Source organism: Centroberyx affinis, unplaced genomic scaffold (assembly GCF_046629955.1).
Source record: "Centroberyx affinis isolate AG114_WGS23_722 - 3 ecotype Tasmania unplaced genomic scaffold, CSIRO-AGI_Caff_v1 ptg000313l_1, whole genome shotgun sequence".
Taxonomy (NCBI): Eukaryota; Metazoa; Chordata; class Actinopteri; order Beryciformes; family Berycidae; genus Centroberyx; species Centroberyx affinis.
Window position 1 is genome coordinate 106,237 of NW_027278990.1, and position 59,466 is coordinate 165,702.

Below are 59,466 nucleotides of genomic sequence, written 5' to 3' on the forward strand. Positions count from 1 at the left end.
AGACTGGTTGGGAAATGTAATGCTGGTCGACACGCCATGGAAAATCTGATTATTCCTTTTACTGGAAACCTAAGCAGCCATTGAAATGAAGAAATAGCATCTCTCCAAGCATGCATTTTACACAATATGATTACTGCGTGGCTGTCCTTCAACAAGAATACTACTGAGGTAGAATATAAAGTGGCAAGGAGGATGATGTACAATATAGTGTGAATAGCGATACACAGAAGACGACACAATTAGTGAGATAACAACAGTCTTCCATATTGGAAGTCTTTCATAGAGCGCCTTTGTGTTTCGGTGAGCCTGATTTCCTGAAATGAACACCATGGCTTCAAATGCAAATACGTGCTCCGTGCATGAGGGTTACATGAAGGAGGCACGACTAGAAACAAGAAGTAGTCTGACATACAAGTAGCAAGGCGGAAGTAAGGGTGTTGTGGTCAGGAGGCGTGAATAAGTTTACCTTCAACTTCCAACTACCTGGGTTCAATTCCCAACTCATGCCAAGATGTTTTCTACAGGGTCAAGTATTTACTTAACCATGACCAAAGCCTTTCCCTAACCTTACCAAAAGTTGTTTTACTTGCCTAAACTTAAAGAGTAACTAAACCCCAAACCCAAATCTGAAAAGTAGGGTACTGAACTGGCCTTCTGCTATTGGTTGCTCTTTGTGCCAGGTGATGTCACCACCTGTTGCACTCTATAGAGGGTGACATCACCTGGCACAAAGACCAGCCAATAGCAGATGGCCAGTGCAGTACCCTACTTTTCACCATTAGATGTCAGGCTTCACCACAGATTTGGGTTTGGGGTTCAGTTACTCTTTAACTGTCTCGTCGTTCGTGAAAAGCCAAACCTTTCACAAACACGAGAAAATGTCCAATTCATGGTGTTGTCACATAATCCAGTTTGTGTTATTGTCACAGAATCCAAGTCATGGTGGAGGAACGTAATCTTCACACGCGTAATCTGCGTGTACGACTTTGTGCTCATTTCACGAAACTCTACGAGACTGTGTTGGTTTCAGTTCAGGAGACTGCAGTGTAGGGGCACCCTCCTTCCCCGCTGTCTATCAGTATGAACAAACACAGACTTAAGTATTAACTAGGCATGTCTAAATCCAGGGACTGCAGGGGAAAGCAACATCCCTCGTTAGCCCCGCGGCGCGGCAGACGTACGGCGAGCCACATGGCGGAAGACAGGATACACTGTTGATGGCTCAACAAGGCACCGCTTCAGAGGAAAGGCATGGCCAGTGGTGCAGAAAGGAGCTGTTTAATTGGCGAAGTTTGAATGCACAGGCGCTAATTAGCCCAGGAGAGCGCGGTTCAACTTCCGAATCCCCAACAGGCTCCTGATAACTCCGTTGACATTTTGCACTCGGCGGGTTGGGCAGTGGGTGTGCAGAATGCCACAGATGCTGGAACGGAAAATGCATTTGGCTTGCTAAGTATTTGTTGTTGTGAATATTCTGTGCATTACAAATAAGCTAAGTTCTGTCGACACTGAATGTGCAAAACAGTCGGGACATCTTCCTCATATTGGGTTGCAGAGTTCCTGATATTGTCTCAAAGCTTAAATCCTTCTCCTAACTCATCTGCTTCTGTTCTCTACATCTCTACCTTTGTGACTGGTGTAGATTTAATGAGAGAAATCAATAAGGGATAATGGCTTTTACCTGGATTCACCTCATCAGTGGACTAAAAAACTGACCCTAATATTTTGTGCATTCAGTGTATGGCATCACAACTGGTTCCCTTTGTGAATTAACATCAAATGGCAGGTAAATCACTCTTAACGCTTAGTAAAAGCACACAGTTCACTAAGCCGCACGCACATTTGTTTATGCATTAATTAGGCGGATGCAAAAACGATCATTGGGTTGGCTGAGGTGTCTTTCCAGGTCAGCCAAGCAAATAGATGTTATCATGCGAGATATGTTATGGGATTTTTTGCTCATACTGCAGCACTAATCATCTACATGTGAACTCCCTCATGTGAAATAATTCCATTATTCATGCCGCCATTATATCAGCAGATGAACAAAGCAGAACAGGCGGGCCTCGGGCCTCAGTGTGTGAGATTCCCAGGGAAAACTGCAGAATGAATACTCAACTCCACTATATGACTCCGGTGATCAAAAGTGACAAGTGAAAGCTCGAAAGAAATAGAAAGCGTTTGGTTTTGAAAAAAAAAAACATTGAGCCAACAACTATCAAGTGTGTATTAAAATGCTTTGCAGAGGTTGCGGCGGGGGTCACCCGAATAAGAAGATTTATGCTGAGGCAAAAAAAAAAAAAAAAAGATGATTCTTTCCAGAAGGCTGGGTGCAAAATAATTGCAGTGATGTAAATTAATTCCGAGCTTCTTGTAGCAAGGCTGCGGGAAGAGGATTGTGGATTTCTACTGTCAGAGGTAATTAGCGAATTTGATTACAGTGCAGAGCGTAACCTAAAAAATGACCCATGCATTCTCTGCTATGCTATATGACTCTACATAACGAGTACGTAATTGATCTTCACTAACCTGTATTAACTGAAAATACAGTTTGCTATTAACATTATAGCTCATAGATGCAGCATTGCAGATGGTACTCATACTGGCACAAAGAGACAGCACAGAGCACTAATTTAATGGACACCCTAAGGCAAAGTGAAGTGAAGTTCTGTCAATAAAATTCATTATTAATTCAGAAATAATTATGTGGAAATCAATAATTTAGAGTAGTTTTAAACATTAATTGGTATGAACCAATTAAGTCCTCCTCGGTGTCTTTTAAATACGTTCGCACAGCTTCTGTCAAAAGCCACAGCTTTGGAAACGAGCGGGTACAGAGGATAATAAGCGGGAATTTTACAGCGCGTGTCTTGACAGATCGGCCCGCAGATCAGAATCAACACGTGCGCAATTTGGAGTACTGCTGGAGTATTACGGAGACCTCCGGGACGAGCTGTAATCACGTTCTCCAGCATTACTCGCTAGAAATCACATTAGAAACCGCCGTCGACGCAACAAGCAAACAAGGGTTTTATCTAATCTCGCAAGCATGACTTTCCCCATTCCTTCATATATTTCCCGTTTATCTTCTACTCCGCTCACTTATTCGCCCTCTCCCCTCTCTCCGTCTCTCTCTCACTCTCGCCATGACTCATGCATCTCCCTACAGCTCCTTTTTGCCTGTCAGATTTTCTACAGTTTCGCTGTGACTCTAATCCAATTCAGAACCAAATCCCAAAACGCTCCGCCCTGTAGGCTGCCCTTCTCAGTGACCCCCCCTCGCCATTACCATTTACCCAGAATTCTGTGGGATACTTGTAGGTTTTCTCTCTTGCCCGTGACACGCTTGGCTCCAACTGTTTCTAAAAATATGGCTGCGCTCAAAGGGAGTTAAGAAATGGCTACCACAGTATGTGTGCCAGCCAGGGCAGGCCGGATCAGGCCCGCTTGTCAGAGGCTCGTCTGTATACAAATAGGCCTCTAGGAGGGGCTTGTTTCCACATCCACTCCCCCCATTACAGCACCAGTCTGTAGTGTGCCATTAGCAACTGTACATGTCAATAAATCCATTATTTTAAAGGTGATACATGTTGCATCTATAAATCACTGTCAGATTAATTGAGATACCTTGGTATAATCATTGTAAACAAATTAGATCATGGTTGAGAAGATTGGTAGCCTCCATCTCACACTAGTGGCATTGTTAGTGCTGGTGTTTCTCACAATTCAGACCACATTTCCCATAAACCCTGTTGCTTCCTTTCCCCCTCCCCCTCCCCCTCCCTGGTGTCTTTACTGAAGAGGATCAACATGTTGGAAGAGATTTTTCCATCGGCCTTTCACTCCTTCCACCATCTGCCATTGCCAGAAATCACAAAATCCAGCAGATTCAGTGTAAAATGCAGTGTAGAAGACAGTAGAGGCTGCTAGTCTTCTCAGTGATGATGCTGTTTATTATCCTACTAATATCTCAAAATTAATGTGGTAATGATTTATTGATGGCAAAATACTACATGCTGCATCTGCTCCTTTTCTAGCATATTTTTGCCTAACCACATATTCTTAAAAAACGTATGTACTGTCCTATCAACAATCGATGCAATCATTTTATGGGGGGTAAACATGTCTTAAGGCAAATAAATGAAAACAAGAAAGCAGTTGGATGACAGTGGCCTCCATTTTCCATATGAGGATTGGGACATCAAACAGAGTCCTCCTGGTCTTCAGGAGTATCAAAGCTACACCATTTTTCAAGCTTATACACCGGGCATCCTACAGATTCTGAAATGGTATCAGTATTTCATTCCATGAAGATGATTTACTGACTGTGGGGAATCTTCTTTTATTTATTTATTTTTTTCCACTTCTGCTCGCACGACCTGCTTCAGGACAGATTTTGATTAGATATCATTTCAGATTCCAAGGGTTTTTTTTAAGTAATACTTTAGCTCTAAACTTGGGTCAGAAATACAGACAACTGCAGAAAAGATGCTTTACTTACTCCAAGACTTGTTAAAAGATAAGACATAATGCATAATAAGAAATATGCTTTCATACTTGTGGGTGGGACATTTAATTCTTCTCTGTAGGAACAATCACAATATCCTATCACCTTTTTCTGTATGGTCACTCTAATTCTTTTCTTGTTAGTTATGGTATGTTAAAGTAGGGACAAGCAAAAACAAAACTGTTGCTACCTTGCCTCACAACCAAGGTGCATGAACTAGAAAAAGCTACAAGGGAAGAAAAATGCAGGTACGCTTGAAGGCCGATGGATTTTGGTACAATAAAGACGTTTATTTTTAGAGTAGCTGAATTTGTTCTTCCTTTTTATGTTAAACTAAAAAAAACAGTCCAACAGGTAGCACAACAATGGCAGTCCTATGAGCTAAATGAGCTGAGTTTGTAAGCCTGTATTGCACCTGCTGCCTTCCAAGTTTCTGTGAATACTGCATAGCCATCGGAGGACTGTCCGACCGACCCACCACTCACAGATAGACCACCAGATTGGTTACAGACTGCAGCAACAGACAACTCAACTGTAATTATTAAACAGACAAGCGGGGAGGAACAGAGGCTGTCGGGTAAAGGCAGACTGATAAATACAGAAAGACAGAAGCAGGCTTGTGGACAGATAATAAGATAGACAGAGATACTTAACAGAGCAGCAGATGGATGGGCAATGAGACAGGCCGACAAATAGCAAGGCAGTCAGAATGACAGCTGGGAAACACCTTAAACTAGGCTCCGCTACGCCAATGAAGCCGGATTTCCTGAAATATATTCAATTTGCGCGTTCTCTCGATGCGAGGACCAAAGGAATATAAAAAAAAAAAAATTCACCTTGCTCACTCCTTTTCCTCCCTTTTTTTCATTAATTTGATTGGCAGACTACATAGAGCGGATGGGAGTGAGGGTTTGTAGTTGCTGTGGCAACGGCCTGCTCTTTGTTAAAGGCTACATTCCTGGCATCTGATGTGTCTGCGCTACGATCGATAAAAACCCAGCCTGCAGGGAATGATGAACGAATTGGGGATTTTGCCAGGCCGGCGAGGACCGCGGAGAGAAAAGGAGTTAGGTGGAAGATGTGCGAACAGGAGAACGGAGAGATAAGAGCGGATAGGAAGAACCGCAGATAGAGAGGAAGGGGGAGATATGGAGATGCGAACAGTGCCGCTGGTGAGTGTGGTGGAGGGGTGAGTGCTCTGTGTGTAAGAGAGAAAGAGAGAGAGAGAGAGAGTGTCTGTGCGCGCTGTGGCTCTTGCCTCATCTAGGCTATTTTCTGAATATGTCACTCACTTGACTATCAAAGTATGGTATATGCCTGTCTATGTGCTCATCATCTGCTTACCTTGTCAGGATTTTACATTTGTTTGTCAGTGAGTGTACTGCAACCAGTTGAAACCTTTTTTTTTAAAGAATGCTTTCATATTTCTATGTCTCACAGCCTTTATGAAAATGCATTAAAATGTCCACTGCTCACAGGTGTGTTTTGTGTATCGCATACCTAATTGGCAAAGATAGCCATGAGGAGACTGCAGATACTATTGGTAATGAGGCAATTATGGTTGGCCTTTCTGTCTACATAGCCATCTGTCAGATCAACAACCTGTGGTTTGGTGTCAGTTGTTTTTCTGTCAAGGCGTCTTCCTTTCCAAGATGTGGAAAGGTGTGGTTCTCACTCTGCATCCTACCCCTCCCGACCCTGTTTTTACCCCCCACCCCCCACCCCCCAACCACACACACACGCATGCACACAACAACAAATCCACTTGGGCATTTAGCCTCACTGCACTCTAATGAGGGTCATTCCTCGCCATGGGCCTAAAATAATGTCTTCCATCCTCGTAAAACATCCCCTGTTAGCCTTCCACCCTTTGTGCTAACACCATGATGTACACTCACATTTTGCAGCGGCTGATATCTCTTGCTGTGCTGTGCCGTGCTGTGAGTTTAATTCCATTATATCCAAGTTGCCAGGCAAAGGCAAAGGGACAGTTCATTAAGGGAGAAAAGAGTTAATAGGTTAAGGAGAGAGAAAGTGTAAAAGGATGGAGATGTAAAAAGGCAAGGGGCCACACAGGTGATGAAAACATTATTTATAACAAGAAGAGCAATTTCAGTAGAGAAAATATTGAGTATTCTAACACATTGCTCCTTGTATTTTGTGTCTTGCAGGGCTTGATCGTGATGGTGGTCTTCATGGATAAGAAGCTGTGCCATGACGGAGGGCAACGTGGGTAAAAGAGTCATGCGACACCCAGACTTGCACCACTGCCACCTCTTCCTGGGCGGAGCCTTGCTGCTCCTCCTGGCCAGCTCGGCTCTGTGCTGCCCCGCCCGATGTGACTGCTCTGCCCAGAGCAAGTCGGTCAGCTGCCACCGCAAGCGCCTGCCCACCATCCCTGAAGGCATCCCCATCGAGACCCGCGTCCTGGACCTCAGCAAGAACAAGCTACGGAGCATCACGCCAGACAACTTCTCTTCCTTCCAGCAGCTGGAAGACCTGGATCTCAGCGACAATCTCATCAATGTGGTAGAGCCCGGCTCCTTTCGCTCTCAGCTTGCTCTGCGCTCCCTCACCTTCCGCAGCAACTTGCTCCAGCTGGTCCCTGCCGGCGTGCTGTCAGGCCTGACCAACCTCACCCGCCTTGATCTCAGCCACAACCGTCTGGTCGTTCTTCTGGATCACGGCTTCCAAGATCTGCGCAGGCTGAGCTCCCTAGAGGTGGGTGACAACGAGCTGGTTTTCATCTCTCAGCGGGCCTTCACAGGATTGCTTGGACTCCGCAGTCTGACCCTGGAACGTTCCAACCTGACCGTGGTCCCTACCGATGCCCTGGCACATCTGCACAGCCTGGTTGAACTGCGCATGCGCCACCTGAGCATTGGTTTTCTCAAGCCGTACTCCTTCAAGAGGCTAGCGCGCCTCCGCCGGCTAGAGATTGATTATTGGCCGTGGCTAGACACAGTGCCGCCCCTCTCACTGCATGGCCTCAACCTCACCACGTTGTTCATAACCAACACTAACCTGTCTGCCTTCCCTGGTCCAGCATTGCGCAACCTGCCCTACCTCACGCATCTCAACTTGTCCTACTGCCGCATCCAGCACATCCAGCAGGGAGAGCTGGGCCAGCTTCCACACCTGCGGGAACTGCACCTGCAAGGGGCACAGCTGGTTTCTATTGAGCCCTTTGCGTTTGTCGGTCTCAAAGCTTTGCAACTACTGGATGTGTCACAGAACCGCCTGGACTCTCTGGAGAGGGGAGTGTTTGCTTCACCAGACAGCCTTCAGAGGCTTTACCTGGGTGGTAACCCGTTGGTGTGCGACTGTCGTTTGATTTGGCTGCTGAATGACAACAAGCCCTCCTCTCTGCAGTTCCTAGATGTCCAGCCTGAGTGCAGCGCCCCTGAGCGCCTCCAGGGGAAACCCCTCCGTGACCTCAAGGAGCCTCTGGTGTCCAGGTACATGACCTGCACCAAGCCACGGATTGGACCCAACATCACACAGCTGCTGATGGCCGACGAGGGGCAGCCCGCCCGCTTGATCTGCATGGCAGAGGGAGCGCCTCGGCCCTCCGTGGTCTGGGTTACGCCTCATAGACGCTACATCACAGCTAAGAGCAGTGGTAGGGTGGAAGTCCAAGCAGACGGCACCCTGGAGATCAAAGCGGCAGAGTTGCATGACAGCGGGGTGTACTCGTGTATTGCCAGTAACGCTGCTGGCAACGCTAGCCTGTCGGCATCTTTAGCTGTGAAGGGATTGGGCATTGGCGACAGATCTCTCTATAGCAACAGGAGCTCAAACTATCTGACAGACTCTAACAGCACCTGGGGGAATGGGACGGTACTGTATAACATGACAGTCCCCATAGACTTAAAGACTATCATCATATCTACGGCCATGGGCTGCCTGTCCTTCCTAGGTGTGGTCATCTTCTGCTTCCTGCTTCTATTTGCCTGGAGCCGAGGGAAAGGGCGCCATAAGAGCAACTTTGACATCGAGTACGTCCCGCGCAAATCCAACGGGACAGCGGCTGAGGCGACGGAAACGAGTGGCCCGCGACGGGTCAACATGAAGATGATTTGAAACGGCAACGCGGACCAACGCAGACAAACAGCACCATCAACAACACAGTGCACACATATCAGCCGAAAATAAATCTTTTCTATGGCACAGTGGATTTGTGAAAAAACGAAAGTGATGTACCAATATAGTGGGTGTTGATATGAAGGTGATCTAGTGACAAAGTGGACATGTGAATATAAAAGTGATATATGAAACTGTGGACGTGTTTATATGAAATAATGTTCTCATACAGTACACTGAATATAATTCTATAACCGACATATCAATATGGGAGTGATATAGTGCTGCACTAGGCATGTGTTTCAGTGGTGATGTGATGAGTAATGATGTTGTCGACTCACCGTGACATCGAGGTGAAGCAAAGAGTCGCTGGGAGTGACAGGGGACATCTTGGGGTGGCAGTGGCGCTATCATCGCTGCTACATGTCAGGACTAAATTGTCTAACACCCATCTTAGCTGCAGTATGAAAGGTGTGTGCGTGTATGTTTGCGCGTATGTGTGGGGAGTGTGTGCGTGCGTGCGTGTTGGTGTGCGCATGTTGCATTCGTGCGTTTCTTTGTGCATGTGCACGCATTGCCTTTCTTGTTAGACGGGGCAATTAAAAAGGATAATAGGGTCCAAAGCTGTTTTCCAGGCCTTTGTTTTTGTTTGGTCATTGTAACAACAGTATTGTCACTGTTGAGTAAAATAGAGTATTATCTATGTTTGTATGCAAAATCATAATTACAATATTCAAGAGAAATGCTGCATAAATTTTCAAATAGGTCATTGTCCCCTTTGGAATGAATCCAAAAATTAGGTAGGGATTTTTCTAAACTCAAGGAAAAGTTGTACACCCAGTATTTACAATGTGAATTGTCTTTACCATAGAACACACCTTCCAACAACACTAGGCACTCTTCCTAAGAAATAGTGGCGGTCAAGATAATCTGAAAAAGCTTCCAGCTATAGAAATGGCATGTTAAACCCATTTTTTATAACATTATAAATCAAGGGCAGATTTTCCTGCCAACCAAATCCCTTGATATGACATAAAAAAGTCGGTCGGTGGCCAGACACAATGGTAAAGATTTAGTGGCTGGTGCCCTCCTTGGGACGGGACAAAGTTGAGCTTCACAGATTTATGGCTTGAATTTCCCCCTTCTCTCATTTTTCTTTGAACGCAGCACTTCAAGCTAGCGTGTCCAGATTCTCCCCCAGGGCACCACGGGATTCTGGGTATTTACTAGATGGCATTTGAAAGTTGTGGTGGAATCTTGTATTTGTTAAGTTTTTTTTTTTTTTTTTGGTTAAAAATGTTTTAAATGTTTAGAAAAAAAAAAGTAAATCAAAATTAAGGGCAATTCTTTGTAATGCAGGGAAGTGGGTGTCAACATGTGTGATCCTGTTGTGATAAAAATGTTCAAGGTTGTATAAATGTTTTCATATGACAAATTTATGGGTATATTTTCAAAAGGAAATAAATCTTAATCATACCCCTAAAATTGCAGTTCCAGTATTTCAACTTTTACCTTCGAATCAAAATTATTTACACTACAAATACACATATACTTTTAACCTATCTGTGATCATAATGTATTAAGCTGCGTTCACACTGCAGGCCTTCATGCTCAATTCCAAATTGCTGCTCATACCTGATTTTCTGGTTGACTGTTCATATCTTTTTTAGGATGTAATCCATATCTGATACCAATATGAACTGACAGATGTCAAAAAGAAAGGCTTCTGCAGAGTAACAATAACAAAACACGTCACATCTGTTTTTGTATTTGTACTTTGTGCTTCTCCTGCTTGCTTCGAACACATTTCGATTACAGTATTTACCTTCAAGTTTTGACTTGAATGGAAGCTATAAGTCAGCTATTTGGCTTTCTTTCCGTTGCTGTGTCTCGTTGTCCTCCATGCCAACGGCGCCAAACGTATGACAGTCGTCTCAGGTTTACTTATTGTCATGTCACTGCTGAGAAATTCTACTTTGAGCATTCAAATATAATTCTCATGTAGGTCGCATGGCTCAGGATCTGATTTTGTACGGCATATCATGTGGTCCAGGGGAAAAGGAAAAACGCGACTGCATGCAGCTTTTTGCTGTTCACGCTGATTAGAAAACCTCAGATCCGAGCCACATGTGAGGGGGAAAAAATCTGAATTGGGACACTCTCGGCTGCAGTGTGAACAGAGCCTAAATAGCCTCCAAGCTTGTGAAACGTGGCCAATTAGAACCTGACACTTAGCGAAGGTGACAACTTCTACACAGCACATATGCACAGTGCGAACCAAAGCTCATATCGGGGTATTCTCATTAAGGGCAAACGCTGTATTGAAAACAGTTCTTAACATACCTGCTCAGCTGTCCTCGCCGCTGACCCGTCTGATAATGATAAAAGGAAATGTTAATTCGGCATCCCACTCCAATAGAAAGCTTCTTGTTCAGACAGCGCTTGATGCTATCATGGTAACGGTGAAAAGAATTTCTGTCTTTGGTGTGTGAAAGCACACAGGGAATATTCAGGCTGCTGCTGTGGCTCTATGAAGACGAGATCAAAGTCCCACCAATGGGCTTTTATTACTTTCATTGCAGTTTCCTCTTCACTGAGAGAGGGGGCCGCTGTAAACAATGGAGAGAAAACGTCACATGAATCCATTACTGTCTCCTTTCCTCAGGCCATATTTCTGTTAGATGAGGAGGATCTGCGAATCAGTGCTTTAATAATCGGTGCTCATACACGCGGCTAACATTCTGTAATTCATATGTAGACAAGCCCGCTGCTTGGCGATCTGGAGGAGAAACACTGTGTTACTCGCTTCATGTTAAGCCTGTGATTAAAACTTGGGCCGTCGTTGATTGCAGTAAATATACTGTGCCGAAGCTGAAAGTGAATAAAAAATACTGAGGGATTGTTTGGTAGCGCATGAGCCGCGGTGCTTGGGTGTTCATGCTCAGGGTCTTGCACCCCAAATTAATAATTTCCCGAGCATCATATGAAAGAATGCCATCTGTAGCAGTAGTGGCTGGCTCAATAGAAGTCACTGCCCCACCTGGAATTACATAAAAAAATAAAAAAAAATTTTTAATTCAAAACTTATTTCAAAATATACTTTTCATTTTATTTATTTAATATATTATTGAGCTACATAAGTCATAAGTGACTGATTTTTTTTTCAAAACTGCCCCAGTTCTGCTACAACGCGCTGTCCTGTCACTCATGCTACTTTAATGCATGCTTCATAGCAACTTGGAAAAATCAATGAAAAAAATATCGGATTTTGGTGCAGCGGCTCTCGAGAAAGGTCTGCGGCTAATTAAGCTGGCCTGCGGAGACCGCCGCGCAGCTGGGGATCCAGGTGAACATCAAAGAAGAGCTACAGAGAGGAGTTGTTGTAAATGTGTAGTTAGCCCATTGCTTTGATGGCCGTGTTGTAATGTGGCAGCTGCTGCGCTGCGGTGATGCAGCTGAACGAATTCTCCTCTGACCGTCCAACAAAAGAAAGCGCTGCAGCCTTCTTTTCATTTGCATGACGGGAGATAATTTCACTCATTGCCCTTCTAATGACTATAAGTAGAAAAACACAAGAAAGTGTATTTCCTTAATAGTCACTTCTTTATGGTCTGGCATCTTAAAATGTCATCAAAAGCGGACGTCCTTATTAGGAATGGGCACAAGTAGTAGAACACTCCATTACCAATTACTTATAATCAACTTTTAATATAATCACTAAAGTTATTTATTAACTTAACTCAAATTAAAAGCAAAATCCTCTCTAAAATACAATGATTAATAGTTCCTTTGTGAAATAATTAGGGCTAACGATATTGATCGGTGGTGTGGGTGGCGCAGTCAGTTGGGTAGAAGCCGACAAATTCGTATTAGGGTAATTGAGATCCTGGAAGCTGGCGTGAATGATGGAGAGCCCCACCTCGAAAAGCGCTGCAGTGCGCTCTCTACCAAACAAGACAGAAGTTTCCTTAAATGAGCCGTGCATCGCACTCAGCCAAAAATCCTCTCCGGTGGCGGCAGAGGAACGGGAAAATGTTGCAGGAGACTTTGTGTCGTTGCCAAACGGCATCTTGTCACTCCTGCCACCTCCAAGCGCACTCTGAGTGTTTTTTTTTTTTTACTGTGAAAAAGTGGGTAACAGACTCCAACCCCGCTTGCAGAGACGTCACAGTATTGGACACACTGTTTGATTGACAGGTGATCTCTGGGAAGTGCAGTGCAGAAACACCACAGCAATGAGCGCTGAGCACCAAAGATGGAGACAGAATGAAAAAAACAAAAACAAGAGTCCTTATAATACATCCTAAGTACAGGACTAGGGTTGAATTGGTGGAACTCATTTTTTTCTAAGGAAATCTTACGTTTATTTTAAAGGGCAAAGCTTTTTATTCTGGCTGCTGGTGCTGGTGCTGGTGCAGGCCCCCGCGCTCACCATCAGCCTCCCGTTTAACCTCGGGCCGGTGCAGGTCCGCCGCCGCCGCTCTCCTCCGTGCAGCCGCCCCATTAAAACGCAGCTTGTGGCGAGTGTCAGCGAGACGCGCCGACGTGAAAGATGAGAGCAATACCAGAAGAGAAGAGAAGCACATCGCGTTGCATCACAGAGTCGGCCCTCTGGGGGGGCGTGGATTGAATTTAACGCGACGTCAAAGCACTCCGGGGGGGTGGAAAAGGTCCGGTGTGACGTCATTTTTTTTCCTCATGCTCCTCCGTTGAAACCAGGGCTACCCGGAGGCATGCAGTGTGATTTGCGCCGGGGCCATGGAGAATTACAGTCACATTAGAGATATCCTCTGGGCTTCAATAGCAACCCGTGCCAACATTGGCCCTATAGGCAGCTACACATTAAGGCTGGATCTAGCTCTTAAAAAAAAACCCAGAGCTATACCTTTACTTTGAGGAAGAAAGGGTCATGCCATTAACATAGTGCCGTGTCTAATCAGCGCATGTAAATTCTGTTTTTTTACTGTTGCGCTGCAGTTAGCCGGCGAGTGAGATGAATGATTATGAATGATTAATTTGTGAGTTATGACTCCCTGCCCCGTTTCCACCCGCAGATACTAAATCACAGAGGAAGAAACGCAAAGCTAGGTGCTGATTAATTCAAACATTAATTCTCCTTACAACAAGCCTCCCAGTCAGCTTTAAATAGGCCCATTGTTGTATTGAAATTCCTTCTCACAAGACACAATTGCCTTTTCGTGGCAGTATTTCTGTCAATGAGTCACAAATTAATTTTGTGCATTTGCAAAGGGCAGACCAATGGCAATTAGTTCTAGGCCAATCAAATGCATTACAAGTGCTGTACATCTGTTTAAACTAACAGATGTAACCTACATGTGGCCTGCTTGGACTTTACATGGGACAGTAATTGGACAGTAATGGCACCAAATATAACTGATTGTTTGAAATTAATTAACATACAGGCACAATTTTAATAGCTTACATTTGAAACTCTTTTGAAAGAGCAACAAATATTACCTTGGTCCCAATAGGACAGCTCTTCCTCTATTTAGTGCTGGTTGCAAGTCGGGCAACAGTCAAAGCGATGAGGCACAAGTCAAGGCCTTTAGCGGATGAAGAGGTCGCGCCGATGCTTAGCAGGTCAGGAGAGCTAATTAGAGAGAATGAATGAGGAGGACCTGAGGGGTAAATGCAATTACAGCCAGAATGAAAGGCGTGAGTAGAGGAGATAAACCCACGAGATAGCTGCTGATGAAAGTTTTTTTAAACTTAAGCCCCGAAATACCTGAGGTTCAAAGCAAATACGAGCAATGCTATTAGACAGGTGGTGACTCGAGATACCGGGCAACCTCCGCCGCGCAAAGAAGCTTCTGGCTCGTTACCGCGCGACCTCCCGTGGGTAGCATGCAATTTAGAGGACCGAATATCAAAAATCTGTCCAAAACATAAGACACGCAAATATTTTTCACAACTTGTAGCGCGCCGGCGCCTGGGGATTGGTGTCCCCTCTCTCCTCTAGCATTCCCCTCTGATAGAGACAATCATTAGTGCATCAAAGTGGGCTGTGGGTGGGGAAAGGCAGCGGGGAGGAACTTGCCTCCCGTCTGTCAGGGCATTTATGGACAAAGTGACAGCTTTGACTACAACAGCTCCCTGTACAAATCTGCCTGCTTGCCGACTTAAATGATGAGCTTAAATGGACAAGGGTGAAAGTAAAACCATGCAGCCATACATCAGGGTAACGAGGATCACCTGCTCCCATAACTCTTCCCCAATATATAATATAGCCTATATCCCTGTCTCAGTAGGTGCTGCTAAATGAGCTGGACTGAGCCTGCAGACAGCAGAAAGTCACATCAAGCACGTCTGGAGAGAAGCAGCCGGTATAATCATTACAGACTGCTGGACTCGATGTGTTAGCAGTGTATGGGAAGAGGGCCTAGAGGAATTAAAATATGCAAAAGTAAGAATGGAGATGACACTAACATTATCTAAAGCCACAATGGTAAAAAAGTGAGTGTATCGTAGCAACAGACAATACAACAGACATACAAGGAATTAGAAAAGTAGCATAAATGAAAATATACATTCTAGATTAAATTGAAATTTGGGGAACAAGTCTATACAATATGGTCTCTGTTACAGCCTGCTATGGATGTCAGTCATAGACAAAATAAAAACAAATACAGATCTAGAGAATATTGCAGTGAGCTCAGAGTAAAGCAGTGCAGCAAGAACACCTGGCACTTTAGACATAGGGATATCGAAGAACAAGTTCTAAAGGATTGAGAAAGCTTTGGTCTTGGCACAACAAAACCTGCGAGGGACAAAGCAACATTTTAGAAAACAGGAGGCTGGCTGTTGAGTCAATATATCGCTCGGCGGAAGCAGCAAGGTGAGCCAAAACAGTTTCTCAAGCAGGGACAAAGGAAGAACTGGGAACATTTCGAGAGCAGACCTTTGTTGCAGAGCTCCATGCGCTATGGGAAGACGTGGTAAATGAGGCATATGAAAGGAAGAAGCTTAGATACACTGAGCTAGCAGCCGAGGCTGGGAGGCCGGAAAGCCGGGATGCACCCTGTGGAATTCGGGGTGCTATGGATTTGTAACCACATCCACTGCCGGTTTCTTAGGGATTCGTGGCCAGGGAATAGAGCAGGCCGTAAAGCCAGCTCCAGACTCAGCAGAAAAGAGCACATGCATGGTCTTTTCATGCATCAGCCCACCCAGTAAGACAGATATGCAAATGTTAGTAACAGCTGAAGATAGCCAATACAAACGCTAAATGCTATTTGTATGCCAGGCTGACTGCAAAACACAGTAAAAAAAAAGGAAAAAGGAATCATTTATGACATTTATAAGCAAACACCTATGAATTGACTGTATTCACGCAGCGGCCATTTTGAACACTCTGGGTGAGAAACTACCTTGAAGATGGGCTGTAGTCGCTACAGCCCATCTCTGTCCTACTGCATACAATCCACATCATAAACATTTAGCATTTCACAGATACAAATTGAAAAACATATTAGAAACAGGATGGATATAAGTTCAAAATTCAATATATTTGGTCCATTATTGCTAGCTGAGTCTAGTGTATGTAGCAAGATAGCTTACTAACTAGTAAGATAGCTAACTTCCCTGCTCGCTAATTTGATAACTGTTCGGTCTATCTGAAGTCCTCACTTGTGTATTGAAGTAACGCTAGTTTTATATAATATGCCAATCTTCCCAGGTATATGTTTTCCATCCATTTTCCAGTGTTCAATGGCCTCCATGTGAATAAGGTCAATACTGACAATCTTCTGGGCCTTTTGTGTTCATGTGCCTCATGGCATGTAGCCAGCATGCCCACATGGTAAGTTTTTACAGATAATGACTGGTGCCTTTAAGCCAGAAATACAAATTCATTTCAAAAGTAATGTAAGGACTGCTCACATTACAAGACTTCATTGTTCTCATTGTTGCTAAGATGTAAGGACGGCTGCCTATTGAAACAAGTTTTTGTCATAGTGTATATGACTGCATTTTGTGTGGAATTTGACCAAATCTGAGGTAATGTATTGAAATCCGAAGCTGTAGTCCAATAGCCTGGTGTCCAGCCCCTATGAATCGCAGTTTTCAGCACTCTTCGAATTTGCATGGCGATTCATAAGGATAATGCATAATATTCCTTATGAATCGCCATGCAAATTCGAGCAGTGCTGAAAACTGTGATTCATAGGGGCTGGACACCAGGCTAGTAGTCCAAGGCTGTGATCGCAAATTCACTGTGACGAAAGATCATTTTGCTTTGAAATGCGTCGGTCAGTTTTAACTTTCCAGACTGCCGCTGTAAAATAAAGGCTTTTAACTTTTGCTATCACGAGTGCCTCAGACCCTCTTTGGTTGTTAATACATTCTTGTAGCCTTCATGCAGAAGAGCAACTATTGATCGCTCTCCGCCACGGACATTTCTGGTACCAAAGTGGTGCTCCCAAATCTTTTCTGAAACCTCAGGTAATTTGTATTGATCCAACCTCAACTTTTGGGACTTCTGGCAGACTTCAGTGAGACACAACAATAGGAGGCACGGCAAGTTATTTAATGTTCCGATGAAACCTTGTACGGGCTAATAGGAAGGGTTAGAATCAGCTAATATATTCTGGACATGACTCAACACTCATTAACCTGGACAAAATAAGCACAGTTCTTAGACCATTTAGTTGAATTTTAATGAAGCTCATTCTAATGTGCATTTTCTTTATATTGGGGTATAATCTCAAGGCAAGAACCACTGAAAGACATTTGGGCCACTGCATCCATTGAGAACCACTAATACTGCTATTTAGACATACAGAGACTCCCTCCTATTCTTGGTCATTATAATGTGTGATGATCATATTAGCAGTCATTTAGACACTATCTGAGCCTATGCAGTAGCTTGCTGTGTGTTTCTACTGATTTTGTCTGTCTGGTCTGTCTATCCCAAACGAGCTTTTTTTTTAAAAAAAATCTCATTATGAAGATTGGCCTGTGGCAGCCAGCCACAGTGCAGCTGGGCAAGAGGATATGAGGTTCTTTGAAGTTCTCTCTTTTGAATGGCAACAGAGATAGTTCTTGTTGTGCCGTGTTTGAATCCCGGTGCTCGCTTTGAAATCACACAAAGGCATTAGCTTTATTATGGCCCGGTAGCCTACCCACAGTTTCCCCCCCTCTTTTGAAACCGTAGAGGAAGTTGAGCCCTCTTGAGGAGCCTGAGAAAAAATTGCTATCCTCACTTGAAAGAATTAAGCGCTGATATCCTCTGTGCCCATCACAGCTTGCGCTCGGCCTGTCAAGCTTTGTTCGGCTGTCGGCATGCCACTCAGCCAATGTGTGTGATAATTTCACATCCAACCCCAGGTATCTGAAGGAAAGTAGAAGGTCACTTTACAAAGAGAGCGGTGTGGAGAGGCAGAATGAGGCGATATAGGAAAACTAGGATCCGTGGATGCCCCAGAGGCTGCTCTAAGGGCAGTTTTGCCCCATTTCTCGTGGTCAGGTAGGTTAGTGGGGAAGGCCTGATTTTAAACCGACCTGAATGGATTCTGGTGGGCATCAGGCTGCAGGTCTGGGCTGAAACAACAAGGTTTTCTCTCTGAAGTGCATGTCAGATGAAAAGGGGTGCAGTGTTATCACCATTCTCAATCATCTCTCCCTCAGCAAACAGAAACTAATGAAATGAGCCACAGATAGAGACTCCATAAGAACTGAGCTTTTAGCATAGATCACTGCACTATGAACAAACAAACACAAAAACACATCTAACATAGCCTAGTCATCCAATTTAGTTGCTTGTACGAAAAATCCCTGATTCATTTTATTTTTTATATTTATTTATGTATTTACTGTGCTAAACACATCACAGCTTGATTTGAAATGACTCACTGAGATGACTCACTTTTGACTAACTGTATTCATGCACTGCCTTCATACATAAGAGCCCAGCTGACAATAATGGGTGGTAATTTATTTGATTTTGAAAAATTGTTGAAAAAATTTGATTTGGTGATGTCACTTTGACAGTAAAGTAGACATAACTATTGCTAAAATCCTTAAATCATACATCAACTTGATCAAGCCTAGTAATTACATACAGTATTTCCCCAAATGCATTGCACCACAAATTCATTTCCACAACTACTCTTTAGTAGAAAGGGGAGCAAACGACACACTTCTATTATGTGAAGGAGGCTATTCATTCATGCAAATAAAGTCTTGTTTATTCAACAGACATTTCATCAGTGTCAGTGTATGAAACATTCCATCCTATAATTGGGCTGTGCTGTGATTGGTCACTTACTTGCAACTCATGGAATAGCACTTCGAAAAAACGATTTCCTTTTTAAGAGAGATTAATGGCTACAGAAAGCTGAGACAAATTTGTACATGGGACTTTTTGAGTATGACCATATCTACTACAAAAATCTTTATAAAGCATCAATTATTTGCCATTGCAGGTATACTGATGATATATTCCTGATCTTCAGGAAATCTTGTCAGAGTTTGTGCATTATACAAACTGTCGGGTGCCGTCCTCATCATTCACTTGCAACAGCAGTCAGACAAAGATCGATCTTCTGGATAAGAGGGTGACAAACTGGCATCATTATAGAGAAAGAGTACAGCGGTCAACTCATTGCTACATGCAAACAGCTTTCATCCCCATGCACTTGAAACGAGGCCTCCCCTATAACTCTGCAGATCGAGAAGGGTCTGCGGTAACCACCAGGGCTTTGAAGAAAAAAGCCAATGACATCAAGGAACATTTCTTGAAATGGAAATATCTCACAAAAAAATGATTAGATGAGGTGCTTCTCAAAGTCAAAAAGAAGGAGAGAGTACGACTCCGGACAAAAAGTTTTGGTTCTCTTCTCCAGTACAGATCTACAGTATATATGGACATTACTGCTTTCTTTTTGTTGCATGTGACCAATCACAGTGCCACCCAATTAGAGGATGGACTGTTTGAATGGAGTGTTATCTCTTGTCATTTCGTACACTGACACTGATGAAGTCCTGATGCTCACAATGTCTGTTGAATAAACGAGATTTTTTTTTTTATCTGCATGAACGAGTGCAGGCCTCCTGTATTTTTCATAGCAACTAAACTTTCCCTTTTCACCCTCTAGAGAGACATTTCCAATTCATGTCTTCATATATTAAGTCTAGGGCATGTAAACGAGGTGTGCTCGCTTCGAATAGATTTCTTATTGAACGGCTGTCATGCAGGTCAAATTCACAAGCTGTAAGGCTAATACTTTAAGCTGTGACAATGTTAAATATAAGGTTTCATGTAATGAATAGAAGTAATTTAGAGCCGGGGCTACTGGAATTGAGATAAATTAGTTGTATTTGTTTTGCATTCATCAAAGTGGGTTGTGAATGGGGAACGGCGGCAGGGATGGATTTGCCTCCCACTCATTAGGGCACATATGGATGATGTGACAACGACGACTACAGGTATCCAGTCCAAATAGGCTGCTTGCCAAGTTGAATGATGAGCTTGAATCAGCTCGGATGAAAGCAAAGCCATGCAAATCAAAAAGCCTCTCTATTTTTCAAGGGGAGGCTGTCAGACAAAAGGGTCGACGTTGACAAAGAGGCAATTCCAGCAATATCGGAAAAGCCTGTCAAAGGTTTAGGAAGGTATAACGCGAACCTTACAGAGAAAGAGTAGATTCAGGGGTTAAGATGTGAGAAGGGGTTGACAGTGCATTTTATTCATTCATTTAATTGTTCAGTAATGTTTTTTGTAAGTTATTTCTTCATTTACATTAAAGACAGTAATGTATCCGAGAGTTCTCCCTACCATCGAATAGGTGTGGTAGGTCACTCTGCCTTAAAGAGCTGCTAATCCTAAGAGAATTTCATTAGTCTGGGGAGTTTTAGTGTCCCATGATGGTCTAAATGCTGTTTCAGAAGCTTTCCCACCCTGACAAGAATACAATTCTGGGGGAAACACTGAATACTTGTCATTCTTGGCATGCAAACGGTAAGATTTCATGATGAATATTGGCACAACATATTGGGTTTTGGCAGCTTCTGTACAAAAATATCATTATCGCCTTTCAAAAACCCATATCCGTCCAAGCCTAATTGACACTATGAGATACCCACAACAAAGAGAACATAGAGAGAGATAAGAGAGAATGATTAACTTCATCAGGAAGTCATCAGGAAATAGCTAGTGTAGGAGTCCCTAGGTGTCTTAGCAGTGTAGCATTGTATGGGGAAGGGGTTTCTTGAGTTACCTTTATCTAGCCTAACTAGACAAATTCAAATGTTTGAAAGCAAGACTGGAGTTGAGGTCGACGGATTCTAAAGACATGTGGCACCTACTCTACCAACTGGGAGGTAATGGACGCCTAAAGAAGCACTTTAGCAAGCGCAATCGGCACGGTATTCTAGGCGACGTACAGCGGGGGTGTGGAGACCTTGGTCTTGGTGCAACAAAACCTCCATTAGAGGAGAAGAAGCTGGTAGTGGAGCAAAAACATCCGCAGGAGGAAGCGGTAAGGTGGGGCAAAGCAATTTCTCAAGATAAGGAGGACAGTTCATGCACTGGGACACCCTAGAGAGAAAGTAGCATAGTTTGAAAGACCTTTGGAATATGCAAGAGTCTAGGATTGGATTCATTGTTGGAGCAACCTATGATGTGCTGCCATCGCCCCGAAATCTTAACCATGAAGACCTTACACGTCTGTGTTCAGAAACAGCAACGCTCAGACATCCTGTCGGGATGCAAAGTTAGTCTTGCCCAGGGACGATACGCTCGGCATCATAACCGAATGTTCAGCCCCCGGCAGCGGCAATCAAGAGTAAACAAACAGAAATTAATTCTTTATCTGTTAGGAGAGAAAGCCCTATGCAGCAAATTGGCTTTGTATAGCTAAGGGAGCAGGTGAGGAAATAATTATAACCAAGAACCGAGTAGACAAAGGCCAGCGCCTCACAGACCTGACCTAGTACTATGGTCCAATACTCTGCAAACTGTTTACTTCATAGAGCTTCAATGCGTCATGGGAAGATGCGGCAGATGAGGTATATGAAAGGAAGAAGCTTAGATACACTGAGTTAGTAGCTGAGGCTGCACAGCAAGGCTGGGAAGCCTGTGGAAGACTGGAGCTGAGGATTTGTAGCTACATCCACTCCTAGTTTACTCAGTGAGATTCGTGGTTGGGGATTACAGCAGGCCACAAAGGCAGCTTCTGCAGAAATTGAAAAGAGCAGCCAGTGACTCTGACTGGGGAGAAAAGACGCCAGTATCATCTCAAAGTATGGAAACCGATCCCATGACTGAGACAGGACAGCACTTAAAGGATAAGTTCAGCGATTTTGGACCTATATATAATTTGTCTCTTATGTACCTGTAGTACATGGACCTGAAACTACAGATATGTAAGGGACAAATTATGTATAGGTCTAAAATCACAGAACTTATCCTTTAAATGTCATATGATGGCATAGCTGTGGTAGCAGCTTTTCAACTTGGAATTGTGTTACATAATTAAGCTTAATGTTTGCTGATACAGTTTGGTCTCTGAACTGCTGAGTGGGCCATTTAGAGCTAATAGTGTCAGGGTCATTAGTGTCTTGCTGAGACAAACAGTGAGGCTAGAAATCATCAGGCGTGAATTAGGTGTGAGCCCAAGGATAGATACACTGTGTACAGTGTAGATGAGGGGTGGGTGGTTCTGGGATGCCTGTTGATCCCTATGGAAGCATTCTGGGAAATGTAGGAAATCACTAACTGAAGCGGAGGTAGACGAGACAGGTTGTGGGAAAGTGGGTACACCAAAAAAGTAATTCACAACACTTCCTCACAAAATAACTCCTGGAACACATTGAACATCACAGACAATATATAGATGATATATAACAGGGTGGATTTTTCCTTTAAGTTCATTTTCAGCATTGCATCACTGTAAATCTATCAAAACACCTGTGTGGAATGTATTTGGTGAATGTGAAGATTATGATTTAGTTAATGTGATTAATTATTAGGGCAGGTCACCAAACTATATTGCACAGTCACATACACAGCTTAGAGGAAACACTATCCTGAATGCTCCCCTTATGTAAGATATGGTTTTCAAGTTTTATCCAAAAAAATCTGGGGATTTTTGCTTGAGCTTTGCTCTCCATTGTAATTATAACAACTACAACACTGAATTTGGGCTCACTTAGGCTTAGTCACACTTTGCCATTATGAGCACCTCCCATCACAGATGTTTAGTTGAAGACCCCCGGCATCTCCAGGGCAGGAAATTATAAGGTAAACACAGGAGTGTTCTGCCTGCAAATGCATTCATTTGTACGGCCAGGCTCCATGTAAATGCATTTAAATCACTCATTTTCTGCAGGTGGGCGCCTTGAATAAAAATGACATCATCCACTTAGCATCCAATGCAGTTCCTGGTTCGCTAGAGGGCGCTGTGTACCTCTGTCAGCGCTTGACGTAGGACTGATGAAATGTGACGTACTAGGAAGTGTGTTGTACACAAGAACCTTAATAGTGAGCTAACGTTAGTTAACTGGCTATATCACTAGTCAGAGTTACATGTCATGGCCGTAATATTAAAAATACAATGACTTTTCAGGTAAAACGCTTCCTGTAGAAACGCCGAGTTGTGGCGGTTTAGCACCAAAGACCTAACAGGTAAGTTACTTGCAAGTCTGCGATATACTTTACCTAGTAATTAGCCAGCGAGCTATCCTGTCGTTAACCCTGTCCAGTACAAATTATTTACTGGTAGTTGTTGACCCAAGCAGTATTTCGTTCCTTATTTGATGTTGCAACGGTACGCTAGCTGACATAAGTTGTTCCTGTATTTCACTATAGCTAAAATTGTTGGAGGTGTAGCTACACCCGACGTGCTGTCTCTGTTGTTTGGAGAAAATGTCACACCCAAGTCATTCACAAATCTGGCAATTTAATGCTGCCTTGCTTGTCGACAAATGTACATACTTGGTAACACATGACGAATCACTATGAATCACCAGGAGCCACTGGTAAATTCGGCATACATGTGATACATCGAGCAGCACTCTTTTCAGTTATGTTGTGTTATTCCCACAGTCTTATTCCACCAAAACACAGCGTGTCGGCGGGACTGAGCAGTGTGAAACAAGTTTAAAACGTGAAATGTTGTTGAAATGAAGTGCTTCTTTGTATATTATCTGTATGCCGAATTTAACAGAAGACCGCAAAACTCTGTAAAAGGTCTTGTGTAATGTTCTATGAGGTGTGTACGTTTACCAGTAAGCACTGAAACATTAAATTGCCTGATTTTTGGATGGAGTTTGGCATTTTCTCTCCATACAAGAGACAACAGCACGTATTGAGGTGAAGGTTTTCAGTTTGTTAGGCGAGACGTTGTCAGTAAAAGAGTGGTTGGTTTTTGGTGGACCTAAGAAGTGTCCTATGACATCTAAATGAAAGCACTTTCACTTCCACAGGCAAGATATATTTCCTAAAGCTTACTAGTAGTCAGTTGAAAATGGATTAGCCTTCATTGCATTCATTATGCAGTTACCAGCAGCTAGTCAGATTGGTAGCTTACCAGTGATTTTTGCAAGTTTCAGTCAATATTCTAAAGTTATTCAGGAGTTCATATGTACTCTTCTTGTTTTTAATATCAGTGGTCCACTTTACTAGTAGCATAGACACTACTACAGCGTTTCTTCTGTATTTACAATGCAGGTTGACTATCTCCTGACCCTAAGCTTGGCAACACTATCGCATTTCCACTCCCTGCCAAGCCACTCCAATGTCTTCCGGCTGCCCACCCCAGTCACCTGCTGTGGCAAAGTCCGAGGTGCCAGTAGACGGAGAATGCCCGCTGCTGGCCGCCACCTTCGCCTACTGGGACAACATCCTGGGCCCGCGGGTGCGCCACATCTGGGCGCCCAAGGGCGACCAAGCGCTGTACCTCAGCGACGGTGAGGTCACCTTCTTGGCCAACCACACCCTTAATGGGGAGATCCTGCGCAGCGCCGAGTGCGGGGCGGTGGACGTCAAGTTCTTCGTCCTGGCGGAGAAGGGCGTCATCATCGTTTCTCTGATCTTCGACGGCGAGCTGAAGGGGGACAAGAACACGTGTGCCTTGTCCGTTATCCTGCCGCAGACGGAGCTGGCCTTCTACCTGCCGCTGCACACCATCTGCGTGGAGAGGCTCAAGCACGTGATCCGCAAGGGACGCATTTGGATGCAGAAGGTACCCATGTTGCCCTTTTGGCTTGTCACACACACAAACTTTGTTGCACTTGTTGCATCCATTTATCATGGATCCATATGCGTACCAACATCATCCAAGGTGCCCGAAGACCCATTCCTGAGCCATAGATATCGGCCTGTAGTAATCCCAGTTCTTGATTATTAAAGGGGTATTAAGTAATCTATGACCTCTATTGGTGACCAGTAGGAAATGCAACAACATTGGCAGAACATGCGTCTTCCTACACAAGTTTCTGGCCTGTAAGTGATGCAGCATAAATTCACATTTTCCCAATAGAGATGATTAAGCTTGCTAATTAGAGCAGAGATCCAAGAGAAATGTCTAGTGAAGACACAGTATATCACCATGCAAAATACTGGAATAATAATACTGCTTTGTCATTTGCTTTTTTTAGGCCTGATAATGAGACTACGAGGAGTACGGGTACCAAAGTTGGTTTTGAAAGCCAGAAATCAAAGCAATCATTGAGTCAACCCTATCAACTTGCATAGATATACTATGGTCATTTTTTGCATGGGGCAGTAAAACCCTTACTTAATGCCCCTTTTTTTGGCGAAAGAGCTTGATGTGGAGTCCGTTTTAAGTTTCATCAACTGAATCACAGTCCTTTTTGAATATGTAGCCTAAGCTTTCCTGCTTCCTTTCATTGCACTATGCTCAAGTCGACTGGCTTTAGTATTTACACAGCACGAGTGTTGACGGTCCTGTTTCCTTCAACTTTAGGGCTACAACATCATCTCAGTCCTGAGCTCAGAGATCGTCCCTATCATGGAGCTGCTGGCCTCTATGAAGACACACAGTGTGCCAGAGGATATAGATGTGAGCCACACACACACACACACACACCTCCTTCCCATAATATTTCAAATGAACTGTGGTAGCAAAGAAATAGAAACCTTCAGTAGTTGCACAAAATACTGGTGTTTTTGTTGGTTGGGAGTTGTGAAGAAGTTGTGAAGTTGTGAAGCAGCTATGCAAAGACAGGAAATGTAATGGAAAATGATGCAGGGTAAAGAAATATCTAAGGGGGAAAATGTAAAGGGTTACCTCAACGTGATATTTTAGCTATTTTTTCAACTGCTCTTCACCAGACGTGACATTGTGGGGAAATTTCAGTGGCTTGTTAGCATTGTTGGCATTCCAACAGTGTCCCTAAGGGACTCTCCTAGCAGCTGGCCAGCTAAAATTGCAAATGTTAAGGTATTCCTTCAATCTGTACCGCGCTGTGGCGATGCTTAAATGGCCTGTGCATAGCATTTTGGAAAACGATCTTGCATACCTGATTAACATTTTGAACCAAACCTCTGTCTCAGTTACACAAAATTTCCATTATTTGAATTGTACGCATGTTTGAATGGCCTCTATTTCCAATTAGATTAGCCCGGTTCTATGCCTATTTTACGACCCGATCTAATTCACCAGTGTATGGTTTGTTCCTCTCTGATATGCAAATGTCACAAAAAAGAAGCATACACAAGGTCCCCAAAAACTATCCTGCTGTTTCTCTACATTGTTACAAGATGGTGTTTTGCATCTTATTTTCATGGCAGTGGCTGCAAATGCGCCCATCAGCATTTTTGTTCCCGTTGATGAGACCAATTTTAAAAATGACTCTTGTTGTTTCGCTCCTGCTGAGTAGATAAAAGACACCGTGCTAAATGATGATGACATTGGGGACAGCTGCCACGAGGATTTCCTCCACAAGTAAGCACTTTGTTACAGGCAAATGGAGACAGATGATGTACAATGCCCATTTAACACCCATCAACCTTCCAATGATGAGTAATGGCCCTCCACTTAGCTGAGGTTTCCTCAAGAGAAGGGACAGAAAGCTAAAACTCTGTTGGTGGTGAGGAGCTGGAAAGTCCAATCCGGCAGTGAAGCTCCAGACAGCTCAGAGTTAAACAGGATTAGTTCGCTGTCTCCTGTGGAGATGACAAACAATCTGTAGCTGGAACCTATTTACTTGAATATAAAGCATGCTGATAGCTGCAAGTTTTTGAATATGGAGAGAATGACTGATTAGCTGTCTATTACGGTGGTATATTTTAGGCATAATGCAGTATCCAGTCTCAACTTTTTGTCCTTGCTAGTTGGGCAAGTAGGCTGGAAGTTAACTTGGCCAAAACAAGCTTCACTGTCCCTAAACAAAAAACCTAATTAATCCTCTATTATTTCCTTCAAAGTTCCCTTTAATGTTTCCTTCTACCTAGGAGATCGAATCTTTTCTGTGACCCATTGAATATGTTTCATAACAAAGTCCATGGCCCAGTGAAGTGGATAATTTGCTTTCTTAAGAATATGGTCAAAAGGCTGTCAGAAGGCATGGTAAATTTAATTTCCCACTCATAATTTTTCAGCTAAATGCAAGCAAAATGCTTTCTTATCGAGGCAGGGATTACTGGGCCAATGTAACTTTCCACTGGCTCAGAGCCAGTTACCCATCTTTAATTGTTCCCCTCTGTAAAGCCTCATGAATGTTTTTAGGACACAGTTCCTCTCACTCAATCATTATTCCTAAAAGCTGTCATTAATAATTACAGTAACACCAGCTAAGCTAATTGGCTCTAATTTGCATGTCTTTGTGTTTCAGGGCCATCAGCTCTCATCTCCAGACTTGCGGCTGTTCAATGGTGGTTGGAAGCAACCCAGACAAAGTAAACAAGGTATCTACTGTTTGCACACACAGACACACTTGTAGTGCCTCCGCATGATTTAACATGTTTTTGAAGTGTGTTACACGCTGTGATTTTTAATGAGCCACACGCCACTTTCAAGCACAATTTTCCCAATATCCAGTTCTGCTTGTAATAATAGACACAGAGAATAATAGACAGCATCATTTTACTGTTCAGTTACAGTTTTACTGTGTGACTGATGCACCCAATTCCAAAAGACAAAGTTCCATGAGAAAGCATATGAGCCTGTCGGTTGCTTAAATTGGGCAGAAAATAGAAACTGGGAAGACATGTTAATATCTAGATCTAAAATATCTAGATATTGCATGTCATACATTGGGTGTTGGAACTGGGTGGCCAACCAAACAATTACAAACATTATATAGAGTGAATATCAGAAGCCTATGCACCCTTTCAAATTGAGTTTTTATTGCCTTGAGGCCTGAATTGAGCACCCATTAAATCAGACTTTATCACTTTCATTTGGATTTGGAAATCAAGGTAAAAACAAAAGGCTACTCATTTCTGGCCATGTATTAAAAATGGACAGCTAAAACACTGTGGCTGCAGAAGTGTGCACACCCCTTATAATTGGGGGTTGTAAATGGGTCAACTTAATATCTAACTAATTGCTAATTCCTAACTAATTCCAAAGCATGCACAAAGCTAATTTGCCTTGACCTAAAATCAATTGAATTGATTCTAATTAGATCAAGTAAAGCCAGGATTTCACTGAAGGTTTCTCTAGTGTAGGGAGTTGGACTGTGTCCACAGCGATATACAAATGTGACTGTGTTTGTTGCAGATCGTGCGGACACTCTGCCTCTTCCTCACCCCTGCTGAGAGGAAGTGCTCTCGCCTCTGCAAGGCTGACTCTTCCTTCAAATATGACACAGGCCTGTTTGTTCAGGGTCTGCTCAAGGTAGCAGTGACTTCCCCCTCATTATACATTTCTGTGTGAATAATGAGGTTGCTTATTGTTTGGTTTTGCTTCTGTTTGTTTGATGTTGCCCGCTTTGTAGTTCTGCCCTGATTTCTTTCTGACCTGAGTTGATTTCAGTAAAATATTTTTCATCCTAACAGCCATCGGATGCCATACTTATATAAATGCATTGTTGCAATGTGAGACTCAACATGTTGACCATATGTACAGTAAATGTGTTCAGAATTAATTTTGTGAATGAATCCAAATGAATTTTTTCAAACTGCTGGCACCTTATTTTTATTTTTTTTACATTGAAGTCAATGGAGAACAGCTGTGCCTGACCTGTAAAGTTGAGAAAAGTTTTTAGAGGAGCAGTCGACACTTTACATCAACAACCAAAATGAAAATGGGGACAGCAGTGGTAGAATAGTTAATAGTAGCTGTTATTCTGATCATAAAGAGTCAGTATGGAGCATAATGGCTGTGTTGTGGGAGTTTCTAAGTGTTTGACCATTGTACATCATAAGTACTGTTTGCTCAGAGTGGCAGCTACTGCAGCTAGTCGTCATGGAAACAAAGTGTGTATTGCACAACTCGCCATTTTAATCAGCACAGAATGCACAGCGCCTTTTCTACAAACCAGTCAGAATAGTGCGAACTCGCCTTTACTCAACGCATCAGTAAACATGTGAGGTTTTGTTTGTTCTCTCATCCCCAGGACTCCACGGGCAGCTTCGTGTTGCCCTTCCGCCAGGTGCTCTACTCGCCCTACCCGACCACGCACATCGACGTCGACATCAACACGGTGAAGCAGATGCCGCCGTGCCACGAGCACACGTACAACCAGCGCCGCTACATGCGCTCGGAGCTGAGCGCGCTGTGGCGGGCCGACAGCGAGGAGGACATCGCCCCCGACACGGTCATCCACACCGACGAAACCTTCACCCCGGACCTGTAAGCCATTGTCTTTTTGTATTGCTGTGTTATATTTTAGTTTTTCCATTTTTAAACGAATAGTTCACCCAAAAATGAAAATTCTGTCATCATCTACTCACCCTCATGCCAGTTGAAACACAGGTGAAGTTTGTCCATATAACACACAGGGAGGTTGCCAGCACAACTCCATAGCAGCCTTCTCCAAAACAACTGAAGTCAGTGGGGACCAGTTCTTCAGAGTTCCAAAAAGACCTACAGTATATTTACACCATCATTTAGTGCAAATCTTATCTACTATTCTATTCACAGTGTGATTGTTTGGCTGTTTTTGTTTTGGAACTCTAAAGAACAGGTCCCCATTGACTTCAGTTGTTTTGGAGAAGGCTGCTACCAAGTTGTGCTGGCAACCTCCCTGTGTGTTATATGGACTAACAAATTTCACCTGTGTTTCATTTGGCATGAGGGTGAGTAGATGATGACAGAATTTTCATTTTTGGGTGAACTATTCCTTTAATACACTGTCAGAAATGAGTTGTTGGCTACCATATCCAAATGAAAATGAAAAAGTCTGATCTTTAACAATGTCTTTCCTCTCAGGAATATATTTCAAGATGTCACGCACAAAGACAAGTTGGTGAAGTCCTTCATAGATGAGGTAAGAATATAGCAATGTTCCTGAAGTCTCAACCCCATTTGTACTGTGACCCAAATAAGACCTTGTCCCCAGTGCTGCAACCCAGTGCATAAAATACCAAGCTATTATTCATTCTTGAGATAAATCAATTAAGAAGTCTTAGAGGTCCGAGTCATGTTATTCTTTGGCTCAAGGTAATATGATGGCAGTTGAGGAAGAGAAAATTGTAGCCCTTTCATGCCTACTGTGTTCTGTTGGGGGTATGGAAGCATTCCCCATTTAAAATAGTTTTGTATTTAGCATTAGTAACAGTTCTAGTAAAGAATATTGGTGAAAATAATTGAGAGAATAGGGGAAGGTTCGCTTTCAACAGCTGTAGTGACTTCTGTGTTCATCTGCTGAAATGGAAGCTGGCCAAAAACATATTTCCCTCCACACCAAGTGGAGGCATACCGGAGGTTCTTACTGGAGTTACGAGGTTTTCCCATGACAACAGTAATATGTTTCTTCCTCAAGGTTAGCAGGAAGGAGGGAGGTGGATTACGGCAAGCTATTCCAGCTGAGCCGTAGCCTCGACTAGTAATTGACGTCCTGTGTCGTACCCAGGTGTTCATGCTGAAGCCGGGCCTGTCCCTGCGGAGTACCTATCTGGCCCAGTTCCTGCTGCTGCTCCACAGGAAAGCCCTCACTCTGCTCAAGTACATCGAGGACGAAACGTAAGAGCTGTCAATAATAATACTCGGAAAGAAGAGTCGACCCAAATAGCAAAAAGGTTTTCTGTGTCGCAGCAACCCCCATACCGCTCACAAACACGGCACAATAGAGAGAGCCCACGTCACAGCGCTTGGTCAAACGACTCGTAATACCAGGGTTGGGGTCAATTCACTTTCAGTTCAGTCCGTTCAAAACATAAACTGGACCTACAGGTAACAGCCAAAATAAAGGAAACACTTAATGAGGGATACAAAGTCTATTGAAAGCAGGTTCTTCCACATCTCAGATCTCAGTGACTCAGAGAGGTAAAACTTTGTGAAGAGGTAAATGATTCATCGTCATTCATATCATGTTTCTCAAGCAACTGTGGATAAGGTGATGCTCGCACGGAAGTGTTGAGGGGAAACACATCACCATCTATGACAGAAGCCCATATTCAACAGTCTGTGCATTGGTTTGAGATGCAAGGCAATACAGACAAGCAAATGCAAATGTAAGGTGTAAGCAGGCACATTCATCAAGAACTGTCGAGAACTTCACAGAGAGGGATACTTTGGTCGGGTTACAGTGCAGAAACTGCTTGTTATGCCAAAAAAAATGCACTTTTTGCAAGGGAACTAGTGCACAGAACACAGGCAGTGGTCTACTGAGCAGTGGAAAGTCACATAATCAGATGAGTCATCATTCATCCTGTTCTCAACAAGTGGACAAGTACTTGTGTGGTGTGCACCAAAATAAATCTACAGGTCTGAGTGCTTGTTTTCCAGAGGTGAAGGATAGTGGTGACTCTGTTATGGTGGTGGCTGATTTTTTTCTGGTATGGGTTAGGCCCACCAAATCTCAATCATATGCCATTGTGACCCAAAAGTATGCAGGTTTTCATTCCAACCAAACACTACAGCAGCTGGTTTCACTGATAAGTTGGTTGGAGGTGTGCTAATCTGCTGCTGTAGTGTTTAGTTGGAATGAAAACCCGCACAGTCTTGGGTCACAATGGCACATGGTTGAGATCCCATGCTTTAGAGGGCAAGGTAAATGGCAATAAATAGAAAGGCATACTGTGATGAGTGATTACATTCATCCAGTGATGAGGCATTCATGTCCTAACTGGAGTGTATGCTCCATTACATTAAGTACAACAGGCACTCAAGGAATTTGACCTGGTTAATTGGTGCTGACACGTTCAAAGACATCTACATGATACAGGATTGACACAGTAGGTGCAGGAAAAAATGTGCGACGGGTTGAATGGGCACTGATGCACCAGAACCGTCTTCCAGAGGGTCGGATGTCAAACGGATGGTTGCCCGGACGGCAGGCTGACGAATCATGGGCATCGTTCCAGGATGACTATGCCCCCATCCACCAGGCGTGTGTGTTCACTGAATGGTTTGATGAGCAAGAAAATGATGGAAACCACATGCCATGACCTTCCCAGTCAGCACAGCTCAACTTCTGAGAGGTTCTGGAGCGGCGCCAGAGACAGAGTATTCTCTCACCATCAGCAAAACACCAAGTGATGGATTTGCTTTTGTCAGACTTACTTGACTCAGTGTCTTGCTCAAGGACACTTCAGCAGGGTGGATACTTGCTGACACAGGGGCTTGAACCTGCGACTTCCAGTTGAAGGATGTCTCCCTACTAACTACAGCACCTGCCACGCTGCTGCCTAAACACGCTTATCAAAAGTGCTGCTTCCTTCCTTGTGGTTCCGGACACTGAAGCTGCGTCATTAACACTTTTTGGCATTGGTGTTTCCGTCATTTTGACAGATACACAAACCAGTCCTGTAGGTTTCCGCTTCAGCATCCACAAAATCACAACCTTCCTCACTGGGGAGTTTTCTCAGCTCCTTGTTTCAGATGTAGACATAATTCTGGCTCTAGTCACGCTCTAGTCCCATCTGGGCTACTGTAACTCCCTCCTGGCTGAGCTCCAGAAGTACTCACTTAAGCCCCTCCAATTCATCCAAAACACCGCAACCCACCTTGTCTTCAGCCTCCCCCAATTCCCCCATGTCCCCCCCCCCGTGGCGACCTGGTCATCGCTCCATCTGGCCTTGACTCTTCGTCTGGGCTCCCCAATAGTGGAATGACCTTCCTACTCCATGTAGGAGCGCAGTCTTTCCCTGTCTTCTGACAAAAACTGGAAAGTTTAGCAAACGCCTCACGTCCGCCTCACCTCTACATCCCTCCTCTACTTGTACCTGATGTTGCATTTCTCTTGTATACAAAATACCCTCTTAATTTGTGGTTCTTCTCTATTGTGCATGAATATTTAGGGACCCAGGAATATTTATTACATCTATTGTCTGGTTGCTATGACCCTTGCCCTTGCACTGCTTACTTCTTTTTTCTTGTAATGTTGGTGAATCTGCAATGTTAGCATATTCTACTGCTGCACTCTTATCTGGACTTATAAGTAGAATAAAAGTGAAATTCCTTAAATGTAAATGTTAGCAGTCATTATCAATGATTTGTTTATAGCCTGGCTCTACGACTTTTTATACAAAGGGAAGACGTTTTGATTGATTGCACTGAAAGTGAATTACTCCAACACTGCATAATTAATAAATGAAGCATGTAAGACATTAGCAGAACATCATACTAAAGACATGACAAGAACTGCAGAACATCAGAATGAAGAAAATGACAACTAAGGTGTCATGACAACATGACACCTTAGGTTTAGCTTGCTCGGTTAAACTTGGGCCTCAGTGAAAATTGAGGCTATAATATGCAATAATATAATATACTTATGCATGTGAAATGTACTTATACAAGTGATATTTTCTTACTAAACAAATGACCAGATATGTAACTGTTATCACAATGTTAGTTTTTTTTTTCCAAATGCTTGAAATACAGTAGCAAAGCAGTTGATTCTAATTCTATTTGCTTCCTCATACATGGTAAATGCTTGAACATATCTCACTCCAAAGACTACACGGACTACACAAGCGAAAAGCGTGTGCGGAGGCATAAAAACGCTCATGTTTATGGTCTTGCTAACAGCCTGGGGTCTAAGGCCATCCTATTCCGCAGGTGCCTCGACAACACTGTCGATGTCCACCAGCAGCATACATAATTCATCGTAGCGTGGCATTGCTTAGCGCAGCTGAGACCCAACTAGCTGTTCATGCATATCCTCTGAAAGCAGAGTGCTGTAGGTTAACAGTCACAATATCTTCCCCCTTGCAGGCAAAAGGGGAAGAAGCCGTTTCGGTCCTTGCGCAATCTGAAGACGGACCTGGACCTGACGGTGGAAGGAGACCTGAACATTGTGATGGCCTTCGCTGAAAAGCTGCGGGCGGGACTGCACTCGTTCGTGTTCGGGAAGCCGTTCTACACAAGCGTACAGGAGCGAGATGTGCTCATGAGCTTTTGACTCTGTTCTTCACCTGCACTGTCTGTACGGAAGGATCGTTTGACAAAAGCAAAATCTGTGTTTTTGTGGTTTTATTGTTACTGTGAAAACAACAGCAGTGCTTTTGTTTTTTTGTTTTTTTGCATTCTTACCTGTACCACATGAGAAGGGGATTTATTTGAGCCACACCGACAACTTCGTAGCTCGAAGTTATGCATGCACATGTGAAAACTTGATACAAGACTGTCCTCAGTCTGAATATTTGTATGGGATCTGCTTTGCTGAAAAGCTCATTTTGCTTTCCTGTAGTGTCTTGACCAAGATGAGGCACGACTTCAGAGACTGAATATACTGCAGTTACAGACCCATTGGATATTAATGTTTTGATATCTTGCTTTGATCAATCGTAAGTTCAGAATTTTTAGAAGACTTTTAAATTATTCTTTGAGGGATGAAGTATTAATGTATTCCATGCCTTCTGTTAATAGAGGGTTTGTATTAATTCATGGTCTTGAAATTGGCTGAGGTCCTCTACAGGGCATTTGCAATTTATTTTACAGTTATATTTATTAAAACATGAGTCATTAGTGTCTTCAGTGCCTGTGTTTTACTACAACCTCGGTTGGTCTTTGAACCTTTGCCCTTTGGAATGCCATTTTGTAAAATTCAATTTATGCATGTTTGTACTGCATGTGAATGGTGAAGATGAAGTAGCATTAGCAAAAGGTTGTGATTAATCATAAAATGTGATATCTTAAAACAAGTAATTGAAATCTCTAGAGCTGCAACGATTAATCGATTAATCGATTAGTTGTCAACTATTAAATTAATCGCCAACTATTTTGATAATCGATTAATCGGTTTGAGTAATTTTTTAAGAAAAATAAGTCAAAATTCTCTGATTCCAGCTTCTTAAATGTGAATATTTTCTGGTTTCTTTACTCCTCTATGACTGAATATCTTTGGGTTGTGGACAAAACAAGACATTTGAGGACGTCATCTTGGGCTTTGGGAAACACTGATCGACATTTTTCACCATTTTCTGACATTTTATAGACCAAACAACTAATCGATTAATCGAGAAAATAATCGACAGATTAATCGACAATGAAAATAATCGTTAGTTGCAGCCCTAGAAATCTCTTATCACCCAATGCCTCTTGACACAACGGTTCTGTGTTTGTAGCAGACAGTGGCTGCCGTTATTGAATGTATTTTTTCAATTTGTGTGTGAAATGGATTTACACATCGTCTTTCCAAAGGAACAGCTGGTAGTGTAAACCAGCTTTATAGAAAGGCAAACTTAAATTTGCTGTTGTCTTAACACAAGTGGCTTTGTTTATGTGCTTTGAGCATGGCTTCCAAAAAGGCAAATACCTTTAATGTTGAGTTGTTTGTTGTTGTTGTTTGTGCCATGCTACGTTTACCATAAGTGATATTTCAAAAACCTGAAACAAATTTTTTTCACTTGGATGGTACCATTTTCAAAAGACAGACAGGTGTATCACATGACAAACATGTCCCTCCTTTCTAGGTTTACCCACTCAGCCTCCTTTTTCCCCCCCTAGGCTTGTTCCACAGGTGGACTTTTTTTATTGTTCATCAATAAAAACTATAATAACAAACTTTTTTTTATATAACATCTTTCAGTTACATTGTGCTTTACAAACAATACAAATGCCAGACATGAATCAAAGCTGTTTGCATAAGAATGGAACAAGAATAAAATGGGTAGAAACAAAGTCTGTAAAATGTATAGTGAGAGGTGATTTGAAGAGGCTATTTATTTTGTGAGCCTAAGCTCTGAGATGTAAGCAGGACTGAACTGTGCCTTAGAAGTAAAATCAGTAAAATAACAAAAACAACTCTAAAACTAAAAGGCAACCACTATGGAGGTGCTAAAATATGGGTAATGTGATCCCATCTCTTACTGATGAGATAAAGTTAAGGCATGAATAATTTTCTCAAGGCCAAACATAAACAAGACCTTATTTTAGTAATATTTTTGAAGTTGAGGAACCAAGACTAAACAACCGCTTTCACTTGCCTTCATTGAATGGAAATCTTACTCAAACATCACTCCCAGATTTCTATAGGCCCGCTTTATTTTGGCTGACAAACTACAATGATCGTGCTGGACAAGGTTATGATTTTTGTTTTTTATTATTATTGTTACATTACATTTTTTCATAAGCTGAAGTATAAATGAAAAAAAGACTGAAAAACTACAACTATCCTGTCAAGTAAAACTAAAATAAATACAAAAATATACCTGACATGTTTTTAGTTTTCATCTTTTTTATGTGTTTATGTGCAGGGTAAAAAAAAAATAATAATAATTTTGGGCAGAACATTTTTAAGTGATCCAGACTTGAAATTAGTTGAGGATGTGGTGAAATTTGAAAATCTAATTTATTTATTGCTTGTATTACAAATACTTGTCACAAACATATACAAAATACCTGTTCTGAATATCTGTCCTGTTCTCAAAATAAACTGAAATTAAACTAAAAAATGAAAATTATATAGAAACAAAAAACGAACAAAAAATCCCAAACTATAATAACCCTGGTGCTGGATCAGGTTAACGAAGTTGAGTGAGCCAAATAAATATAATATTTAGAGGGGTTTTGAGACATTGAGCTATACTATATTATATTCTATATATACTATATTATATTCCTTATAGCTAAGGAATTTCTTAAGCCAGGTTTAACTGCTGGAAATGGCAGTTTTAATGAGCACCTACAGCTAAGTGCTACCTGCATTACAGTGGAAACAGATGTCTTGTTTGAGAATGTTGTGACCAAGCAGAGGCATATACAGTATATAATGAAAACAGCACCGGGCCTAAAATCGACCCCAGGGGTACACCACACTTCAGATTTACTGGAAAAAATGATATATTCCTTACATCTATCAGCAAAGTACCATTTGGGAAGAATATCTGTGACACTGAAAAACTTTTCAAGACGTCCAAGCACAATAACATTGTCTATGGTGTCAGACAGTACTGAGATTTAAAACGACATAATAAAATAGCCCATTTGGCAGTGGGGAGGAGATCATTAGCAACTCTAATTAAGGCAGCTTATGTACTATGGAGTGCTCAAAAACCTGACTGAATTTTTTTTTTCCAAAGATGTGGTTATTTATAAATTATATCATCCGAGAGGAAACCGTTTTCTCTAAACCTTTGGATAAAAAAAAAAAAAAAGCAGGTTGAAGATATGTCTATAATTGCCTCGAGCAAGAAGATCCCAATTAGGTGTCCTCTAGAGGGCCTTGAACCACCGCCTGTTTTAAAACAAGCGGGAAGTGAACCAGAAGCCAAGGAGCTGTTAATTACTAATAGAATATCTGGAGCAACTGTTCCATGGAGGTCCTTTAGGGATTCAGTTGGCATAACATTCAGAGGACAGGAAAAAGGGAATTCATTTGAGATGTAGGTTCCTTTAAAGCGGCAACAGAAATAGGTTTTAAAACAGCTTGGTCTTGGGGGGAGGGGGGTCTTGATTGGCAGGGAAAATGTGGAGCTTCATGTTGGTGCGCCTTTTTAGTAAAACGACTCACAAACTCCTCGTAGCTCTCTGGGGAAGCTTTGTACTTGTGACTGGAGGAGGGGGATGACAACAACCTATTACATTAAACAGGACCCTAGAGTTATGGCAGATTTTGCATCCTTAACTCCTTTCTGGTACTTTATTAGATCTTTTTGAGTGTATTAGGAGATCTGTAATTTATTGGCCTTCTATTAGGTTATGCTACATTCTTTCTTTATGGCCTGGAGGGGTATTCTCATTAAACCAAGGAATAGCTATGCAATTACTTTTAAAATCATGACCACCTCCTGACCAGCTCCTCAGTGTGTTAGTAAGTAAGTTGAGACATCTCAGTGGTACTATACCGTTAGTAGCAGCTATGAGAGCCTCACAGATTCTAATAGCAGAGGTAAAGATGTTAGGAAAAGCAGGTCAAGGGAGTGTTCCTTTGAATTTGTGGCCCTTTTAACAGGCTGAACAAGTTTATATCAACAATTAAGATTGAAAATATCCAAAGTTATAGTATGAGATGGGTGACAAACATGGATATTGAAATCCCAAAGTATACAGTAAGTATTCCCACTCTTCAATGAACTCACCACTCAACTTTGGGGGGTACACCAAGACAAAATCTGCGAAAGCGTGTTTGGATGTACTACTGATATGCAAAATGGACTTGATGATCCCAGCTAGTCTCTTTTGGCATAGATAAATGTTGTGAAAAAGTTGGAGTTAGCTCTGAAAGACTCATATTTAGACTTTATATGTAGCCAATTTGTGGAGCCATTTTCCACTAGGTATTTTGTGGCCAAGGTTATCGCTGATAAACTGCAAAATAAGTAAGTGTGCCCAGAAAGCTGACGTACTGAACTACTGAACTAAAAGACATTGCCATTGATTAGGAAACTGCAATACTCAACTATGACAATGCCAGGAGAGAACATTTGTATTCATTCTTGTGCTACCATGCCAAGCAAGTAACCTGGGTTGATGGAAATGCGATTGAACCATAGAAAAGCATTCTTTCACATAATGCAATCAATGTTTCGACAGGAACCTTGAATTCACATTTAAATGTTTAAGTAAGTATGAAGGACAGGCTGAATATAGAGTGTTGTTTTTGTTACCAGCCTACATATTGCACTCGCTGTTTCACCATGATGGCAGGAAATGATTATATCAATAGACTTCCCTTTGCTGTATTAGTAGGAGCAATTGCAGTGGACAATGAATGATATTTTCCAACCATATCAACAATTTATGCTCTGACTCCAGCCACTATCTTGTCTGAAAGTACCTGTATATCTCTACAACTGGGCAAATACTTCATTTCCCACACAAATTAATTTTTCAAAATGTGGCAAGGTTTTATACTTTGTAAAACACACACATTTCCTGAATCCTGGACTGGAGTGAAAACAAATCCCGGCATTCATTGTTAGTTAAACCTCAGACAAGTAGGAAGTGAGATTGATCACTCTTCAAGATTGCTTCTAATGTGAGTGAGCCAACCAAATAGACCCTTTTAATCTGCTAAGCTTTCATGTTCTTGGATGGTTGACAATTCACTTTGATTGATTTTAGATTGAAGCTGTGGGAGTGGTCAGCTCTCCCCAGCTGAGGTGTAGCCAGAACCCACTATTCAATAATATATCATGTTGATAATATATACTTGGCTGCCAGACAGTACTTTTTGTGTAATTATTTGCACCTTGTACCTATTCTATGCAGTTGAACTATTTGTTGACAAATGTTATGAGAAACACAACTAATTATTCTGCTGTATATTCAATTGAGAAGTGATATGATAAACAGAACTGTACCAATACAATATCAAAACAACAATGTACAGCCCCCGCTACAATAAAAACATTAATCTTGATAGGTAGAAAAAACTGTCCGTCATATGCGTGCGTTGCCTTGCTCATGCTTTCTTCTAATTGGTCGATCTGTGGTTACCGTCTTCATACTTCCCTCTAATTGGTCAGTCTGTGACTTACCATTTTTTCCTATTGGTCGAATTTGTGAGTACCGCTGTCAGAGCAGGAAGAGATGTCAACAGGCCGTCTGCCATGTAAATATTCAACTGAGGATGCAGCTATTAGCTAGCGTTATCCCCATGTCTGAAACAACAAAAGGATAGCAACTCCTGGATAATTGGAGCAAAAATGAAACCATATGCTGCTTCAAGTGCATCAAGGTATTTCCCAATCACTGCTAAGTGTCTTGTTTTTCCAGTCTGAGGGAAGGAGAAGTTATAGGGTGCGGCCTGCTGTCATAATAGCTTGCTAGCTAACGTTACTGCTAGCTTTATGATACATGGCTTAATAACTGCATTATCCACTAGCTAAAACGTAATTAGCGAGGGAGCCGGGTCGTTATTAGGAGCTATGCTAGACGAGGCAGTTGCCAGTTCTAATGTCAACGCCAGAAAATGCTACAAGTTTGCTACAGTGTTGCTAGTACTGTGTGTTGTCAGGAACTACTGAAGATAATACTAGGGATATTACTCAAGAGCTCGGATTAGCCATGTTTCGTTCCCCTTTAGTTAAATGGCTAGTAAAATTGAACTCGGCTGAAGTGTATTGATGGTTAAATCCTGTATTCTTGATTACAGGCAAAGTCAAGTACATTGTTAGCAATCTGAAGATGACCATCTTGAACATTAGCTAGCAAACTTTCAAGCTAGGAAACTGCTAGGCTAACTATAGCTAGCGTTAACTAGACAATTTTACGTGTAAACAAATACAAAATCATGTTAGATGAAGCCAAGGATAGGAATCAGCTTGCCCCGGCCGCCGACGCTCTATTCTCTTTGGAGACAACTTTAATCCAAACCAAGTCCCATCAAAAATGTATCGGTTTAATGTTACCATGCTTATTGGCAAAGGTACATACATTTTTGAGCGTAACTTGATGCACTTTCGTATACCTTGGGATCCACTCTTCAATTCGGCATACATCCGATATACGAAGCAGCATTTTATTTCAATAAAATGACAAGTTTTATTACTGGGTCGCCTGTCATCCTCACATTCTCCTTCCACCAAAATACACCAAGGTGGGCGGTAGCGAACAGTGTGAACTAATTTAAATGTAATTACAATTAAGTGCTACTTGGTGGGTGACATGTATACCGAATTTATCAGAGCATCCTACAATTCCTGTAAGGTCTTAAGGCCTGTTCAGCGATGTATGTACCGTTGCTGATAACCAAGGTCATGTTTAATTTCCAGATTTTTTTTAATGTAGTTTGGTGTGACGTCCCATACAAGAGAGGACAGAACATATCAGAGCTAGATAGCTGTAACCTAACTTTAATTTCCTATCTATCCATATCAGTTCTGCTGTCCTGTTGTGAAAATACCATACATGACAACAGCAATATATTGTGAGTTTGTGTACCAGTACAATGTTTTGTGTTCAAGTATGCCAGCAAACTGAAAATGATAATTGCTGTAGATAAGTTAAAACTGAAACCACTTAGGTGACTGTGATGAGGTATTGGCTCCACTGATCTTATTCCTCTGGAATGACAGTGTCATTTTACAGAATATCTGGCTTGTCAACTCTTTTGGAGTAATTACTCCTAACCTGAACTTGTCTTTCAGGTATAACTGTCTGTTGATCCATCCAGATTAACTAGTCTCAATCACAGTTACGCCACACATGAGCTCTATTGGACTACACACACATTCAGGGTGACTGTAATCTAACTGCGGTTGTGGATTCAAATGTCTTTAATCTTTAAAATAGAGTTGAACTTCTATGAGCATTTGCCTCCTGACTAATTGTGTGGCAGCGTATACAAACCTGCCAGCCACAGCCAAAATTGATCAGCATCCGGGAGGTGTTAAGTCTCTAAGAGCCACATCCACTGTTTAATCAGAGAATGTCAAATTTAGAGGACCACAGTGTTTTGCTTCACTAGGTCCACTGTCTGACAGAGAGAGAGATAGAGAGAAATTTAACAGAAACAATAATTCCGTGAATATAGAGTGCTGGGTTTAGGCTACATTTATGCGGTTTTAGAACCAACGTGATTTAAGGTGGATTAGTCAAGGATTTATGTGTGTGTGTGTGTGTGTGTCTCTTTGTGTATGTTGAGCTGTGTTTAAGCTTTTGATTTCTAATCATGGGCTGACTACCCAACTCACAACATGCAGTATACTTGTTCCCACGTCCTCACATGTGCTAGACCAACACACACAAACACACACACAAAACAAATTTAATCCTACTCCTTGTCACAAAGCACAGGCAATATCCTCATGTCGTGTACATGTAGATTGTTGTGGTCACATGGTTTTGCATAGCAAGCACTTTGTTTTTTTCTAGAGCAAGTAGCCTTTGAGCTGGTGCATCCAACCTTATTTGATTCTTTCCGTTTTTTGATCGATATCATCGGGCGATTAATTCTTTTTTGACACATTCAATGAAAAGTAAAAGATAAGTTAGTGCTGGCCTTGATGCTATAATAAGCAGGCTACGTAAGCTAAGTGGTAGGCGTATTTGGATGTACTACTGATATGCAAAAATGGACTTGATGATCCCAGCTAGTCTCTTTTGGCATAGATAAATGTTGTGAAAAAGTTGAAGTTAGTTCTGAAAGACTCATATTTAGACTTTATATGTAGCCAGTTTGTGGAGCCATTTTCCACTAGGTATTTTGTGGCCACGGTTATCGCCGATAAACTGCAAAATAAGTAAGTGTGCCCAGAAAGCTGACGTACTGAACTATGGTCTGTGATGCTGAGTGAATCTGACGTTTGACTGTTGCAGTGTCGGACATCAGACTGAGCGCCTGTAGCCATGGATGGCACCAAAACCAATGACAGCGCCTTCCCCAGCTTTGGGGATCTGGATGACTTCCTCAACAAGCACGACTCCAACTTTGTCTGGCTCCTTGTGGGTAAGTGGATCGCGAAGTGGTCTATGTCGACACTGAAAAAAACAAGCAGACAAATGATAGCAGCAGGCAGGCCTCCGGTACCTGGCAGACTTGAGGACAGTTTTCCATGTAGAGTCAAGTACAGACCTGTCAGCATTGGATGAAGCAAGTGTATTGTACTTTTGCACGGGCTAGGAAGGATGACACCGATGTTTTAGTTTGTACACTTTGTATTTGTACTTTTTAAATTTGCCTACTTACTGGTACTACTAGTACTACGAATACCACTGTTAGCAGCTGCCATCATACGCTTTCTGATAAGTCATGTCACTGATTTTTATTATTTTTAGAAGGAAAAAGCTATTCTATTGCAGTGATCTCTCTGTGCTGATGGGTCTGTTTCATAATAAGAGCAGTAGCCTCTGGCACATCACAATTGAAGACGTTAGACGTGAGGATCTGCCTCCCCCAGCCTGCCGTATATAAAAATAAGAGTGCCAATTCACATCAGAATCCATCTTCTTTTACTGACTCGGCCCGTTTTGTGCTCTCGCCTCCTCCAGCCACCATTCTGTCCTGTGGATGGATCATCTATTTAACTTATTACAACTCCCGCAACATTGGCCTCATCCTCACCCTCATCATCAACAGACTCTACAAGGATGGCTACATTCACATCGGTGAGTTCATCAGGAGCTCTGTCACGGGGTGATGAATGGGCCCGGAGGAGCGCTGCCAGAGACCCGGGGGTGCGCGCGCCTCCCGAGCTCCGCCGAGGCTTTAACTCAGTCTGCTGAATATTTCATGATGGGCCAGGTTCTCTTGAGTGATTATCTCCGTAGTGTTTGAACAGCAAACTGCAACCGACGCTAGATGGAATTTCTCCGAGTTGACTTGACTTGGCTGTATCATCAGTGCAATTTATAAATAAATATATAAATCCGGCCATTTGCTTAAGGGCCATTACTTTCCCATCTTTTTATATCACACTGATTCCGACCAAAATCTTGTCAATTGCTTCACTATAGAGCTACTTACATCTTGCTTGCCTGGGTACTCAAAAAATCAACCCCAAAAGCATCCAAAGCATGTCTTTTTCAGCATATTGATGCTCACTCTGTAATGAGACATGTATATATTTAGTTTTCAGTTAATCTATGACCGGACACCTTTTACTTATTTATGTTGCACTACTTTGCAGCATCGATTGGTATGGTGGTAGAAGATGGGAAAATAGGGTCCCGGTCGAAAATGCCTGGAGTTATGCTTTAAACAGAAAGCAATTTCTTAGAAAGAACACAAGGCTAAACGAACAAGAAACAAGCTAAACAGCGAACAAATGCCACAGATAACAGAATAAGAAACAAGCTAAATAGACACATTAGAAAGCACAACACATTCACATTAGAAAGCAACATTAGAAACACATTAGAAAGCACATTAGAAAAAAGCAGGTAAAACACATTAGACACTGAAAGTTCATAGAGTGAAAGCGGGTCTAAAAATTGGAATGGATTCTGCAAACATAACTTCCAGGAAGGCTGTTCCACAGTCTGGGGGCCGCAATTGCAAAACTGCGATCACCACTTAAGCCTGGACTGTGGAACAACAAAGAACAAAAAAAAACATGCTAGCTTGTGACAGGATCATGGCCCAATTACACATCCTGTGTCAAATTACTGAAAAACATCGAAGTTCCTCTTTGTCAGCTTCCATAACCATGAAGAAAGGAAGCTGAACACTGTGCTAAGTGTCGACTTGGATGATTATATTTGAGCACTTGGGGTTCGGCATTAGACATCATTTAAATTCTCTTGACAGAGAAAGGGAAAGACGAGTCGCGAACCGGAAAAGTTTGATGATGGAAAATCTTGCACAGTTTTAAAATCCATCTCTCTCGCTCAGTGACCCAGTCTAAGACCCATATGCGCATGATTAGATTCCCCCAGTATGATTATGTTTTCTCCAGAGAGAGAAAAGGTGATTAAATATCCATTTATCTTGCATGTAACCAGTTTTTATTTTCATCGCTGCTTACAAGACCAACCAATCATCCGCTATTAAAAATGTTGTGTATTTGTTAATTTGAAGTTACGAATGAATCCGAACAAGTTTCCACTGATAATTTAAACTCATTACTGCCAGTGTGTATTGAAATATTTGACTTTTATTGTCTGTAACACAAAATGTGTCTGACCTTTCCTCCATAGGCTCCTTCTCTTTCTCTGTGCTGTCAGGAAAGGTCATGTTCAGAGATGTCTACTTCATCAACCAAGACATGTCTATCAGGTAAACTTTACACCCAACGCCTTCCTCAATAGCCTTGTGTGTTACCTTCTGATTTTCAGATTTTTTTTCTCCCCCCGTATTATAGGATACAGGATGGCTTCCTCATATTTCGCTGGTGGAAAATGTATAACCCGAAACAGAAACAGCACGGTGAGTAGGAGTGTTAACGTATTCTAGGGGCGAGACTATCCTCTGGAAAGTCAATTAGAAAAAAAAAAAAAGGCACAAGCTGGGGAAAAATCATGTCCATAGTTTTGTCAGTAACCATTGTCTCATTTGTTCACTGAGCGATTTAGTTGGGTAGTTTGTAATTAGTCCGCTGTAATTATCATTGATTCGATTTAAAGTGGTTTTCCGTCAGAGCCTCTCTTGTGAGTTAGTCTCCATCTTTGTTGCTCAGCGCTCATTGCTGTGGTGTTTCTGCATTGCACTTCCCAGAGATCACCTGCCAATCAAACTGTGTGTCCAGCACTGTGACGTCTTTGTAATATGTGTAAATATGTAAAGCCTATTCATCCTATTCATCATTTGACCATCTAAAAAAGCTAGAGCAGCTGTATAAAGCAATAGCTTATGTAAGGAAGCATCGACAGAGACGCAAATGTGACAGACGCCCCGACCTCGAGTTCTGACTCGTCCCTCCCGTCTTCTTGCGGCCAGACCCCAAGGCAGAGACCAGGCTTTACGTGACGGTCAACGGCTTCGAGTTTCACGTGTACAACCGGACCGACCTCTACGCCCGGCTGCAGGAGACCTTCGGCCTGGAGCCCACCCTCATTACGCCCAAGAAGGACGAGGAGAGGGGTCGGGAGGAGAGAGACAAGACCCTGGAAAGGTAGGTAGTGTCTCGAGCACTGAAGTTGGTTCAAATATCAAAATGAAGTGAGATTTTTGTGAATACAAGCTTATGATTGTTGAGTATGCCTGTTTTCTTGGTTCAGGACAATCGCCCATTCGCTCATTTGATTCAAGAATTAGGGTGGTAAACAGAAATGGGAGTCCATCAATGTGTCAGAAAAAAGATCTCAAGGAGTCAAGTAGGGCTGGGAAATATATTGATATTATATCGATATCGTGATATGAGACTAGATATCATCTTAGATTTTAGATATCGTAATATCGTGATATGGCATAAGTGTCTTTTCCTGGTTTTAAAGGCTGCATTACAGTAAAGTGATGTCATTTTCTGAACTCACCAGACTGTTCCATCGGTTCTATTATTTGTCTTTACCCACTTACTCATTATATCCACATTACTGATGATTATTGATCAAAAATCTCATTGTGTAAATATTTTGTGAAAGCACCAATAGTCATCCCTACAATATTGTCGCAATATCGATATCGAGGTATTTGGTCAAAAATATTGTGATATTTGATTTTGTCCATATCGCCCAGCCCTAGAATCAAGACTGCTTTATTTCCTTACCAATGCGCAGCTTCAGTCAGCCAACATAGCAGTTTCTGCAAAACAAAACAGTAGAAAACAGCAGTTTCCCATTAGAAATGAATGGAAATTGGTTGTCATAAAGCCTGAACAAACTGCATATACACGCTGCCTGCTCTTTCTTCCTTCATCGAATGCATTTGGGGGTACAGAATCGGTCGTTTCTCACTGACAGCCGAGCTCATTGCACTGACTAGACATGGAAGCACCAGTAAAATTTTATGAGTCTGAATGTCTTTCTGGTCCTGGTGCAGCGTGAACATCAAAGCGGAGAGTCCGGACCCCTCATCGTCCTGGCGCTCCCTCATCCCCGTCATCAAAGTGAACATCAGCACGGTGAGTGGCTTGCTAATTCATACAGCCAGGACACCGTTTAGATGGCCGGGGGGGAAACGCTAAAGAAATTGGCCGAGGTGGTCTGGGGTGAATGTCGGGAAGCGGAATTCATGTATGAAAAAGAAGCGTTCTAGTGGAAAAGGAACTTTACTTCTGTTTGAGCTGTTTTTAGCTGATTTTAGCCCCGATTTTTTTCCACCCTGACTTAATCCTGTAGTGTGGGAAGGGTCAAGGGACTTCATTTCTTGGGTCCCGATCATGTTGCAGACCAGTCGGAGGTCGGCAACAGAATTTCCAAGATTGGTTGATGTGATTTCCAAGACCGGTAATCTGGACAAATCCCCAAAAATCTGGACAAATATTGAACTCCTGTAGTTTTAGATTGAGAACGACACAAATCACTGAGAGAAACTGGCAATAGTGAATGAGAGAGTTAAAAATACAAACAGGAATTTGTGTGGCATATGATGGTCCTTATTGTGCATCTTCAAGTTTGTGCTCCCGATATGACACTAGAAATCCTCTAAATCTGCTGTAAAATATGAACAGTTTGAACTTGGGGAATGTGTTGTTTTTCCTCTGACCAATGACTGATCAATGGATGCATGAATCTGTATTTAGTAGGGATGGGACAATATATCAAAATTCAATATATCACGATACAAAAATGTGACAATATGTATCGTGGGGCAGAAAAATTGATTGTGATATTAGCTCCATTTTATTCTGCTGTTGTAATCACAAATGAGACGCTTGACCATCACAATTTCACAAATTCTGACATTGACAATGACATTTTTAAATTGTTGTTTCCATTCTAGCAAGCCAATGTCACGGCTAGAAAGATTTAAGTCTCAGAAATAAACATCTGCACAGTCAGACTTTGTCATCATTGAACTTTTATTTATCACATCGTATCGTGATTCGCGGTTGTATTGAATTGTGATATGTGTGTGTTTTCCCCGTAGGGTCGTCTGGCGTTCGGGAACCACCACCTCCCCCAGACGCTGTGCGTGAACTTTGAGGACGCCTTCCTGACGTACGCCACCAAGCCTCCGTCCAGCCACCTGGACCAGTACATGCACATCGTCAAAGGCTCGCTGGAGAACGTGCGCGTCATGCTGGTCCCCAGTCCGCGCTACCTGGGCATGCAGAACGACGAGTAAGCGCCAAGTCACATGCCCATGGAGAAACTCTACGGGGTCATTCTTAGATCGCGGTGGCAACTGTAATTTAAACCTTGCTGCACTATATTTAAAGAGTAACTGAACCACAAACCCAAATCTGTGGGGAAGCCTGACACCTAATTGTAAAAAGTAGGGTACTGCACTGGCCATCTGCTATTGGCTGGTCTTTGTTCCAGGTGATTTCACCACCTGTTGTTCTCTATAGAGGGTGACATCACCTGGCACAAAGACCAGCCAATACCAGAAGGCCAGTTCAGTACCCTACTTTTCACCATTAGTTTTCAGGCTTCACCACAGATTTGGGTGGTTTTTACTTACTCTTTAAATGTATTTTTAAACATTTTTAAATGAACACAGTCGCCATTACATGTAGTGACACCAAAGACAGTAACAGACTAAACACGCAAACCTCATTATTTATGAATTGGAGAGCGTAGCCTTCGTTGTTTGATAATCTGAGAATATGTAGAAACTAAATTAGTTGTAGTTGTAGTTCCATCTCTTTTAAATGAATAATTAAAGACACAATGGAAGTGTGACACATGGAATCACTTATATTTTGGTCAAATATGTCAAAACCTCTTTTCAAAACCAATTTTCCTTCTCACCATGTGCTTTCAAAGCTCATGCTTTTTCCTCTGATGTGGCCAGACCAGAAGTAGTTCAGAAGCTTTTGCTAATTATTTTCACGAGTGCAGTGTACTGCGAAAATACCACATATCAAATCTTGAGAAATTTTGATAATTTTTTTTGTTAATATATATATATATTTTCTAAAGTAATTTATGAAAACACACAAAAAAACATTTTCCCCCAAATGTTTATTTGTATAGTTAAATTGGCTATTCTTGGTGGTTAAAAGCCACCAAAAATAGAATACAAGTAAGAATATAAAAAAATATATATAAATAAACAACTGACCATTTTAACCCTACAAATATTAGATATAATGTATAAATCAGCCCTTTTCTCTTTCTCATGCTTTTTTTCTCACCTTCCACCGCTACCTAAACACCATAAAATATCTCTAAAATTATGCCCACATCAACTGAAAGAGAAGACATGCAAAGTAAAAAAATATGTTAACCATAGCTGATTTAAGAGTCACACTCCTCCCAGCAGCCCTTGCTCTATCTTAATGCTTTTATCGGAACGTGCAGTGAAATGAAGAAGAAATATGTGAGATCAAGTCGGCCGCATGTATAAAATTGAAAGAACGTCTTTGTACCCAAGTCAAGGTCGAGTACGCACCTCGGTTTTAAATTCACGCTCCGGGTGCCTTTTGGGTGCGGCGGAGGAATAAGTGTTGCGTTCAGTCCTGTGAAAATACCCTTTAACTCCGTAACAAATTCAACTTGTCATGACAAATTAACTTAACCTGAAGGGCTGATTTTGAATGGAGGAGGTTACTACAGTAAAGCTTATCGCCTTAAAACATAATGAAAGCTCACTTCACCAGTTTTGCTCTTAAGAAGCCTGCAAGCATTTTTTTTTGTATGGAAAGGGAGTCAGTGTCATGTTTAATTCCCCAACTTTTTTCAGTTAGTCAGTTAGCTGTGCACTCAGAAGGACATTTTTTTTTTTTTAAACATGTACCTTTTCACCCGTAGCACCCACTCCACCTTCCCTGACCCTGTTTGCCCTTATTCAGAACAGTCAGAAGAGTTGGTAGCCTCCGAATAAAATTTGACCATTTGATTCTTAACTGTGGTTTTGTCTTCTAGACCCCCCCGACTGATGGGCGAAGGCTTTGTGGTCATGCAGTCCAACGATGTGGACATCTACTATTACCAGGATGAACCCGGTATGCACGTGCACACACACACACACACACACACACACACACAGAGACTAACAATACCAAAATGATCCATAGTAGTACAGGAATTCTTTGGTTTCAAGGTGATGGTAAGGATTTGTCGTGTGTGTTTTACCATTAGTTGTTGTCAGGTTTTTACATCTGCGTGTGTGTGTGTGTGTGTGTGTGTGTGTGTGTGTGTGTGTGTGTGTGCAGGTCTGGTCCCCGAGGAGCAGGAGAGCGGGGAGGCGGAGACGGTCAGTGAGGAGGATAAGCTCCAGGATTTGCCTCCCTGTTGGGGTCTGGACATCGTCTGCGGTAAAGGAACTGACTTCAACTACGGACCTTGGGCGGACCGCCAGAGGTGGGTAGTACACACACACACACACACACACACACACACACACACACAGAAACTGTATTTATCAAAGGATTAAAAGGATAATGTAATGTTTGTAAATGAAGTAAATCAGATCCGTATTTTGAATTTCGCGTACAGCTTAGCAGGACCAAAATATGGCCAAATAAGGTCTGGATTTGGGCTTTACAGACACACTCCTTGCATTCATACGATCATGGATATCATATGACTCGATGATATTTATCACAGGGACTGTCTGTGGAAGTTCTTCCTGCCGGCTGACTACCAGGCCATGAAGGTGACGGAGGCGGCCGGGCCGGGGAAACCCCGGCAGATCCTGGCCTTCGAGCTCCGCATGAACATCATCGCCGACGCCACCATCGACCTGCTCTTCACCAAAAACAGGGTGCCTCTTTACCTCTTCCTGTCTCTCTCTCTCTCTCTCTCTCTTCCTCCTCTCTCTCTTTCCTTCGTCTCCAGCCCTTTGATCCCCTCCTCTCCTCTCTCTCTCTCTCTCTCTCTCTGTGGCTCCCCTCGTCTTTGTCTTCATCCCCTCGCTGTGTTTCAGCTATTGATATTGGTTCATGTTTTATGCTTTTTAAAATTTTTCATCCTCGAGCACTGGAGGGAGTTTCACCCCGCCGAATGTGTGAAGCGCATACTGAGTAACAACATAAACGCGCGTTGAACGAGAACATAAAATGGCTCGAGTCAGGGGAAGGTTGTCATTTGATTACCTCTTTTGAACATATTTTTGTTCACATTAGGTGACTGTCTTATATTTCAAGGGCAATGAGCCGCCCTAGCTAATATTTTGACAGCCTGCATGACTCCGCTGTCTGCTCTCTCTCTCTCTCTCTCCTCCCTCGCTGTCTTCATCCCTGTTACTAGGAAACCAATGCCATCCATGTGAATGTGGGTGCCGGCTCTTACCTGGAAGTCAACATCCCCATGACTGTAGGAGAGAATGGTAAGGGTGTGTGTATTATAACGGAACAATACCACTAGGCCCCCTACTTCAGCGCTCGCAGCAGCACTCCTAGATAAATGTGAGTGCCACTCGTTGTTCATATAGAAGCACACATTGGCGCGTTCTGTATCACGGTCGGCCAGAATCCGCTAGTAGTCCTGCAGGAAAGCCAGGTTTCAGTCTATATCTCTGTTTCCATCCATCTGTCAAGTGGATTTTAAGCGAAGGTTTGAAATGTTGGAAAAATTGGGTTTGTTTCCATCAGCTGTCCAAAGGATGGATGTCTGAGCAATTCAACAGAGCGATCGTGCCAAGCCTATGTCATTATTTCCTCGACAGATGTGTGTAAAAACTTTTTGCGCTATAGAGAGCGTTTGATCAAACTTTGCTGTTACCATTCAGCCGGTCTTGGAATTTGTCCATTTTGTTGCTCAGGGAAACAAGATTAGAATTACTTTATTATTTAGGGCCCATATCTAGGATCTCTTGACATCACAGCTTAATGCGTGTTTTTATTTATTATCATAGTGAGCAGCCCACTGTCGGTATACAGTTGCCAAAACTATTATACATTCATTTCAGGTGTTTTGCGTCACTGTAATAATATCATCTGCATTCAGTTATAATGCTAACTTAATTCAGAAAACTAAGAAAATCGAGTCCTGTTCAATACCAAGACCAAAATGGCTAATAAACAGTGTACAGTACATGTCTTTCCAAATCCAAAGATAATGTGTAAGGAGTTTCATAAGGATCGACAGAGATGCAGGAGCTCTGTACTAAACCCTTCAACATCCATCTAATCAATACATAGGATTTTGACTGATCGATACATAGAAGTTTGAAGACCATTACAAACTACAGGTGTAATCCCTTAAAGTGTTTGGAGAGCGCGGGAGAAAATCAAACAAAGGTGGACTCATTTTTTTGACAGGCAGGAAAAGTCGAGCCAAGATCAAGACAAAGTCTGAGTCAGAATAGGCACAAGACCAAGTCATGTCCAGACTAGAAGAAATTTCTCTCCATGCAGTTCTCCTTTGTTCTCCAATATTTGCTGTCTGTAAAACCATGTACACACTTGAGGGTGGAGTCTCACCTGACTGTGCATGAGCGTCATTGGGTATCGTAAGGTGTGGCACCTATCATACTTTATAGCCTAAGTGAGTCCAGATTTGATTTTGTAGTTTTTGTCATTATAATGGAGAGCAAATGTTGTCAGAAATCTATTTGGAAGTCATATATTTAATAAAAAAAACACACATCAGGGAGCATTCATGACCAATGTTCCCTTTAAGATGATAGTATGGTGAGCTACATCTACCATCCACATTGACCAACTAATATCTTGTCAGTCATTGCTCCACTTTGTTGTCAGAAAAGTAGTCAATATAAGAAGGTTTGGAGGTTTTGGTACTAAATGCTATTAGGTGGAGGGATTTTGCCATTTAGTTTAGTGAATTGATGGTTTCCTGCCTCTCTTCTGCCCACAGGCTACTCTCCCACCATAAAAGGTCAGCTGCTTCATGTGGACACCACCAGCAGCATGCAGTACAGGACCCTACTGGAGGCCGAGATGCTAGCTGTAAGTAGCTTACAACTACAACCAAACACACACACGCAAAAACACACACAGCCGTTATAGAATAGGCAATCTAGCTCTCTTGAAAGCCGGATTAAAGAAAAGCTTGATTCTTGGGTCCATCGATATTGAGTTGATATCTACAGTGGATCCTGGGTCAATCCGGTAACCACCAAGTGCTCTGCCATCGGTGAAAGCCAGTCCTGCCTCCGCCTTTCTTTCAGTTCCACGTGATAGCGAGCTACCCCCGGGTGTGGAACATGCCTCAGTCGTGGCAGTGCGAGATCGAGGTGTACAAAGCCACCTACCACTTCATCTACGCCCAGAAAAACTTCTTCTCCGGTAAGTCCCCCCCCCCCAACACAAAAATAGGAATAATCACAGTACAGGGGGAGATTTTGCACATTTTGATAGTAAGATGAATGAAACTGAATGGAAAAACTTCTCTTTCGCCCCTTCCCTCCGTCTTTGAAGATCTGATCCAGGACTGGGCAAGTGACAGCGCCCCAGACATCTACTCCTTCGTGCCCTACGCCTGGAAGTTCAAGATCCTTTTCCACCAGTTTGAGATGATCTGGGCCGCCAACCAGCACAACTGGATCGACTGTTCCACCAAGCAACAGGAGAATGGTAAGGAAGACACAACGCAAAGACAGACAACTACAGAAAGAATATGTAGTGAACAGCAAAACTATATTCCCGGGGTCAGTTCGGATTAAGAAGGTTTCCACATTAAAACTGATTTTCTTTGGAGTGCCCGGTGAAGGAAAATATCTGACTAAGATTAAAAACGTCAAGATGTACAGTACCTCTAAGAAAGACTATTGACACTTTTACTGCCTGTGTTCTTTTATGTCGTTTTTTTGGCGCTTTATATTTTAAAAAAGTATCAGTTTAGGCACCGGTATCAGAAAAAAGCTAAATCATAAGTGCCATAAGTTCCATCAGTGTTGTTGCAATTCCTAGTGGTCCTATAGAGCTGAAAGAAGGTCACAGGTTCCTCAATGCTCCTTTAACGCCGGAAACTAACGACTCCAACAAGGCTTCATTAAGTCACCATGTGCTGTATAATCTCCACTGAATCCCTCACCGGGGCCGTCCTAATCAATTGTGTTATCGATCTCCTATAGTGTACCTGGCTGCGTGTGGCGAGACGCTCAATATAGACTTCACTTTGCCTTTCAACGAGTTTGTCCCCACCACCTGCAACACCCGCTTCAGCCTGAGGGTGAGTCATGGCAAAAGATGAATTGATTTCTTTACAAATTCCATTTCCATCAGATGTTGGAGTGAAAACTATAATGATTTTTTTTTTTGCGGAATACATTTGCATATGACTGCATATACTGTTGATTTTGGATTTTACACACCACTTGTCATGCATCCTGTGACACTCAACTATAGAGCTGCAACGATTAATCGATTAATCGATTAGTTGTCAACTATTAAATTAATCGCCAACTATTTTGATTATTATTAGTTTTACTATTAGTAATTTTTTAAGAAAAATAAGTCAAAATTCTCTGATTCCAGCTTCTTAAATGTGAATATTTTCTGGTTTCTTTACTCCACTATGACAGTAAACTGAATATCTTTGGGTTGTGGACAAAACAAGACATTTGAGGACGTCATCTTGGGCTTTGGGAAACACTGATCCACATTTTTCACCATTTTCTTACATTTTATAGACCAAACAACTACTCGATTAATCGACAATGAAAATAATCGTTAGTTGCAGCCCTACTCAACTATGTGTATCTGTGGGTGCGTGCATGTATGTATCTGTGCTTTCCCCCCCCCCCCCCCCTCCTCAGGCGGAGGATACAGACATGCGCCTGTCCCTGCCGGAGTGCCACCCCAGCCGCTACCCGCTCCTCACCCTGGCCAAAGACTACCAGAACGTCAAGCTGCCGCCCGACATGTTCATGCCCGGGGAGACTCAAGGAGCGCCCCCGCCCAAACCCGCCAAGTCCCGCTGGAGGAACATCACCCACGCAGAGTGAGTCGAAAGCCGGGGGGGGGGGGGGATTAAATTCTCTTCGGCTCTCCGGTTGGGGCGGGGAGAAAAAAAACGAAAAAAAAGAGGAGTGTGTTAGCAAGGAGCAGGATCGATGACTCATCGCTGTAACACTGACTCGCATCAACGCTGAGGAGGAAAGGAAACGTTGGGAGTTGATAACTGAGGTAGTAGGCGGCGATTTCAAGTGACTGTATCACTCAGTCTCAGTGCTTTGGTCAGTCAACTTTTCAATAGTCTAAAATATGATTTGTAAAGGGTTATTTTGACATTTTGAGTTGTAGTCTAGGGTTGGGCAATAGTGCGCATCCTCCCATCAACCAATCGTCATCACATGTATCGCCGATCCCTGTAATCGTCCTCATGCTGGGGGAGAGGAAAGGCGGCTCACACACACACACACACACACACACACACACACACAGTGTAGGCATAATGATTTCAATTGAGACGTAACTTTTAAATGCACATGGAATCACGTTTTTTAACTATACTCATATAGTCTATATTGGCACTTAAGTTGTGTGAAAGGCAGCTTGTCACAGTCAGTGTCTGTGAGCACTACTAGTTGCCAGCTTGTGGCTATTAGCACCCATTGTTATCCATTGGCTTTACTGGTGAATGCTGCCAGTGCTAACTGGTGAATGCTGCCAGCGCTAAGTCATATTTCAGTTAATGGAAGTTTAAGTATAGAAACTTTTCAGCACAAAATTTCTCTGTACTTAAGAAAAATGAGCTTGAATTTTTGAGTGTCCCTTTAACCATGAGATTTGTACTGTTGAATACTGGCATGTTGTCTCCTATATGCCTATATGTTGTCTCCTAATTTGTAATGCAAAGATCTATTCGCTCTATTTATCGTGTGTGTGTGTGTGTTCGGACCTCATCGTCTCCTCTGCAACCAGCCCCTTTTACCAGTTTGTTACATAAAACCTATAGGACTGCACCACCTCCACCCCGTCATCCTGGATGGTGACAGATGTCAGTGGCTCCTTGCTCCGTCAGAAACTCACTACCAGCTCCTTTGTCTCACTGACGCTGAGCTGCAGACGGTTCTGCTCGCACCATCTGGCGAAGCTCTCCACCAGACTCCTAAAACTCCTCCTTGCCTTCACTGATGCGTCCCACGATGGATGAGTCATTGCAGATGAGTCACGGAGGAGGCGTGACCCAGAGTTGAATCTGAAGTACGAAGTGTAGAGTAGGCTTGGGCCGATATTGGCTATATACGATAATATTGAATATCGCGATATGTAGTGAATATCGCAGTATTTTCTGCGATATTGAATATATAATAAATTTAAATAATTATTATTTTTATTTATAGCCTAAAAATTTGATGTAATGTAAAAAAAAAAAACCTGCTGACTTCTCACCTCAGCAGCAGTGATGAACAGGTTGGGGAAGGAGCAGGGACAATCGGACAAATAACCCGCCTTCAGACGTTTGACATAACAAATTTGCCCATGAACCATACAGTTAAAACGATGAGCATCCAACTTTCCGCCCCAGTGGAAAGCTCATCTCTGAACATGATAACTCCACATCCGGATCATTTATTACGAACAGCCCCGTGCCAAACGCTGTGCCGGCGTAGCGGTCCAGCGCTCCCACATCCCCCCCCCCGGGGAGGTTAAGGATCAAATTCTGTCTGGACTTGTGCGCTCCGCGGTGCCGTGAAGTCAGGCGCAACCCATTTACTTGCAACGGTAAATGGATGGATGAAAGAGCCTGCCTGTTGTACTGTATGTCCTCTTCCTCTTCGAACGGTTGATAAAACACACGATGAACCGGCATATCCGCTTGAAATGATGATAAACGAAAGGATTATGAGTCTGTGTTCTGAGCGTACATGTTCTTCTTCTTTACTCCAGAGCTGGCTGGGTGGACTGCTGGAGTGTACCCAACTTCCTGCTCATCATCGACTACACCTGGCACCCCATCTATCCCCAGAAGGCTGATGAGCAACTCAAGCAGTCCTGTAAGCTCATTGCTTTAGCAGCAATTTTTTGTTGTTGTGTCTAAAGCCAGCCATGGGACTGTGGTCTGTGAGTGGAATATCAACTCTTTCTTTCTTTTTAACATGGGGGTTATTCGGCACTTGACCGCCATGAAAACCAGAATATAAACTCACCAAGATCAGATGCAGCTGGACGAGTTTGTAGCGTTCCGATTTTTACTTCCGTTCATTTGAATGAGGCCACGAAAAATAGCCTGAACACTGTTCTGTCTTTCCTAGCTGTTGCACATAATCTTGTCTAACTTGCCTGTGATTTCATGGCCAGTGTCAGAGATGGAAGAATCCATGCTTTCGGCCCTGCGGCCCCCGGAGCACGGCTCGGCGCCCCCCAACGCCCCGCCGCCCTACAACTCCGGCTCGGCCTCGGCCGCCCACAGCCGGGTGCCGACCGACCCGTCGGAGCTGCCCCCCGACAGGCTCCACGTGGAGATGGAGATGTCCCCGGACTCCCAGATCCTCCTCTACGGGCCTTTGCTCAGAGCGCTGATCTCCATCAAGGTACAGAAGATGCTAGACTAGCCCTCTCCTCTAGAGCCAAAATCAATTTCTCACGCCCCAGTTAATGGCATGATGCAGATTCGCCATGCATCAAACATCCATTTAACCTCACCGGCTCTCTTTGCGCAGGAAAACTATTTTGGCGAGGACGACATGTACACAGACTTTGAGGAGGCGGTGTCCAGCCCCGTGCTGTCCACCTCCACCTCGTCGGGCCTCGGCTGGTCTCCCCTGGGCATGGAGGACAGCGAACAGCAGGAGGCCTCGGACATCCACCCGCTGGACCTGAGGCCCTGGGACATCACCGTGCTCATCAACCTGTACAAGGTCCACGGCCGGCTGCCCATGGTGAGGCCCTCCCCAAGACTCGTTTAATGTCATTAAGACTATGTATTTTGCTATTCATTAGATTCAATTAGATTAGATGAGATGAAACTGGAATGGTTCCTGTGGGGAAGATTGGGGTGTTGCAGCAGCAGAACAGGATATAGCAAAGGAAAAATGGGATATAAAAGAGCAGGGCAAATGGGGTAGTATCAGTGGTAATGCAACCGATAATTACAATGCTAGAGAGTATTGAATAGAAATATATAATGATTATTATGAAAATGTATGCATTACACTATGCATGCAGGATGTGCAGTAGAACATACAGAGACAAAGAAAAAAATAATTACATATATACAGTATATACTATATGGTGTTAAAATAGACAGAACTATGAAAATACATGCAGTAGAAAATGATGTGTGCAATATATAAAAAAACAAGGATATATGTGAATATGAAAATAAATAAATATATATATAGATACACACAAACACAATGTGCACAGTGTGCGTCATATTCACATTAACAGACACATAAAGACTATAAGTATGGAAAAAAGTGTTCAGTTTACAGAGAAGTAATTACAAGATTTTAGTTGATTGGTGCTGCCATCTAGTTACTTTATGACCCTTATTTGTCTCCTGGTGCACACAGAATTACTGTATGAATGTTTATGGAAAAACCTTGATTGTGTGTGTTTGTGCCTCCAGCACTGCAGCAGCGAGGGTCCTGAAGGTCCATCCGGCTTCCTGGAGCGTCTGTGTTTTGAGATGAAGAAGGGTTACAAGGAGACCATGCTGCAGCTGCTCCTCTCTCCCATCCACATCTTCATCAGTGACAACTACCAGGTCAGAAACACACAGCTACACCTGCCTGCTGCCACTCCTATCAGTTCAATACAGTACTGTCATAGCTTTGCTTTATTTGTATTTGGATACAACTATTGGATGAGACTATTTAGCTATTTAAACATCACAAGTGAATCGACTGACTAAGACTGAACAAAAAGACAACAAAGAAAAGAGTAAAAGCATTGCAAACACACATTTCACAACAAACATACATACAGCCACCTTTACACGCCTGAGTTCAGCATTGCGTAATGTGAAACGTGTGGTAACGGTCACACTGTGCATAATAAGCACAGTGTAAGATGATCAAGCAGAGTTTCTAAGCTTTGGCCATGAGTTGGATCTTATTTGCTGCCCAACACAAACAGCTTTCCCAAACAACTTTCCTTAATCCCTGCTGCAGAATGTGAAGACTTCCTCTCCTCCACTGGGATAAAAAAGCATTTGTTTTTATGGCACATGGTGGAAATATTGTGGGAAACAGTCATGGATTTGACTTTAGTGAAAGATTGACTGTCAACATCTTGAGGTTTGATGTTTGTGCATAGTTTTTCACTATGAATGAGTGAAGGAGAAAGATTTTCTTCATGCCATTTCACTTTCTATGAGTTTACTGATATCTTAAATATCTTGGAGGTAGTGACCTAAATTGAATACACATCTCAGTCATGTCTCAGTTTTTTCAACTATTGAGCAATGAGATTAAACGATTTGTCAGGCTGATCATGCCAAGCCTGTTTCAATATTTATTCAACAAATGCGTTTCCGTCGCTATTTATTGCAGAATCTCCTTATTGACAAAACACTTTTCCGCCTTAACTGAGAAGAAAACCTTTTTGCGATACTGTATTTTCAAAATCTGACATTTCCATTTCAGCTTTTCTAATCCATAACATCTCAATTCGAATGCGAATATGTAAACCCAACTCGTGACTCGTTATCATGTCTTTATTGAATCCCCCCCAGCGTCCCACAGCAGACGGGGTTTTGAGAGACGGCCACCTGAGTCTGTCCGGCCTGCAGATGAGGGCCCACGCCATGTTCTCGGCCCAGGGCCTGCCCCTCGGCAGCGACACGCTGGAGTACGCCTGGCTCATCGACATGCAGGCCGGGGCGCTCACCGGCAGGGTCACTGTGCCACAGGTGTGTGTGTGTGTGTGTGTGTGTGTGTGTGTGTGTGCGTGTAGCTGAAGAGGGAGGGTGTGTATACCCCTTCTATGTGTTAGAAGGGGAAGGGATATACATTTGGAGACTCCATTGTGTGCAACCTGGACACTACCTTTT

General features: G+C 42.6%; 3 protein-coding genes across 3 annotated transcripts; all 3 read left to right on the plus strand.

Annotated features, from left to right (window-relative positions):
• The first annotated feature begins 6,721 nt into the window (after window positions 1–6,721).
• On the plus strand, window positions 6,722–8,590 carry LOC139640940 (leucine-rich repeat and immunoglobulin-like domain-containing nogo receptor-interacting protein 2). The gene has a single exon (XM_071515143.1). The coding sequence runs from the start codon at window positions 6,722–6,724 to the stop codon at window positions 8,588–8,590; it is 1,869 nt and encodes a 622-aa protein (XP_071371244.1).
• A 14,490-nt stretch (window positions 8,591–23,080) lies between these two features.
• Window positions 23,081–34,838, plus strand: c9orf72 (C9orf72-SMCR8 complex subunit). The gene is made up of 10 exons (XM_071515144.1): window positions 23,081–23,234; window positions 24,279–24,792; window positions 25,537–25,632; window positions 26,453–26,517; window positions 27,407–27,479; window positions 28,297–28,413; window positions 29,135–29,370; window positions 29,950–30,007; window positions 30,593–30,702; window positions 33,901–34,838. The coding sequence occupies exons 2-10, from the start codon at window positions 24,346–24,348 to the stop codon at window positions 34,085–34,087; spliced, it is 1,389 nt and encodes a 462-aa protein (XP_071371245.1). The 5' UTR covers window positions 23,081–23,234; window positions 24,279–24,345; the 3' UTR covers window positions 34,088–34,838.
• Window positions 34,839–39,682: 4,844 nt separating this feature from the next.
• Window positions 39,683–59,325, plus strand: kiaa1109 (KIAA1109 ortholog; the record flags this gene model as incomplete). The annotated part of the gene is made up of 22 exons (XM_071515142.1): window positions 39,683–39,808; window positions 42,391–42,520; window positions 43,063–43,179; window positions 44,710–44,788; window positions 44,874–44,938; window positions 45,449–45,623; window positions 46,490–46,571; window positions 47,540–47,733; window positions 49,483–49,562; window positions 49,773–49,920; window positions 50,167–50,323; window positions 50,809–50,887; window positions 52,378–52,469; window positions 52,691–52,808; window positions 52,941–53,096; window positions 53,597–53,694; window positions 54,281–54,465; window positions 56,358–56,464; window positions 56,769–57,001; window positions 57,131–57,349; window positions 58,042–58,179; window positions 59,149–59,325. Coding segments are annotated over exons 2-22 (2,799 nt in total), but the record flags the coding sequence as incomplete, so codon positions are not given.
• Between the last annotated feature and the right edge of the window lie 141 nt (window positions 59,326–59,466).

Bases quoted from the DNA above. Each gene is read 5' to 3' on its own strand.
- LOC139640940 (XM_071515143.1), top strand. From the start codon at position 6,722: ATGACGGAGGGCAACGTGGGTAAAAGAGTCATGCGACACCCAGACTTG.
- c9orf72 (XM_071515144.1), top strand. From the start codon at position 24,346: ATGTCTTCCGGCTGCCCACCCCAGTCACCTGCTGTGGCAAAGTCCGAG. The intron at 27,480-28,296 runs GTATCTACTGTT...TGTTTGTTGCAG, and splicing joins ACCCAGACAAAGTAAACAAG to ATCGTGCGGACACTCTGCCT. The intron at 30,008-30,592 runs GTAAGAATATAG...TGTCGTACCCAG, and splicing joins TGAAGTCCTTCATAGATGAG to GTGTTCATGCTGAAGCCGGG.